The 67,640-nt window shown below is 50.3% G+C and overlaps 7 protein-coding genes across 12 annotated transcripts in view; 5 read left to right on the forward strand and 2 right to left on the reverse strand.

The window, feature by feature from the left end:
• The first annotated feature begins 977 nt into the window (after positions 1 to 977).
• LOC131096889 (C-type lectin domain family 4 member E-like) lies at positions 978 to 5,739 on the forward strand. Its single transcript, XM_058045531.1, has 5 exons — positions 978 to 999; positions 3,955 to 4,047; positions 4,371 to 4,522; positions 4,754 to 4,875; positions 5,592 to 5,739. Exons 1-5 carry the CDS (start codon positions 978 to 980, stop codon positions 5,737 to 5,739), a joined length of 537 nt encoding a protein of 178 aa, XP_057901514.1.
• Positions 5,740 to 12,628: 6,889 nt separating this feature from the next.
• LOC131096890 (C-type lectin domain family 4 member D-like) lies at positions 12,629 to 17,931 on the forward strand. The gene is made up of 5 exons (XM_058045532.1): positions 12,629 to 12,638; positions 16,039 to 16,131; positions 16,455 to 16,606; positions 16,836 to 16,957; positions 17,675 to 17,931. The coding sequence occupies exons 1-5, from the start codon at positions 12,629 to 12,631 to the stop codon at positions 17,820 to 17,822; spliced, it is 525 nt and encodes a 174-aa protein (XP_057901515.1). The 3' UTR covers positions 17,823 to 17,931.
• A 2,802-nt stretch (positions 17,932 to 20,733) lies between these two features.
• Positions 20,734 to 24,888, forward strand: LOC131096891 (C-type lectin domain family 4 member E-like). Its single transcript, XM_058045533.1, has 5 exons — positions 20,734 to 20,773; positions 23,106 to 23,198; positions 23,522 to 23,673; positions 23,903 to 24,024; positions 24,741 to 24,888. The coding sequence occupies exons 1-5, from the start codon at positions 20,734 to 20,736 to the stop codon at positions 24,886 to 24,888; spliced, it is 555 nt and encodes a 184-aa protein (XP_057901516.1).
• A 3,715-nt stretch (positions 24,889 to 28,603) lies between these two features.
• LOC131096892 (C-type lectin domain family 4 member D-like) lies at positions 28,604 to 30,961 on the forward strand (the record flags this gene model as incomplete). Its single annotated transcript, XM_058045534.1, has 5 exons — positions 28,604 to 28,727; positions 29,164 to 29,256; positions 29,579 to 29,730; positions 29,963 to 30,090; positions 30,814 to 30,961. Coding segments are annotated over 5 exons (645 nt in total), but the record flags the coding sequence as incomplete, so codon positions are not given.
• A 7,991-nt stretch (positions 30,962 to 38,952) lies between these two features.
• On the reverse strand, positions 38,953 to 42,975 carry LOC131096893 (C-type lectin domain family 4 member E-like). The gene is made up of 5 exons (XM_058045535.1): positions 42,936 to 42,975; positions 40,804 to 40,896; positions 40,329 to 40,480; positions 39,970 to 40,097; positions 38,953 to 39,558 (listed from the first exon to the last, which is right to left on the reverse strand). The coding sequence occupies exons 1-5, from the start codon at positions 42,973 to 42,975 to the stop codon at positions 39,414 to 39,416; spliced, it is 558 nt and encodes a 185-aa protein (XP_057901518.1). The 3' UTR covers positions 38,953 to 39,413.
• A 2,319-nt stretch (positions 42,976 to 45,294) lies between these two features.
• On the forward strand, positions 45,295 to 48,312 carry LOC131080415 (C-type lectin domain family 4 member E-like). Its single transcript, XM_058018653.1, has 6 exons — positions 45,295 to 45,331; positions 45,715 to 45,810; positions 46,261 to 46,353; positions 47,379 to 47,530; positions 47,755 to 47,885; positions 48,153 to 48,312. Exons 1-6 carry the CDS (start codon positions 45,295 to 45,297, stop codon positions 48,310 to 48,312), a joined length of 669 nt encoding a protein of 222 aa, XP_057874636.1.
• Positions 48,313 to 49,993: 1,681 nt separating this feature from the next.
• TCAF2 (TRPM8 channel associated factor 2) overlaps positions 49,994 to 67,640 on the reverse strand; it is a 30,763-nt gene continuing 13,116 nt past the window's right edge. For 5 of the 6 annotated variants that reach the window (XM_058019324.1, XM_058019322.1, XM_058019320.1 and 2 more), the window contains 6 exons: positions 66,628 to 67,598; positions 64,637 to 64,731; positions 63,487 to 63,700; positions 61,884 to 62,123; positions 59,662 to 59,999; positions 56,903 to 58,106 (listed from right to left, as the gene is read on the reverse strand). In XM_058019324.1, coding sequence (XP_057875307.1) covers positions 57,861 to 58,106; positions 59,662 to 59,999; positions 61,884 to 62,123; positions 63,487 to 63,700; positions 64,637 to 64,731; positions 66,628 to 67,598 — 2,104 coding nt within the window. In that variant the 3' untranslated portion in view covers positions 56,903 to 57,860. Of the gene's footprint in view, positions 50,384 to 51,203; positions 51,485 to 56,902; positions 58,107 to 59,661; positions 60,000 to 61,883; positions 62,124 to 63,486; positions 63,701 to 64,636; positions 64,732 to 66,627; positions 67,599 to 67,640 lie in introns of those variants that run through there. The other variant, XR_009114194.1, reaches the window with a different exon arrangement.

Consider the following 67,640-nt stretch of genomic DNA (forward strand, 5'->3'; position numbering starts at 1 on the left):
AGCACTTGCCTGTGCTTTCTGCCTTTCTCTTTGTTAGTATTTCCTTCCAGGCTCCTTGCCCTTATGTCATTGCTGCACGTAAGTCTTTGCCTTCAAATTGTCTGGAAATCAAGGAAACTGGAGAGCAGGAGTGCTCAGGGGATTCAGGCTGATGGAGAAATGGCCATCAACCACTGAGAAAGAGAGAATGTCCTCCACCAAGTTCATTTCTGAACAGGAGAACACTTGCTTTTCTTTGGACTTGGAACCCTCTCCAGCCTTACCCATCCCACTTCATGTTGGTCAGATGGCCTGGACAGCAGCAAGTGACAGAAATGGGAGTGTAAATTCAGACCGCTGTGGGAGTTCAAAAGCTGCAGCTATGTGAGGGGCTTTTGACCGAAACACAGCTATTACAGGAGAACATGACCACCAGCTTAACAGTAACCAGGGCATTAGGGAAAGGCATCTGAGACACAGAAGAAACAGTGTGAAAATAAAGTTTAGATGAATCAAGAACATGGTAAGAGAAAGAAAAGGGAGAAGTGGGAAGGAAGTGGCCATGGAGCCCAGGGTGCTCTGCAGCTTGGCCACCTCTGTGTGCAAGAAGCTCCGTGGCAGCTGAGTGCTGTGGGTGACCTCACTGATGGCACTGAGGGAGCAGCAGGCACACACCCACAGTTCTGCACTGTGACAGTGTGACCCTGTGCTTTCACCTGTGCTTCACAGGCTGCTGGGAGAGCTGTGGATACTCAGGTACCCCACATCTCCAGCAGGAAGTGTGTGGGACCAGGAGAAGCCCTACTCCCACAAAGGGGATGTGTTCTTGCAGCTGCCCTTCCTGCATGGCTGGTGGGAGGCTGGAGGTTGCACAAGTCTTGGGAATGTGTTTTCCTGTGGGGTGAGAGCTTGTGAACACTGCTTACATAGAGATGTTTAGAAATGTAGGCTCTGACCCTGCCTGCAGCCTGTTGTGCACAAAATAACAGAATCAGGGGATGTCTTCTACAGAGAGCGCAGGTTTGTCCTCCCTTGTAAGCAGTTCTGTACCCTGATCTTGTGATGCCTCAGCGAAATGCCTGTGCTGCTGCTGTGAGCTCTCCTATTCCTGTGTCTCTGCCCCCATGCATTGCTCTCCACAGGAGAAACCAGCTGATGGAACATCAGCTGTTCCACGTATGTCTGCAGCATTTGCAGTCACAACCAAGTGAGACTTCATGATCTGTCATGCACATGGACTCTGGCACTGCCAAGTGATCCTTCTGCCCCACAGTGCCAGGTCATGCTGAACCCCTTTGCTCAAAGCCCAGCTCCCTTCCAATGCAATGAGACCAAAACAGTGTCTAAAACAAGTTCTCTGTTGTGCTCAGGTTTTCTGGGTTCAGGATGCCAATGGTCACTGAGCAGATTCAGTCACAGATCTTCTTTCCTCTCATTTTTGGTTCCCTTTTGGAGGCTGTGCTCAGTGGGTTTAACCCTTTGCTAGCCAATGCCAAACACACCTGCCTGTGTGTGTATTGTCACACACATGGAGCCTCAGCAGGAGAGAGCAGGCAGCAGAGAGGGAAGTCCATGGATGACCTGTGCAAGTGCCTGAGGCTGGGCAAAGGGAGACTGTGTGAGCTGCAGTGATGCTCTCCTTCATCTGCTTTCCTTTGTCTTGGTGACATTGTGTTTTGCAATGACCATCTTGTGAAATGTCCTGGCAGAGTAATGATGAAAGTTCCCCCATCTCCTGTGCTGTGGGTCCACCCAGGATATGGCTTTTTCAGCACATCAGATTAGAGCCTGTGCAGGCCCCTCACCAGAGTGGGAGGTGCCCTGTGCAGGAGGAAGGCTGTTTGTGCCCACAGTGGTAACAGGGACCCTTGGAGAAGAGTGATCCTCCTGCAGAGATGATGAATGGCCAAGGGAGAGTCAGTCCTGGAAGTGCAGGTAACCCCCAAACCTTCCTTCCTTTCTCTCCTCCTGCCACAGGGGTTGGGGAAAGGCAGGGCTGGGATGGATTCTGGGCATGGTGCAGTGGGCAGCAGGAGATGGGGCTCAGGGCAAGAGCAAAGCAAGAGATGAGGGCAGTGGGCAGTGGGCAGGCTGGCAGAATGAGCTTTTCCTAGAGCCAGGGGGAATGGAAGTGCAGGCAGAGCGTGCCCTGCTATTCCCTCAGTGCTGTGCCTGTAAACAATGGGGCTGAAGGGGGCTGTCCTTCTGTCATTGCCCTGCTAAAGCTCTCTGCATCACTCTGAGCACAAGTGCCTGCTCCCATCTCTGCTGTCTCCAAGGACACCCCAGCCAGGGCTCCCCAAGAGCTCCCAAGTGCCTTTTCCCCCTGTGGAAACAATCCCTCTGTGGGTCTGGCTGTGCACACCCTGAGCTGGGCACTCACTGCTTTGGGGGACTGTGCCACTGCAGAAAGGGGCTGATGGGACAGAGGCAAAATGCAGGGAGTGAGGGAAAGAAGCTCCAAAGAGAGAGGAAGAGGAGGGAGCTCCACAAAGAGCATTCAGGGACAGACAGGGTAATGGAAGGCAAGATGGAAGATGTGTTGAGGAGAAAGGAGGCCTGACAGGACAAAGGGGGAGTGAGGGTTGGGCAGAATCCAGGCAGGTCTTGTGATAAACAGGGAAATAGAAAAGCAGCCTCAGGGCAGCCCCTGTGCTCCTGTACTCTGTGGCTGTGAGCCCCTGCTAGGGACAGGCAGCAGGACCTGCTTCCAGCACCTGAGGGGCTCCCAGTGCTTGGAAGAAGGGAGCAGCAGGGTGCTGAGGAACAGAGCCCCCTGGGTTATCCTGCTCCTAACTCTGGGCTGGGACATGCTCACTCTTGCTTTGTGTTTTCCAGCCCCAGCAGAAGAGAGAGGCTGCTCCTGGCTGAACATCTGGGTCTTCCTTATTTTTGCCCTTGCAATCAAAGCTGCCATTGGGACCTTTTGCCTCTGGCTTGGTGAGTTCCAGGGTGTCTTAATTCCCTTGGGATAAAGGGCTCAGGTGGCTGCCCTTGGTCAGGTAGGGAAGGCACATCCGAGTGCCTCTGCCAGCAGTTAAAGTGCCTGTGGCATAAGGTAGAAAACAGCTCTGCCAGACATGACCATTTTTGATCCCTACAGGATTGAACAGCTCCACAGCAGGTCAGATCCCTCAGTTGAACTAAAACACAAGTCATCTCTCTTCTCGTCCTTTATCTTTGGGTAGGGACAAGGTCACCTTTATTGGCAATGGGGGCGCTCAGCCAGGCATTGCCCATCTCCTCTGAGCCTTCCTCCATTACAGCCATTCACTCATCAGGCACTGGAGCCACTGGGATTCTTCTGCTCATCAGTGACAATAGTTCTAAATTAAATGATCAATGAAAATAGGCATCTGGATTGTTGAGCACACCCTGATCAGCTCCTAATCCATACTCCTGATGAGTGTCTGGGTTCCTAGGAAGTCCTTGGGATTGTGGCTGTGGCCTGTCACCAAGAGGGCATTATTGCCCACAGAGTGGAGCCAGTAAGTCCTAGGGGTTTATGGTGCTGCACCCTGGTTTCAGGAGCTGCAGCTGTAAGTGATTCCCTTCGCCTGCACTGGCTGTTGCTGATGGGACAGGCCCAGCTGAGGGTGGCTCCCCCAGGGGCCTGTTGCTGTGTAGCTGAGGAAGAGACAGAGGGTGACAAGGAGAGGCTGCTTTGTAGACTGGCAGCTGGGCTGGGGGTGTGTGCATGGCACAGTGGCTGTGGCTGGGAGGGCTCCCTGCTGCCGTGTGTGTGGCATGTCCCCAGAGGGATGTGCTCCCAGGGGTCCCTCTGCTGTCTCACTTGGAAGGCACAGGGCTCTTTCTGGCTGGGCAGGAGCTGTGCCCCTGGGGTGGGCCAGGAGAGGTGACAGCTGGGAGCGTGCTTGCTGGGGAAATGGTGGAAGGAGAGTGCAGGGGCCAGAGATGCTGTGTGAGGAGCTGGGAGCAAGGGCTAATCCTGCTGCCTTTCCTGTCCCTTTGCAGTGGTTCCCTTCTGCCACAGCAGTGACCAGCCCTCAGCCCTGCAGCAGCAGTTCTCGGAGTGGGAGTGCGACTCAGCGGTGCCACAAGGCACAGGTCAGTAGCCCAATGTCCCCTCTTCCTTGGGGCCAAGGGCCTCAAGGGGCTGTGCCAGGGCAGGTCAAAGCACATCCCCAAAGGAACTTTGCAGAGCCCTGAGATGCCCTTACAAGGATTACCCTGGCTTTGGGTCCACAAGGCTCACTGGTCATACCCCAAAGCAATGGGAAGGAATGTCTGAACTATCCCTGTTTATTCAAGCACTTTCTGTCAGGAAAAGTCACTGAGGAGGACATGGGCACTGTCCCTGGAAAACCTGGATGTCTGTGATCACCATCTCTTGTTAGTAGCCTGCATCTGTCTGTCCTCTCCCTGCACAGACCGAGGCTGGATGTGCTGCCCAAAGGGCTGGAGAAGGTTTCAAGGAAGCTGCTATTTCCTGTCCACTGACACCATGAACTGTGCTGAGAGTGCACGGAACTGCACTGGGATGGGCTCCCAGCTGGTGGTGATCACCAGCAAGGCAGAGCAGGTGAGTGCACAGGGCCCCAGAGAGAGGGACCCAGCAGGCAGAGCCACAGTGCTGGGCCCTGGAGGGGACTCAGAGCCCTCCTTGTCCTGCAGGGGAGGGGGAAGGTCCTGTCTGCACCTCTGCAGCACCAGCCCCCTCTGCCACCAGCCCCACATCATGGGGATGCCTGATGCCACTCTCTGCTCAGTCCTGCCACTCATGGACATTGTGCTCTCTCTCTCTGATTGCCAGGAATTCCTCTCTGAGCAGGGAACTCAGCCTCCGACAAGAGATAATTTCTACATTGGTCTGTTTGAGGTTGATGTCGACCAGTGGCAGTGGGTGGACAAGACTCCCTACAATGAGACAGCAGCGTGAGTATCTCTGGATGAAGAGTGTTTGGTGTGACTCCTGGTAGGGAAAGAAAGTAGGAGAGATCTGAGGGGTTCAGGTGCTGCATGAGAGGAAGTTTTGGCCCCACTGTCTTGGCAGAGAGTACAGATGCAGAAGGAGAGAGCTTTGTAGTACACTCATTCACATGGCCCCATCTGTGCTGGCTATTGGTTATGAATTAACTACCTGTGATCTGGAAATCATTGCTGTCAGCCTAGAAAAAGCTGCATTTTGCCATCAGCAAGAACCCCTAAGACTTGACAGGCCTTGCCTGGCCTACAGAGCACTTATGTGAGCAAAATGGCTGTGCTGAAATGCAGGGAAATAGATGGGGCACAGGGAGAGAGCACCAGGACTGTCCTTGCTGGGCCTTCTTCTGGAAATCAAACTTGCCCTGAAGTCCAGCACGGGCCTCTGCTGGGAGTGAGGTGCATGGGGTGAGTGGTGGTGATCAGTTGCCCCCAGCAGGATGGAGCAGGGGGGCTCTGCTGTGCTGGAAGGCTGTAGGAAGGAGGCAGGTTTCCATGTGCCACTGGTGCCAGTGGGGTATGGAGTGGGAGGAAGGGCACTGCTTCAGTCCATGAATCAGCTTTGGGAATTTGTGTCTGTTCCCTTCAATTCTGGTATCCCATTGGGGTCTTTTCCTGCAGGGCCTTACAGTGGGCACTGGGGAGTAACAAGCCTGTCTGTGTCCCAGGTTCTGGCGAAATGGGGAACCAGCTCCAGGCCATGCTGAGAACTGCACAGTAATGCATGTGCCTGAAAGGAATCTCAACAACTGGAATGATGTCGTACCAATTGCGAAGCTTCATCGAATTTGTGAAGCTGCAGCAGTAATTGTGTGATGGAAATGCCCCTGTTCTGAGTAAAGCTGGGAGCTCAGCAGGGAGCTGGGAACAGCTCTGGCTGGGCTGGGAAGGGTGGGGAGCTCTGACACATCTTCACTGTGTGGGGTGAGACCACGTGTGTGGAAATGAAATGAGCTTTGTCCAGCATGCCCAGTGCATGTGGTGGCTCAGGGAACACAGGGAGGCTCAGGCTCTTTGGAGCAGCTCCTGTGTTCTTGAGTCCTCTTTCTCTACCTGGTTCCAGCAGCCTCTGGCTGAAAAGAGATGGACTTCTCCAGGAGGAAGGCGCTGGAATGGAAGGCGGATATCCTGGGATTCAATGTCCTCTGTTCTTTTAGCAGAGCTGTTTGCTTTTTATTGAGTCACACACAAAATGTCCTCTTGCTCTACTGGCTTTTGCCTAACAAATTGTGAAATCTCAGACAAGAGCAAATACAGTATCAGGCCAAAGATAAAGGCCCTGTGGTCTGTGTGCATATCTCTCTATCCTTTTCCATCTCTAGACAGTGGGGAAATAATCCACATACCATGGAATAGTTTGGGGTGGAAGAGACTTTTAAGGATAGTCTAGTTTCAAGTCCCCTGGATCCTGGGCAGGGACCCCTTCCTCTAGGCAAGATTGCTCATATCCCCATCCAGCCTGGCCTTGAACATATTACAGTTGGGATACATCTCCTATGGGAAACTGGTTCCAGTGCCTCTCCACCTCACTTTCCTAAATATTACGAAGGAACCACTACTCCTCCCTAATATTTAGTCAAAACCTTCCCTCTGTCAGTTTAAAGCCATTCCCCTTTGTCCTATAACAATGTTCTTGTGTACAAATTCCCTCTCTGCAAGGTCTTTTCCACTGCTGTAATATTGACACTGGCAGGGATTGGACTTCATTCCACAGGTTACAGTCAATAACACAAGCAAATGTGGAGAAGTGTCACAGGCAGCTGTGAGAAAGCAGTTGTCAGCAGAAACTTGTGGTGGTACCAGAGAACTGGAGAAGCGGCGTGCTGCAAATATCCTCCCTTCCCTTTCCCGGTGTCCTTGTCCTCTCCAGGTTCCCAGTGCAGATGTGTGTTTTATGCAGAACTAACTCCTTCTCTGATGCCACTTGAGTTGATGTCCCTTGGTGTCCTGTGGTGGGAACATGATCAGCAATGTCTTCAGGGCCTCTTTGGGCCTGAGATGCTTCTCCCCTGCTCCCATTGCTTTCTTCCCAGTTCCAAGCCTTTCCTTTCCTCACAACTCCTACTTAAGCTATTTCTTGACGCCATTTCTCTCTCTTTGCCTCAGCCTACTCTCATTCCTTGCTGGCTCTGCCTAAGCCCAGGTCTCTGGCTGAGAGCACAATACAACTCCCTTCAGCCCCCCTAGGTCACACGTCTAGACCCAGAGTCAGTGTGCCTCTCCTGGGGACCCACTGCCAGACAGCCCTTCTGGTTTTGGGACTCTTATGGGGGTCAAGCTCGTCCCTGCAAAGCAGCATTTTATCCACTTGCCTCAGAGTTTATTTGCATGTTGACTTTCTTCTCCACTGTATATTTGCATGCATCTGCCTTGCAGGCATGTGTTCTTCTCTGGTTTGAGTTCATTTCTCTACTTCCCACATCACTTGTCCTCCCAGCTTGTCTCCTGGCTTGTCCCTTCTCACGTGTTCAGGGAAATTTCTGCTCTTTGACTTGTTGTTACCTTTTCTTCCCCATGGGCTCTGTCTTTGCATTAGTGGAATAAATAGTCCCTGCTTTGCCTCCTTCTCAACCCAGCCTGAAAAACAGGATAGGGAGCAAAAGAAACACAGCGGGGCTCCACGTTGGTGATCCGACTGTGTCCTCTCACTTCATGGAATGGCTCTCCATCTTCCTTGTGAGTTCTTCCTGCACAGGAGGACTGGGCTGAGACTTTCTTTCAGGAACATGCAGGAGATGAGCCCTCATGGAGCCAGCTCTGGCCTGGCCTACCAGGCTCTCATTTCAAGAATGGGTAGTGGTGACAGCACATCCTCGTGGCCCTGCAGGTGAGGGCCTCTCCCTGTGCAGCCTAGAAACCATACCCTGCTATGCACAGCTTCTCCCAACACCTGCCTGGGCTGCTGGGCTTGGGTCTGCCCACAGGGGATCTCCTTATCCAGGTCTTGAGCACCATTCCCACACGTTTCTGGCTTTTGCCGTGCAGGATCCCCTTTAGGCCTCCCCTCTGCCATAACTCTTGGCACACAAGCAGGACAAGGAGCACATTTCCTGCCTGCCCTCCTCCACACAAGAGCCAGCCCTGCACAGGAGGCTTAGGCCTGCTGTGGTGCAGCCAGTGAGGGTGCACAGTCCCTGAAGGACAGAGCTGACCAGCAGGTTCCTCAGCTGGCTGTCCACTCCTGGGCTCAGCCTGTGGTGAGCAGCAGCCCCTGCTGGGTCTGGACACGGCCCCCTCCCCTTGGCTGTAGGAAGAAGGCAGGATTCCATGCAGGACTGCTTCCCCTACAAACAGGGCAGGAGGAGAACAAGGGTGATTCATCCTGGGAATTTGGGATGAATCAGGATCTGGAAGAGTCTGTCTCCATGTCCCTCTGAGCCCTGAGAGCCCAGGCCCTGGAGCTCATCCTTCCATGCAAGGACTGATAACATCCTGAATCCCAATGTGTAAGAATCACTGCAGACAAAGTGGACCTCAGCCTCTACTTGCCCAACAGTTCGGCCTCATTGGTGAGAGAGAGGTCCAACAGAGTCCATCTTGTTTTTGGGTCCTCCATAACCTGTCTCCTGTCTCAGAAAGATCCATGGTAATGATCCTCCAGTTTCCTCCTGGATTGAATTCATCTTTCCTGCTGAAAACAAAGCTCAGAAACTGCAGCACAAGTTGCAGAGCCTGACAGCTGCCCCTGTGAGCTGCCCTCACCCACTGCTGGGGCTCAGGGCTGTGGGGCTGGATTTCAGGCTGTGAGAGGGGAAAGCAACCAGGCACAGTGGGAGCAACTTTCTCTGGGATTGATTCTCTCTTCCTGTCTGTGCTGCTAGCACTTCCCTGTGCTTTCTGCCTTCCTCTTTGTTAGTATTTCCTTCCAGGCTCTTTGCCCTTATGTCATTGCTGCACATAAGTCTTTGCCTTCAAATTGTCTGAAAATCAAGGAAACTGGAGAGCAGGAGTGCTCAGGGGATTCAGGTTGATGGAGAAATGGCCATCAACCACTGAGAAAGAGAGAATGTCCTCCACCAAGTTCATTTCTGAACAGGAGCACACTTGCTGTTCTTTGGACTTGGAACCCTCTCCAGCCTTACCCATCCCACTTCCTGTTGGTCAGATGGCCTGGACAGCAGCAAGTGACAGAAATGGGAGTGTGAATGCAGACAGCTGTGGGAGTTCAAAAGCTGCAGCTATGTCAGGGGCTTTTGACCCAAATCACTGCTGTTACAGGAGAACATGACTACCAGCTTAACAGTAACCAGGGCATTAGGGAAAGGCTTCTGAGACACAGAAGAAACAGTGTGAAAACAAAGTTTAGATGAAGAAAGAATATTGTAAGAGAAAGAAAAGAGACAAATAGGAAAGAGGTGGCAATGGTGCCCAGGGTGCTCTGCAGCTTGGCCACCTCTGTGTGCAAGAAGCTCCGTGGCAGCTGAGTGCTGTGGGTGACCTCACTGATGGCACTGAGGGAGCAGCAGGCACACACCCACAGTTCTGCACTGTGGCAGTGTGACCCTGTGCTTTCACCTGTGCTTCACAGGCTGCTGGGAGAGCTGTGGATACTCAGGTACCCCACATCTCCAGCAGGAAGTGTGTGGGACCAGGCGAAGCCCTGCTCCCACAAAGGGGATGTGTGCTTGCAGCTGCCCTTCCTGCATGGCTGGTGGGAGGCTGGAGGTTGCACAAGTCTTGGGAATGTGTTTTTCTGTGGGGTGAGAGCTTGTGAACACTGCTTACATAGAGATGTTTAGAAATGTAGGCTCTGACCCTGCCTGCAGCCTGTTGTGCACAAAATAACAGAATCAAGGGATGTCTTCTACAGAGAGCTCAGCCTTGTCCTCCCTTGTAAGCAGTTCTGTAGCCTGATCTTTTGATGCCTCAGCTGAAATGCCTGTGATGTTGCTGTGAGCTCTCCTATTCCTGTGTCTCTGCCCCCATGCATTCCTCTCCACAGGGAGAAACCAGCTGATGGAACAAGAGCAAAAGCTGTGTTTCCATCTCAGTCCATTCAGAGGACATTGGGATCCAGTAGGGATCCTTTATCCTTAGTGATATCCTTAGTAATATGAGGCTGCTGGACGTGAATCTAGCAGGTGTTTCCAGCTGGAAACACAACATAAGACTTCAGATTTGTAGTCATAACCATGGCAAAATTCCTGATCTGTCATGCAAAGGGACTCCAGCACCATCATAGCTTTCATAGCATTCTTACTAAAAATGTACAAGACAGTGTCTTCCCTCAATTCCACAGATTCCTTCCTTCAAACAATCCACTTGTGACTGGCAGTAATATTCCCCACATCGAAGGTTGAGGGGAAACCAAACAAAATGTTGGTGAAGTCCTTTTGTTACTTGTGAGGCTCTCAGCATCACTCACCTTTCTCTGCAGAACTGCTGGGGGCACAGAACCACTCAGTAGAGTTCTGGAGGAGAATCTTGTAATGGCCAGAGCTTCCATCAAGTAACGCCACTGAGAAGAGAGGAAAGCAAAGCAAAGTGCTATTGTCATCCTTTTCACCTTGTGCATGAGCAACCTGTGCTATCCTCTAACTTCTGCTTTGGAGCCCCAACACAGACTGTTTAGTAACAAGCTATGAAATCTGGATTGAGCAACAAGGTGAGAACAGCAGGCCACTTCTCCCACTACCAGTCATTACTTCTCTCAGAAGAGCTTCACTCATCTCGGTTGTCTGAGAGACACACTAGCCCAGATGACAAACCCAGATTAGAAATCTTCTAAGGAAGGGATGAGGAAAGGGACACAGAAGTCATGGGATAAGCCAATAAGACTAGACTGTTTCGGTGAAAGGCGTTTGCCTGCCAGGAAGAGGGACTAGGATATGGGCTTTCACCTGACAAAAAGCAGTCACTTGAGCCCTTAATGTTGAGGAAATTAAGACACCCTGGAACTCACCAAGACAGATGGTCCCAATGGCAGCTTTGATTGCAAGGGCAAAAATAAGGAAGACCCAGATGTTCAGCCAGGAGCAGCCTCTCTCTTCTGCTGGGGCTGGAAAACACAAAGCAAGAGTGAGCATGTCCCAGCCCAGAGTTAGGAGCAGGATAGCCCAGGGGGCTCTGTTTTCCAGCACCCTACTGTTCCCTTCTTCCAAGCACTGGGGAGCCCCTCAGGTGCTGGAAGCAGGTCATGCTGCCTGTCCCTAGCAGGGGCTCAGAGCCACAGAGTACAGGAGCACAGGGGATGCCCTGAGACTCTAGGAAAAGCTCATTCTGCCAGCCTGCCCACTGCCCACTGCCCTCATCTCCTGCTTTGCTCTTGCCCTGAGCCCCATCTCCTGCTGCCCACCGCACCATGCCCAGGATCCATCCCAGCCCTGCCTTTCCCCAACCCCTGTGGCAGGAGGAGAGAAAGGAAGGAAGGTTTGGGGCTTACCTGCACTTCCAGGACTGACTCTCCCTTGGTCATTCATCATCTCTGCAGGAGGATCACTCTTTTCCAAGGGTCCCTGTTACCAGTGTGGGCACAAACAGCCTGCAGCCTTCCTCCTGCACAGGACACCTCCCACTCTGCTGTACCCCACAGCACATGGACATTGGGAAATTTTCATAATTTCCCTGCCAGGACATTTCACAAGATGGTCATTGCAAAACATCAAGTCACCAAGACAAAGGAAAGCAGATGAAGAAGAGCATCACTGCAGCTCACACAGTCTCCCTTTGCCCAGCCTCAGGCACTTGCACAGGTCATCCATGGCCTTCCCTCTCTGCTGCCTGCTCTCTCCTGCTGAGGCTCCATGCATGTGACAATACACACATGGCCAGGTATATTTGGCATTGGCTAGCAAAGGGTTAAACCCACTGAGCACAGCCTCTAAAAGGGAACCAAAAATGAGAGGAAAGAAGATCTGTGACTGAGTCTGGTCAGTGACCATTGGCATCCTGAGCCCAGAAATCCTGAGCACAACAGAGAACTTGTGACACTGTTTTGGTCTCATTGCATTGGAAGGGAGCTGGGCTTTGAGCAAAGGGGTTCAGCATGACCTGGCACTGAGGGGCAGAAGGATCACTTGGCACTGCCAGAGTCCATGAGCCTGACAGATCATGAAGTCTCACTTGGTTGTGACTGCAAATGCTGCAGACATACGTGGAACAGGCTGAGATGTTCCATCAGCTGGTTTCTCCCTGTGGAGAGCAATGCATGGGGGCAGAGACACAGGAATAGGAGAGCTCACAGCAGCAGCACAGGCATTTCGCTGAGGCATCACAAGATCAGGGTACAGAACTGCTTACAAGGGAGGACAAACCTGCGCTCTCTGTAGAAGACATCCCCTGATTCTGTTATTTTGTGCACAACAGGCTGCAGGCAGGGTCAGAGCCTACATTTCTAAACATCTCTATGTAAGCAGTGTTCACAAGCTCTCACTCCACAGAAAAACACATTCCCAAGACTTGTGGAACCTCCAGCCTCCCACCAGCCATGCAGGAAGGGCAGCTGCAAGAACACATCCCCTTTGTGGGAGCAGGGCTTCCCCTGGTCCCACACACTTCCTGCTGGCGATGTGGGGTACCTGAGTATCCACAGCTCTCCCAGCAGCCTGTGAAGCACAGGTGAAAGCACAGGGTCACACTGTCACACTGCAGAACTGTGGGTGTGTGCCTGCTGCTCCCCTCAGTGCCATCAGTGAGGTCACCCACAGCACTCAGCTGCCAGGGAGCTTCTTGCACACAGAGGTGGCCAAGTTGCATAGTTGCAGCTATGGGCACTGGTGAGGCCACACCTTGAGTATTGTGTCCAGTTCTGGGCCCCTCAATTTGGAGGGATGTTAAGCTATGTGCTCTCCTATTCCTGTGTCTCTGCCCCCATGCATTCCTCTCCACAGGGAGAAACCAGCTGATGGAACAAGAGCAAAAGCTGTGTTTCCATCTCCGTCCATTCAGAGGACATTGGGATCCAGTAGGGATCCTTTATCCTTAGTGATATCCTTAGGAATATGAGGCTGCTGGACGTGAATCTAGCAGGTGTTTCCAGCTGGAAACACAACATAAGACTTCAGATTTGTAGTCATAACCATGGCAAAATTCCTGATCTGTCATGCAAAGGGACTCCAGCACCATCCAATGATCCTTTCTGTCCTCCGGGCCCACAAAGATGGCATATTGAACACCACTGCCCAAAGTTCCATCCTCTTTTCTAATTAGATTATTAAATTAGTTACTTCATTAGTTAAAAACAGTGTCACAAGTTCTCTGTTGTGCTCAGGATTTCTGGGCTCATGTTGTCAATGGTCACTGCCCAGACTCAGTCACAGACCTGCTTTCCTTTCATTTTTGGTTCTCTTTTGGAGGCTGTGCTCAGTGGGTTTAACCATTTGCTAGCCAATGCCAAATATACCTGCCCATGTGTGTATTGTCACACACATGGAGCCTCAGCAGGAGAGAGCAGGCAGCAGAGAGGGAAGGCCTTGGATGACCTGTGCAAGTGCCTGAGGCTGGGCAAAGGGTGACTGTGTGAGCTGCAGTGATGCTCTCCTTCATCTGCTTTCCTTTGTCTTGGTGACTTGGTGTTTTGCAGTGATCATTGTGTGACATGTCTGGGCTAGGTAATGATGGAAGTTCCCCAATCTCCTGTGCTGTGGGTCCACCCAGGATATGGCTTTTTCAGCACATCAGATTAGAGCCTGTGCAGGCCCCTCACCAGAGTGGGAGGTGCCCTGTGCGGGAGGAAGGCTGTTTGTGCCCACAGTGGTAACAGGGACCCTTGGAGAAGAGTGATCCTCCTGCAGAGATGATGAATGGGCCAGGGAGAGTCAGTCCTGGAAGTGCAGGTAAGCCCCAAACCTTCCTTCCTTTCTCTCCTCCTGCCACAGGGGTTGGGGAAAGGCAGGGCTGGGATGGATCCTGGGCATGGTGCAGTGGGCAGCAGGAGATGGGGCTCAGGGCAAGAGCAAAGCAAGAGATGAGGGCAGTGGGCAGTGGGCAGGCTGGCAGAATGAGCTTTTCCTAGAGCCAGGGGGAATGGAAGTGCAGGCAGAGCGTGCCCTGCTATTCCCTCAGTGCTGTGTCTGTAAACAATGGGGCTGAAGGGGGCTGTCCTTCTGTCATTGCCCTGCTAAAGCTCTCTGCATCACTCTGAGCACAAGCCCCTGCTCCCATCTCTGCTGTCTCCAAGGACACCCCAGCCAGGGCTCCCCAAGAGCTCCCAAGTGCCTTTTCCCCCTGTGGAAACAATCCCTCTGTGGGTCTGGCTCTGCACACCCTGAGCTGGGCACTCACTGCTTTGGGGGACTGTGCCACTGCAGAAAGGGGCTGATGGGACAGAGGCAAAATGCAGGGAGTGAGGGAAAGAAGCTCCAAAGAGAGAGGAAGAGGAGGGAGCTCACAAAGAGCATTCAGGGACAGACAGTGTAATGGAAGGCAAGATGGAAGATGTGTTGAGGAGAAAGGAGGTCTGACAGGACAAAGGGGGAGTGAGGGTTGGGCAGAATCCAGGCAGGTCTTGTGATAAACAGGGAAATAGAAAAGCAGCCTCAGGGCAGCCCCTGTGCTCCTGTACTCTGTGGCTGTGAGCCCCTGCTAGGGACAGGCAGCAGGACCTGCTTCCAGCACCTGAGGGGCTCCCAGTGCTTGGAAGAAGGGAGCAGCAGGGTGCTGGGGAACAGAGCCCCCTGGGCTATCCTGCTCCTAACTCTGGGCTGGGACATGCTCACTCTTGCTTTGTGTTTTCCAGCCCCAGCAGAAGAGAGAGGCTGCTCCTGGCTGAACATCAGGATCTTCCTTATTTTTGCCCTTGCAATCAAAGCTGCCATTGGGACCTTGTGCCTCTGGCTTGGTGAGTTCCAGGGTGTCTTAATTCCCTTGGGATGAAGGGCTCGGGTGGCTGGCCTTGGTCAGGTGGGAAACCCACATCCGAGTGCTTCTGCCAGCAGGGCAACACCATTCAGCAAAACACAGGTCAGAGACCCCTTCTCATGCAGAATCAACATTTGTGGGAACACATCTGGAGCTCTTAATCCACCATTTGAATCTCAAGGAATAAGTAAGATCTCTTGGATAAGCTGGCTGTGTAAGGAAGTGCCTGTGGTGTCAGCAAGGCTGTCAGAGCAGGGTCCTCTCAGTCTCTCTCAGCGTGCATGAGCTGAGAGCTTGGCCAGCTCTTCTCTGAAGGGAGAGTTTCCAGAGCCAATGATTTCCCATCCTGCTACCCCAGGAAGGCTCAGGCAGTAGCAGTGTCTCCCAGCCAGCAGAGGTTTCATGGCTGTCTGAGGAAGACACTGATCCTTTTTGATCCCTGCAGGGATGAACAGCTCCACAGTAGGTCAGATCCCTCAGCTGAACTAAACCACAAGTCATCTCGCTTCTCATCCTTTATCTTTGGGTAGGGACAAGGTCATCTTTATTGACAATGGGAGTGCTCAGCCAGGCATTGCTCATCTCTTCTGAGCCTTCCTCCATTACAGCAATTCACTCATCAGGCACTGGAGCCACTGGGATTCTTCTGCTCATCAGTGACAATAGTTCTAAATTGAAAGATCAATGAAAATAGGCATCTGGATTGTTGAGCACCCTCTGATCAGCTCCTAATCCATACTCCTGATGCGTGTCTGGGTTCCTAGGAAGTCCTTGGGCTTGTGGCTGTGGCCTGTCACCAAGAGGGCATTATTGCCCACAGAGTGGAGCCAGTAAGTCCTAGGGGTTTATGGTGCTGCACCCTGGTTTCAGGAGCTGCAGCTGTAAGTGATTCCCTTCACCTGCACTGGCTGTTGCTGATGGGACAGGCCCAGCTGAGGGTGGCTCCCCCAGGGGCCTGTTGCTGTGTAGCTGAGGAAGAGACAGAGGGTGACAAGGAGAGGCTGCTTTGTAGACTGGCAGCTGGGCTGGGGGTGTGTGCATGGCACAGTGGCTGTGGCTGGGAGGGCTCCCTGCTGCCGTGTGTGTGGCATGTCCCCAGTGGGATGTGCTCCCGGGGGTCCCTCTGCTGTCTCACTTGGAAGGCACAGGGCTCTTTCTGGCTGGGCAGGAGCTGTGCCCCTGGGGTGGGCCAGGAGAGGTGACAGCTGGGAGCGTGCTTGCTGGGGAAATGGTGGAAGGAGAGTGCAGGGGCCAGAGATGCTGTGTGAGGAGCTGGGAGCAAGGGCTAATCCTGCTGCCTTTCCTGTCCCTTTGCAGTGGTTCCCTTCTGCCACAGCAGTGACCAGCCCTCAGCCCTGCAGCAGCAGTTCTCGGAGTGGGAGTGCGGCTCAGCGGTGCCACAAGGCACAGGTCAGTAGCCCAATGTCCCCTCTTCCTTGGGGCCAAGGGCCTCAAGGGGCTGTGCCAGGGCAGGTCAAAGCACATCCCCAAAGGAACTTTGGAGGGCCCTGAGATGCCCTTACAAGGATTACCCTGGCTTTGGGTCCACAAGGCTCACTGGTCATACCCCAAAGCAATGGGAAGGAATGTCTGAACTATCCCTGTTTCTTCAAGCACTTTCTGTCAGGAAAAGTCACTGAGGAGGACATGGGCACTGTCCCTGGAAAACCTGGATGTCTGCAATCACCATCTCTTGTTAGTAGCCTGCATCTGTCTGTCCTCTCCCTGCACAGACCGAGGCTGGATGTGCTGCCCAAAGGGCTGGAGAAGGTTTCAAGGAAGCTGCTATTTCCTGTCCACTGACATGATGAATTGTGCTGAGAGTGCACGGAACTGCACTGGGATGGGCTCCCACCTGGTGGTGATCACCAGCGAGGCAGAGCAGGTGAGTGCACAGGGCCCCAGAGAGAGGGACCCGGCAGGCAGAGCCGCAGCGCTGGGCCCTGGAGGGGACTCAGAGCCCCTCCTTGTCCTGCAGGGGAGGGGGAAGGTCCTGTCTGCACCTCTGCAGCACCAGCCCCTCTGCCACCAGCCCCACATCATGGGGATTCCTGATGCCCCTCTGTGGTCAATCCTGCAACACATGGACATTGGTCTCTCTCTCTGATTGCCAGGAATTCCTCACTGAGCTGAAAAATCAAGATGTGCCAAGAATGAATTTATACATTGGTCTGTTTGAGGTTGGTGTCGACCAGTGGCAGTGGGTGGACAAGACTCCCTACAATGAGACAGCAGCGTGAGTATCTCTGGATGAAGAGTGTTTGGTGTGACTCCTGGTAGGGAAAGAAAGTAGGAGAGATCTGAGAGGTTCAGGTACTGCATGAGAGGGAATTGTCACCCCACTGTCTTGGCAGAGAGTAAAGATGCAGAAGGACAGAACTTTGTAGTACACTCAGTTCACATGGCCCCTTCTGTGCTGGGTATTGGTTATGAATTAACTACCTGTGACATGGAAATCATTGCTGTCAGCCTAGAAAAAGCTGCATTTTGCCGTCAGCAAGAGCCCTTAAGACTTGACAGGCCTTGGCTGGCCTACACAGCGCTTATGTGTGCAAAATGGCTGTGCTGAAATTCAAGGAAAGAGATGGGGCACAGGGAGAGAGCACCAGGACTGTCCTTGCTGTGCCTTCTTCTGGAGAACAACCTTGCCCTGGAGTCCAGCACGGGCCTCTGCTGGGAGTGAGGTGCATGGGGTGAGTGGTGGTGAGCAGTTGCCCCCAGCAGGATGGAGCAGGGGGGCTCTGTTGTGCTGGAAGGCTGTAGGAAGGAGGCAGGTTTCCATGTGCCACTGGTGCCAGTGTGATATGGAGTGGGAGGAAGGGCATTGCTTCAGTCCATGGATCAGCATTGGGAATTTGTGTCTGTTCCCTTCAAGTCTGGTATCCCATTGTGGCCTTTTCCTGCAGTGCTTTACAGTGGGCACTGGGGAGTAACAAGCCTGTCTGTGTCCCAGGTTCTGGCGAATTGGGGAACCAGCTCCAGACCATACTGAGAACTGCACAGTAATGCATGTGCCTGAAGAGACCCTCAACAACTGGAATGATGTCAGACCAACTACGAAGCATCATCGAATTTGTGAAGCTGCCGCAGCAACTGTGTGATGGAAATGCCCCTGTCCTGAGTAAAGCTGGGAGCTCAGCAGGGAGCTGGGAACAGCTCTGGCTGTGCTGGGAAGGGTGGGGAGCTCTGACACCTCTTCACTCTGTGGGGTGGGACCATGTGTGTGGAAATGAAATGAGCTTTGTCCAGCATGCCCAGTGCATGTGGTGGCTCAGGGAACACAGGGAGGCTCAGGCTCTTTGCAGCAGCTCCTGTGTTCTTGTGTCTTCTTCTCTCTATGTGGTTCCAGCAGCCTCTGGCTGAAAAGACATGGACTTCTCCAGGAGGAAGGCGCTGGAATGGAAGGCAGATATCCTGAGATTCAATGTCCTCTGTCTTCTTGAGCAGAGCTGTTTGCTTTTTGTTGAGTCACACACAAAATATCCTCTAGCTGTACTGGTTTTGCTGAACAAATTGTGAAATCTCAGATAAGAGAAAATACAGTATCAGAACAATGAAGAAAAGCCCTGTGCTCTGTGTGCATATCTGTCTCTCCTTTTCCATCTCTAGGCTGTGGGGAAATAATTCACAAACCATGGAATGGTTTGGGGTGGAAAGGACTTTTAAGGATAGTCTAGTTTTGTGCCCCCTTGATCATGGGCAGGGACCCCTTCTTCTAGACCACGCTGCTCATGTCCCCATCCAGCCTGGCTGTGAACACTTCAGGGATGTGACAGCCACATCTCCTATGGGCAACTGGATCCCATGCCTCACCACCTCACAGTAATGTATTCCTTCCTAATATTTAATCAAAACCCTGTCATTCCCTTTTTTCCTATCATGACTTTCTTGTGTACAAATTCCCTCTCAGCAAGGCCATTTCCACTGCTGTAATACTGACACTGGCAGGGATTGGACTTCATTCCACAGGATACAGTCAATAACACAAGCAAATGTGGAGAAGTGTCACAGGCAGCTGTGAGAAAGCAGGTGTCAGCAGAAACTTGTGGTGGTACCAGAGAACTGGAGAAGCGTCATGCTGCAAATATCCTCCCTTCCCTTTCCTGGTGTCCTGGTCCTTTCCAGCTTCTCAGTGCAGATGTGTATCTCATGCAGAACTAACTCCTTCTCTGATGCCACTTGAGTTGATGTCCTTGGTGTCCTGTGGTGGGAACACGACCATTGTGCTCTTCAGGGCCTCTTTGGGCCTGAGAAGCTTCTGCCCTCTTCCAGTGGCCTGGACAGCAGCAAGTGACAGGAATGGGAGTGTAAATGCAGACAGCTGTGGGAGTTCAAAAGCTGCAGCTGTCAGGGGGCTTTTGACCCAAACCACTGCTATTACAGGAGTACGTGGCCACCAGCTTAACAGTAACCAGGGCATTAGGGAAAGGCATCTGAGACACAGAAGAAACAGCCTGAAAACAAAGTTTAGATGAAGAAAGAATATTGTAAGAGAAAGAAAAGAGAAAAATAGGAAAGAAGTGGCAATGGAGCCCAGGCTGCTCTGCAGCTTGGCCACCTCTGTGTGCAAGAAGCTCCCTGGCAGCTGAGTGCTGTGGGTGACCTCACTGATGGCACTGAGGGAGCAGCAGGCACACAACCACAGTTTTGCAGTGTGACAGTGTGACCCTGTGCTTTCACCTGTGCTTCACAGGCTGCTGGGAGAGCTGTGGCTACTCAGGAACCCCACATCTCCAGCAGGAAGTGTGTGGGACCAGGGGAAGCCCTGCTCCCACAAAGGGGATGTGTGCTTGCAGCTGCCCTTCCTGCATGGCTGGTGGGAGGCTGGAGGTTGCACAAGTCTTGGGAATGTGTTTTTCTGTGGGGTGAGAGCTTGTGAACACTGCTTACATAGAGATGTTTAGAAATGTAGGCTGTGACCCTGCCTGCAGCCTGTTGTGCACAAAATAACAGAATCAGGGGATGTCTTCTACAGAGAGCTCAGCCTTGTCCTCCCTTGTAAGCAGTTCTGTACCCTGATCTTGTGATGCCTCAGCTGAAATGCCTGTGCTGCTGCTGTGAGCTCTCCTATTCCTGTGTCTCTGCCCCCATGCATTGCTCTCCACAGGGAGAAACCAGCTGATGGAACAAGAGCAAAAGCTGTGTTTCCATCTCAGTCCATTCAGAGGACACTGGGATCCAGTAGGGATCCTTTATCCTTAGTGATATCCTTAGGAATATGAGGCTGCTGGACGTGAATCTAGCAGGTGTTTCCAGCTGGAAACACAACATAGGATTTCAGCTTTTGTAGTAATAACCAGGGCAAAATTCCTGATCTGTCATGCAAAGGGACTCCAGCACCATCCTATGATCCTTTCTGTCTGCCAGGCCCACAAAGAAGGCATATTGAACACCACTGCCCAAAGCTCCATCCTCTTTTCTAATTATATTATTAAATTAGTTAGTTCATTAGTTAAAAACAGTGTCACAAGTTCTCTGTTGTGCTCAGGATTTCTGGGCTCATGTTGTCAATGGTCACTGCCCAAACTCAGTCACAGATCTGCTTGCCTCTCATTTTTGGTTCCCTTTTGGAGGCTGTGCTCAGTGGGTATAACCATCTGCTAGCCAATGCCAAATATACCTGCCCGTGTGTGTATTGTCACACACATGGAGCCTCAGCAGGAGAGAGCAGGCAGCAGAGAGGGAAGGCCATGGATGACCTGTGCAAGTGCCTGAGGCTGGGCAAAGGGAGACTGTGTGAGCTGCAGTGATGCTCCCCTTCATCTGCTTTCCTTTGTCTTGGTGACTTGGTGTTTTGCAATGACCATCTTGTGAAATGTCCTGGCAGGGTAATGATGAAAGTTCCTCAATCTCCTGTGCTGTGGGTTCACCCAGGATATGGCCTTTTCAGCACATCAGATTAGAGCCTGTGTAGGCCCCTCACCAGAGTGGGAGGTGCCCTGTGCAGGGGAAGGCTGTTTGTGCTCACACTGGTAACAGGGACCCTTGGAAAAGAGTGATCCTCCTGCAGAGATGATGAATGACCAAGGGAGAGTCAGTACTGGAAGTGCAGGTAAGCCCCAAACCTTCCTTCCTTTCTCTCCTCCTGCCACAGGGGTTGGGGAAAGGCAGGGCTGGGATGGATCCTGGGCATGGTGCAGTGGGCAGCAGGAGATGGGGTTCAGGGCAAGAGCAAAGCAAGAGATGAGGGCAGTGGGCAGTGGGCAGGCTGGCAGAATGAGCTTTTCCTAGAGCCAGGGGGAATGGAAGTGCAGGCAGAGCGTGCCCTGCTATTCCCTCAGTGCTGTGCCTGTAAACAATGGGGCTGAAGGGGGCTGTCCTTCTGTCATTGCCCTGCTAAAGCTCTCTGCATCACTCTGAGCACAAGTGCCTGCTCCCATCTCTGCTGTCTCCAAGGACACCCCAGCCAGGGCTCCCCAAGAGCTCCCAAGTGCCTTTTCCCCCTGTGGAAACAATCCCTCTGTGGGTCTGGCTCTGCACACCCTGAGCTGGGCACTCACTGCTTTGGGGGACTGTGCCACTGCAGAAAGGGGCTGATGGGACAGAGGCAAAATGCAGGGAGTGAGGGAAAGAAGCTCCAAAGAGAGAGGAAGAGGAGGGAGCTCCACAAAGAGCATTCAGGGACAGACAGGGTAATGGAAGGCAAGATGGAAGATGTGTTGAGGAGAAAGGAGGTCTGACAGGACAAAGGGTTGGGCAGAATCCAGGCAGGTCTTGTGATAAACAGGGAAATAGAAAAGCAGCCTCAGGGCAGCCCCTGTGCTCCTGTACTCTGTGGCTCTGAGCCCCTGCTAGGGACAGGCAGCAGGACCTTCTTCCAGCACCTGAGGGGCTCCCAGTGCTTGGAAGAAGGGAGCAGCAGGGTGCTGGGGAACAGAGCCCCCTGGGCTATCCTGCTCCTAACTCTGGGCTGGGACATGCTCACTCTTGCTTTGTGTTTTCCAGCCCCAGCAGAAGAGAGAGGCTGCTCCTGGCTGAACATCTGGGTCTTCCTTATTTTTACTCTTGCAATCAAAGCTGCCATTGGGACTTTGTGCCTCTGGCTTGGTGAGTTCCAGGATGTCTTAATTCCCTTGGGATGAAGGGCTCAGGTGACAGGCCTTGGTCAGGTGGGAAACCCACATCCGAGTGCCTCTGCCAGCAAAGCAACAGCATTCACCAAAACACAGGTCAGAGACCCCTTCCCATGCAGAATCAACATTTGTGGGAGCACATCTGGAGCTTTTAATCCACCATTTGAATCTCAAGGAATAGGTAAGATCTCTTGGATAAGCTGGCTGTGTAAGGAAATGCCTGTGGTGTCAGCAAGGCTGTCAGAGCAGGGTCCTCTCAGTCTCTCTCAGTCTCCAGGAGCTGAGAGCTTGGCCAGCTCTTCTCTGAAGGGAGAGTTTCCAGAGCCAATGATTTCCCATCCTGCTTCCCCAGGAAGGCTCAGGCAGTAGCAGTGTCTCCCAGCCAGCAGAGGTTTCATGGCTGTCTGAGGAAGACACTGATGCTTTTTGATCAGTGCTGGGATGAACAGCTCCACAGCAGGTCAGATCCCTCAGCTGAACTAAACCACAAGTCGTCTCTCTTCTCGTCCTTTATCTTTGGGTAGGGACAAGGTCACCCTTACTGGCAATGGGAGTGCTCAGCCAGGCATTGCCCATCTCCTCAGAGCCTTCCTCCATTACAGCAATTCACTCATCAGGCACTGGAGCCACTGGGATTCTTCTGCTCATCAGTGACAATAGTTCTAAATTGAAAGATCAATGAAAATAGGCATCTGGATTGTTGAGCACACCCTGATCAGCTCCTATTCCATACTCCTGATGAGTGTCTAGGTTCCTAGGAAGTTCTTGGGCTTGTGGCTGTGGCCTGTCACCAAGAGGGCATTATTGCCCACAGAGTGGAGCCAGTAAGTCCTAGGGGTTTATGGTGCTGCACCCTGGTTTCAGGAGCTGCAGCTGTAAGTGATTCCCTTCGCCTGCACTGGCTGTTGCTGATGGGACAGGCCCAGCTGAGGGGGGCTCCCCCAGGGGCCTGTTGCTGTGTAGCTGAGGAAGAGACAGAGGGTGACAAGGAGAGGCTGCTTTGTAGACTGGCAGCTGGGCTGGGGGTGTGTGCATGGCACAGTGGCTGTGGCTGGGAGGGCTCCCTGCTGCCGTGTGTGTGGCATGTCCCCAGTGGGATGTGCTCCCAGGGGTCCCTCTGCTGTCTCACTTGGAAGGCACAGGGCTCTTTCTGGCTGGGCAGGAGCTGTGCCCCTGGGGTGGGCCAGGAGAGCTGACAGCTGGGAGCGTGCTTGCTGGGGAAATGGTGGAAGGAGAGTGCAGGGGCCAGAGATGCTGTGTGAGGAGCTGGGAGCAAGGGCTAATCCTGCTGCCTTTCCTGTCCCTTTGCAGTGGTTCCCTTCTGCCACAGCAGTGACCAGCCCTCAGCCCTGCAGCAGCAGTTCTCGGAGTGGGAGTGCGGCTCAGCGGTGCCACAAGGCACAGGTCAGTAGCCCAATGTCCCCTCTTCCTTGGGGCCAAGGGCCTCAAGGGGCTGTGCCAGGGCAGGTCAAAGCACATCCCCAAAGGAACTTTGGAGGGCCCTGAGATGCCCTTACAAGGATTACCCTGGCTTTGGGTACCCAAGGCTCACTGGTCATACCCCAAAGCAATGGGAAGGAATGTCTGTACTATCCCTGTTTCTTCAAGCACTTTCTGTCAGGAAAAGTCACTGAGGAGGACATGGGCACTGTCCCTGGAAAACCTGGATGTCTGCAATCACCATCTCTTGTTAGTAGCCTGCATCTGTCTGTCCTCTCCCTGCACAGACCGAGGCTGGATGTGCTGCCCAAAGGGCTGGAGAAGGTTTCAAGGAAGCTGCTATTTCCTGTCCACTGACATCATGAACTGTGCTGAGAGTGCAGAGAACTGCACTGGGATGGGCTCCCAGCTGGTGGTGATCACCAGCAGTGCAGAGCAGGTGAGTGCACAGGGCCCCAGAGAGAGGGACCCGGCAGGCAGAGCCACAGTGCTGGGCCCTGGAGGGGACTCAGAGCCCCTCCTTGTCCTGCAGGGGAGGGGGAAGGTCCTGTCTGCACCTCTGCAGCACCAGCCCCTCTGCCACCAGCCCCACATCATGGGGATTCCTGATGCCCCTCTGTGGTCAATCCTGCAACACATGGACATTGGTCTCTCTGTCTGATTGCCAGGAATTTCTCATTGAGCAGGGAACTCAGCCTTCAAAAGAAATTAATTTTTACATTGGTCTGTTTGAGGATGATGTGGGCCAGTGGCAGTGGGTGGACAAGACTCCCTACAATGGGACAGCAGCGTGAGTATATCTGGATGGAGAGTGTTTGGTGTGACTCCTGGTAGGGAAAGAAAGTAGGAGTCCTGTGAGAGCATCAGGTGGTTCATAAAAGGGAGTTGTCATCCACTGTCTTGGCAGACAGTAAAGACGCAGAAAGAGAGAGCTTTGTAGTACACTCAGTTCACATGGCCCCATCTGTGCTGGGTATTGGTTATGAATTAACTACCTGTGATCTGGAAATCATTGCTGTCAGCCTAGAAAAAGCTGCATTTTGCCATCAGCAAGAGCCCTTAATACTTGACAGGCCTTGGCTGGCCTCCACAGCACTTATGTGAGCAAAATGGCTGTGCTGAAATTCAAGGAAAGAGATGGGGCACAGGGAGAGATCACCAGGACTGTCCTTGCTGTGCCTTCTTCTGGAGAACAACCTTGCCCTGGAGTGCAGCACGGGCCTCTGCTGGGAGTGAGGTGCATGGGGTGAGTGGTGGTGATCAGTTGCCCCCAGTAGGATGGAGCAGGGGGGCTCTGTTGTGCTGGAAGGCTGTAGGAAGGAGGCAGGTTTCCATGTGCCACTGGTGCCAGTGGGATATGGAGTGGGAGGAAGGGCACTGCTTCAGTCCATGGATCAGCACTGGGAATTTGTGTCTGTTCCCTTCAAGTCTGGTATCCCATTGTGGCCTTTTCCTGCAGTGCTTTACAGTGGGCACTGGGGAGTAACAAGCCTGTCTGTGTCCCAGGTTCTGGAGAAAAGGAGAACCAAGTCCAGGCCATGCTGAGAACTGCACAGTAATGCATTTGCCTGAAGGGACCCACAACAACTGGAATGATGTCAGACCATATGAAAGGCATCATCGAATTTGTGAAGCTGCAGCAGTAACAGTGTGATGGAAATGCCCCTGTCCTGAGTAAAGTTGGGAGCTCAGCAGGGAGCTGGGAACAGCTCTGGCTGTGCTGGGAAGGGTGGGGAGCTCTGACACATCTTCACTGTGTGGGGTGGGACCACGTGTGTGGAAATGAAATGAGCTTTGTCCAGCATCCCCAGTGCATGTGGTGGCTCAGGGAACACAGGGAGGCTCAGGCTCTTTGGAGCAGCTCCTGTGTTCTTGTGTGCTCTTCTCTCTATGTGGTTCCAGCAGCCTCTGGCTGAAAAGAGATGGACTTCTCCAGGAGGAAGGCACTGGAATGGAAGGCAGACATCCCGAGATTCAATGTCCTCTGTCTCCTTGAGCACAGCTGTTTGCTTTTTGTTGAGTCCCACACAAAATGTCCTCTTGCTCTACTGGTTTTGCTGAAGAAATTGTGAAATCTCAGATAAGAGAAAATACAGTATCAGATTAATGAAGAATGGCCGTGTGTTCTGTGTGCATATCTCTCTGTCCTTTTCCATCTCTAGGCTTTGGGGGAATAATCCACAAACCATGGAATGGTTTGGGGTGGAAGGGACTTTTAAGGATAGTCTAGTTTTGTGCCCCCTGGATCATGGGCAGGGACCACTTCCTCTAGACTACGTTGCTCATTTCCCCCTCCAGCCTGGCTGTGAACACTTCAGGGATGTGACAGCCACATCTCCTATGGGCAACTGGATCCCATGCCTCACCACCTCACAGTAATGTATTCCTTCCTAATATTTAATCATAACCCGTATCCTGTCATTCCCTTTTTTCCTATCACGACATTCTTGTGTACAAATTCCCTCTCAGCAAGGCCATTTCCACTGCTGTAATATTGACACTGGCAGGGATTTGACTTCATTCCACAGGTTAGAGTCAATAACCCAAGCAGATGTGGAGAAGTGTCACAGGCAGCTGTGAGAAAGCAGTTGTCAGCAGAGACTTGTGGTGGTACCAGAGAACTGGAGAAGTGGCGTGCTGCAAATATCCTCCCTTCCCTTTCCCGGTGTCCTGGTCCTCTCCAGCTTCTCAGTGCAGATGTGTATCTCATGCACAACTATCTCCTTCTCTGATGCCACTTGAGTTGATGTCCCTTGGTGTCCTGTGGTGGGAACACGACCATTGTGCTCTTCAGGGCCTCTTTGGGCCTGAGAAACTTCTGCCCTCTTCCAGTGGCCTGGACAGCAGCAAGTGACAGAAATGGGAGTGTAAATGCAGACAGCTGTGGGAGTTCAAAAGCTGCAGCTGTCAGGGGGCTTTTGACCCAAACCACAGCTATTACAGGAGAACGTGGCCACCAGCTTAACAGTAACCAGGGCATTAGGGAAAGGCATCTGAGACACAGAAGAAACAGCCTAAAACAAAGTTTAGATGAAGAAAGAATATTGTAAGAGAAAGAAAAGAGAAAAATAGGAAAGAAGTGGCAATGGAGCCCAGGGTGCTCTGCAGCTTGGCCACCTCTGTGTGCAAGAAGCTCCCTGGCAGCTGAGTACTCTGGGTGACCTCACTGATGGCACTGAGGGAGCAGCAGGCACACACCCACAGTTCTGCACTGTGACAGTGTGACCCTGTGCTTTCACCTGTGCTTCACAGGCTGCTGGGAGAGCTGTGGATACTCAGGAACCCCACATCTCCAGCAGGAAGTGTGTGAGACCAGGGGAAGTCTTGCTCCCACAAAGGGGATGTGTTCTTGCAGCTGCCCTTCCTGCATGCCTGGTGGGAGGCTGGAGGTTCCACAAGTCTTGGGAATGTGTTTTTCTGGGGGTGAGAGCTTGTGAACACTGCTTACATAGAGATGTTTAGAAATGTAGGCTGTGACCCTGCCTGCAGCCTGTTGTGCACAAAATAACAGAATCAGGGGATGTCTTCTACAGAGAGCTCAGCCTTGTCCTCCCTTGTAAGCAGTTCTGTAGCCTGATGTTGTGATGCCTCAGCTGAAATGCCTGTGCTGCTGCTGTGAGCTCTCCTATTCCTGTGTCTCTACCCCCATGCATTGCTCTCCACAGGGAGAAACCAGCTGATGGAACATCTCAGCCTGTTCCACATATGTCTGCAGCATTTGCAGTCACAACCAAGTGAGACTTCATGATCTGTCAGGCTCATGCACTCTGGCAGTGCCAAGTGATCCTTCTGCCCCTCAGTGCCAGGTCATGCTGAACCCCTTTGCTCAAAGGCCAGCTCCCTTCCAATGCAATGAGACCAAAACAGTGTCACAAGTTCTCTGTTGTGCTCAGGATTTCTGGGCTCAGGATGCCAATGGTCACTGCCCAAACTCAGTCACAGATCTGCTTTCCTCTCATTTTTGGTTCCCTTTTGGAGGCTGTGCTCAGTGGGTATAACCATCTGCTAGCCAATGCCAAATATACCTGCCCATGTGTGTATTGTCACAGACATGGAGCCTCAGCAGGAGAGAGCAGGCAGCAGAGAGGGAAGGCCATGGATGACCTGTGCAAGTGCCTGAGGCTGGGCAAAGGGAGACTGTGTGAGCTGCAGTGATGCTCTCCTTCATCTGCTTTCCTTTGTCTTGGTGACTTGGTGTTTTGCAGTGAGCATTGTGTGACATGTCTGGGCTAGGTAATGATGAAAGTTCCCCCATCTCCTGTGCTGTGGGTTCACCCAGGATATGGCTTTTTCAGCACATCAGATTAGAGCCTGTGCAGGCCCCTCACCAGAGTGGGAGGTGCCCTGTGCAGGAGGAAGGCTGAAGGCTGTTTGTGCTCACACTGGTAACAGGGACCCTTGGAGAAGAGTGATCCTCCTGCAGAGATGATGAATGGCCAAGGGAGAGTCAGTCCTGGAAGTGCAGGTAACCCCCAAACCTTCCTTCCTTTCTCTCCTCCTGCCACAGGGGTTGGGGAAAGGCAGGGCTGGGATGGATCCTGGGCATGGTGCAGTGGGCAGCAGGAGATGGGGCTCAGGGCAAGAGCAAAGCAAGAGATGAGGGCAGTGGGCAGGCTGGCCGAATGAGCTTTTCCTAGAGCCAGGGGGAATGGAAGTGCAGGCAGAGCGTGCCCTGCTATTCCCTCAGTGCTGTGCCTGTAAACAATGGGGCTGAAGGGGGCTGTCCTTCTGCCATTGCCCTGCTAAAGCTCTCTGCATCACTCTGAGCACAAGTGCCTGCTCCCATCTCTGCTCTCTCCAAGGACACCCCAGCCAGGGCTCCCCAAGAGCTCCCAAGTGCCTTTTCCCCCTGAGGAAAAAATCCCTCTGTGGGTCTGGCTCTGCACACCCTGAGCTGGGCACTCACTGCTTTGGGGGACTGTGCCACTGCAGAAAGGGGCTGATGGGACAGAGGCAAAATGCAGGGAGTGAGGGAAAGAAGCTCCAAAGAGAGAGGAAGAGGAGGGAGCTCCACAAAGAGCATTCAGAGACAGACAGGGTAATGGAAGGCAAGATGGAAGATGTGTTGAGGAGAAAGGAGGTCTGACAGGACAAAGGGGGAGTGAGGGTTGGGCAGAATGCAGGCAGGTCTTGTGATAAACAGGGAAATAGAAAAGCAGCCTCAGGGCAGCCCCTGTGCTCCTGTACTCTGTGGCTCTGAACCCCTGCTAGGGACAGGCAGCAGGACCTGCTTCCAGCACCTGAGGGGCTCCCAGTGCTTGGAAGAAGGGAGCAGCAGGGTGCTGGGGAACAGAGCCCCCTGGGCTCTCCTGCTCCTAACTCTGGGCTGGGACATGCTCACTCTTGCTTTGTGTTTTCCAGCCCCAGCAGAAGAGAGAGGCTGCTCCTGGCTGAACATCTGTGTCTTCCTTATTTTTGCCCTTGCAATCAAAGCTGCCATTGGGACCTTGTGCCTCTTGTTTGTGCTGCACCCTGGTTTCAGGAGCTGCAGCTGTAAGTGATTCCCTTCACCTGCACTGGTTGTTGCTGATGGAACAGGCCCAGCTGAGGGTGGCTCCCCCAGGGGCCTGTTGCTGTGTAGCTGAGGAAGAGACAGAGGGTGACAAGGAGAGGCTGCTTTGTAGACTGGCAGCTGGGCTGGGGATGTGTGCATGGCACAGTGGCTGTGGCTGGGAGGGCTCCCTGCTGCCGTGTGTGTGGCATGTCCCCAGAGGGATGTGCTCCCAGGGGTCCCTCTGCTGTCTCACTTGGAAGGCACAGGGCTCTTTCTGGCTGGGAAGGAGCTGTGCCCCTGGGGTGGGCCAGGAGAGGTGACAGCTGGGAGCGTGCTTGCTGGGGAAATGGTGGAAGGAGAGTGCAGGGGCCAGAGATGCTGTGTGACGAGCTGGGAGCAAGGGCTAATCCTGCTGCCTTTCCTGTCCCTTTGCAGTGGTTCCCTTCTGCCACAGCAGTGACCAGCCCTCAGCCCTGCAGCAGCAGTTCTCGGAGTGGGAGTGCGGCTCAGCGGTGCCACAAGGCACAGGTCAGTAGCCCAATGTCCCCTCTTCCTTGGGGCAAGGGCCTCAAGGGGCTGTGCCAGGGCAGGTCAAAGCACATCCCCAAAGGAACTTTGCAGAGCCCTGAGATGCCCTTACAAGGATTACCCTGGCTTTGGGTACCCAAGGCTCACTGGTCATACCCCAAAGCAATGGGAAGGAATGTCTGAACTATCCCTGTTTCTTCAAGCACTTTCTGTCAGGAAAAGTCACTGAGGAGGACATGGGCACTGTCCCTGGAAAACCTGGATGTCTGCAATCACCATCTCTTGTTAGTAGCCTGCATCTGTCTGTCCTCTCCCTGCACAGACCGAGGCTGGATGTGCTGCCCAAAGGGCTGGAGAAGGTTTCAAGGAAGCTGCTATTTCCTGTCCACTGACATGATGTCATGGGATGAGAGTGCACGGAACTGCACTGGGATGGGCTCCCAGCTGGTGGTGATCACCAGCAGTGCAGAGCAGGTGAGTGCACAGGGCCCCAGAGAGAGGGACCCGGCAGGCAGAGCCACAGTGCTGGGCCCTGGAGGGGACTCAGAGCCCCTCCTTGTCCTGCAGGGGAGGGGGAAGGTCCTGTCTGCACCTCTGCAGCACCAGCCCCCTCTGCCACCAGCCCCACATCATGGGGATTCCTGATGCCTCCGTGTGCTCAGTCCTGCAACTCATGGACTTTGCACTCTCTCTCTCTGATTGCCAGGATTTTCTCTCTGAGCAGATAAGTCAATCTAAAGAACCTAAACCAGTCAATTTCTACATTGGACTGTTTGCAGAGCAGGAGGGCCAGTGGCAGTGGGTGGACAAGACTCCCTACAATGAGACAGCAGCGTGAGTATCTCTGGATGGAGAGTGTTTGCTGTGACTCCTGGTAGGGAAAGAAAGTAGGAGTCCTTTGAGAGCTTCAGGTGGTTCATAAAAGGGAGTTGTCAACCACTGCCTTTCAGAGATCAAAGATACAGCAGGAGAGGGCTGTGTAGGACACCAGGTTCACATGGCCCCATCTTTCTGGGTACTGGTTATGAATTAACTACTTGTGACATGGAAGTAAATCATGTAGGCATAGAAATAACTTCCACTTGCTGGCAGCAAGGGCCCTTCAGAACCCTGATGACCAGCCCGGCCTGACCTACATTAACTGCATTTATGTGAGCAAAATGGCTGTGCTGAAATTCAAGGAAAGTGATGGGGCACAGGGAGAGAGCACCAGGACTGTCCTTGCTGTGCCTTCTTCTGGAGAACAACCTTGCCCTGGAGTCCAGCACGGGCCTCTGCTGGGAGTGAGGTGCATGGGGTGAGTGGTGGTGAGCAGTTGCCCCCAGCAGGATGGAGCAGGCAGGCTCTGTTGTGCTGGAAGGCTGTAGGAAGGAGGCAGGTTTCCATGTGCCACTGGTGCCAGTGTGATATGGAGTGGGAGGAAGGGCATTGCTTCAGTCCATGGATCAGCACTGGGAATTTGTGTCTCTTGCTGTCAAGTCTGGTATCCCATTGTGGCCTTTTCCTGCAGTGCTTTACAGTGGGCACTGGGGAGTAACAAGCCTGTCTGTGTCCCAGGTTCTGGAGAAAAGGAGAACCAAATTATTTAGATGGTGAAAATTGCACCGTAATTCATGTGTCTACAGAAACTCCCAACAACTGGAATGACGTCATATCACATTTGGAGTGTCATCGAATTTGTGAAGCTGCAGCAGTAACTGTGTGATGGAAATGCCCCTGTCCTGAGTAAAGTTGGGAGCTCAGCAGGGAGCTGGGAACAGCTCTGGCTGTGCTGGGAAGGGTGGGGAGCTCTGACACCTCTTCAATGTGTGGGGTGGGACCATGTGTGTGGAAATGAAATGAGCTTTGTCCAGCATCCCCAGTGCATGTGGTGGCTCAGGGAACACAGGGTGGCTCAGGCTCTTTGCAGCATCTCCTGTGTTCTTGTGTCCTCTTCTCTCTATGTGGTTCCAGCAGCCTCTGGCTGAAAAGACATGGACTTCTCCAGGAGGAAGGCACTGGAACGGAAGGCAGATATCCCGAGATTCAATGTCCTCTGTCTCCTTGAGCACAGCTGTTTGCTTTTTGTTGAGTCCCACACAAAATGTCCTCTAGCTGTACTGGTTTTGCCAAACAAATTCCCGAAATCTTAGACAAGAGAAAATACAGTATCAGACCAATGAAGAAAGGCCCTGTGCTCTGTGTGCATATCTGTCTCTCCTTTTCCATCTCTAGGCTATGGGGAAATAATCCACAAACCATGGAATGGTTTGGGTTGGAAGAGACTTTTAAGGATAGTCTAGTTTCAAGTCCCCTGGATCATGGCCAGGGACCCCTTCCTCTAGGCCAGATTGCTCATATCCCCATCCAGCCTGGCCTTGAACATATTACAGTTGCGATACATCTCCTATGGGAAACTGGTTCCAGTGCCTCTCCACCTCACTTTCCTAAATATAATGAAGGAGCCACTATTCCTCCCTAATATTTAATCAAAACCTTCCCTCTGTCAGTTTAAAGCCATTCCCCTTTGTCCTATAACAATGTTCTTGTGTACAAATTCCCTCTCTGCAAAGTCTTTTCCACTGCTGTAGTATTGACACTGGCAGGGATTGGACTTCATTCCACGGGATACAGTCAATAACACAAGCAAATGTGGAGAAGTGTCACAGGCAGCTGTGAGAAAGCAGTTGTCAGCAGAAACTTGTGGTGGTACCAGAGAACTGGAGAAGTGCTGTGATGCAAATATCCTCCCTTCCCTTTCCCGGTGTCCTTGTCCTCTCCAGGTTCCCAGTGCAGATGTGTGTTTTATGCAGAACTAACTCCTTCTCTGATGCCACTTGAGTTGATGTCCCTTGGTGTCCTGTGGTGGGAACATGATCAGCAATGTCTTCAGGGCCTCTTTGGGCCTGAGATGCTTCTCCCCTGCTCCCATTGCTTTCTTCCCAGTTCCAAGCCTTTCCTTTCCTCACAACTCCTACTTAAGCTATTTCTTGACGCCATTTCTCTCTCTTTGCCTCAGCCTACTCTCATTCCTTGCTGGCTCTGCCTAAGCCCAGGTCTCTGGCTGAGAGCACAATACAACTCCCTTCAGCCCCCCTAGGTCACACGTCTAGACCCAGAGTCAGTGTGCCTCTCCTGGGGACCCACTGCCAGTCAGCCCTTCTGGTTTTGGGACTCTTATGGGGGTCAAGCTCATCCCTGCAAAGCAGCATTTTATCCACTTGCCTCAGAGATTATTTGCATGTTGACTTTCTTCTCCACTGTGTATTTGCATGCATCTGCCTTGCAGGCATGTGTTCTTCTCTGGTTTGAGTTCATTTCTCTACTTCCCACATCACTTGTCCTCCCAGCTTGTCTCCTGGCTTGTCCCTTCTCACATGTTCAGGGAAATTTCTGCTCTTTGACTTGTTGTTACCTTTTCTTCCCCATGGGCTCTGTCTTTGCATTAGTGGAATAAATAGTCCCTGCTTTGCCTCCTCAACCCAGCCTGAAAAACAGGATAGGGAGCAAAAGAAACACAGCGGGGCTCCACTTTGGTGATCCAACTGTGTCTCTCACTTCATGGAATGGCTCTCCATCTTCCTTGTGAGCTCTTCCTGCACAGGAGGACTGGGCTGAGACTTTCTTTCAGGAACATGCAGGAGATGAGCCCTCATGGAGCCAGCTCTGGCCTGGCCTACCAGGCTGTCATTTCAAGAATGGGTAGTGGTGACAGCACATCCTCGTGGCCCTGCAGGTGAGGGCCTCTCTCTGTGCAGCCTAGAAACCATGCCCTGCCGTGCACAGCTTCTCCCAACACCTGCCTGGGCTGCTGGGCTTGGGTCTGCCCACAGGGGACCTCCTTATCCAGGTCTTGAGCACCATTCCCACACGTTTCTGGCTTTTGCCGTGCAGGATCCCCTTTAGGCCTCCCCTCTGCCATAACTCTTGGCACACAAGCAGGACAAGGAGCACATTTCCTGCCTGCCCTCCTCCACACAAGAGCCAGCCCTGCACAGGAGGCTTAGGCCTGCTGTGGTGCAGCCAGTGAGGGTGCACAGTCCCTGAAGGACAGAGCTGACCAGCAGGTTCCTCTGCTGGCTGTCCACTCCTGGGCTCAGCCTGTGGTGAGCAGCAGCCCCTGCTGGGTCTGGACACGGCCCCTCCCTTTGGCTCTAGGACGAAGGCAGGATTCCATTCATCATGGACTGGTGCCCATGGGAACAGGGCAGGAAGAGAACAAGGGTGATTGATCTAGGGAATTTGGGATGAATCAGGATCTGGAAGAGTCTGTCTCCATGTCCCTCTGAGACATATCCCTGAGCCCCCAGGTCCTGGAGCTCATCCTTCCCTGCAAGACGTGACAAGGCCATGGTGCAGGGTGACACCTCTCCACTTGTGGAGCCGTGGGGAGCTGACTAATGTGAAAGGTGCAGCCTGTGTTGTAATCCTCCAGAAAACAGCAGGACAGCAGGGCTGGAACAATCTCCCACAGCAATGAGAGCCATTGTCTCCTTTCCTGGTTTGAAAAGGAAGTGAGTTTTTTGGGATGCTTTGGTCAAACCAATATGTGCTCAGCTTTGAATATTGGCACCTGATGTGGCCTCTGAGGACATGGATACGCCTCTGAGAATACAGGGGGTTAAAAGCAGGGCACTCCCAGCGGTGAAGCTCTCTTGGGTTCTGGTGTGAAGGAGGTCAGAGCTTCCCTGCCCCGCTGCTGCGGGCTGGGCAAGGGAGGGGAAGCCATGCGGCCGGGTGAGGTGAGGTGGGGCCTTGGACAGAGAAACGAGGTGAAGAGGCCCCTGAGGATAGGAGTGTGAAAAACGCCAATCACTTGTTTTTAAAATTTTTAAAAGTTTACTAGTAATAAAATAGTTAAAAAGAATAGTAACACAATTAGAGTAATAACAATATGGACAAATTGAATTAGGACAATATGAGACAATAAAAACAAAGAGTTACGGACGTCCGGGTACCTTTTTCTGTGCATCACGAGCCCTAAAAAGGACACCCGTTAACAAAGGATTAACCCTTAAGAACAATAGCCCGTTGCATATTCATACACTTCATACATGATGCATAAATTCCATTCAAACACAGGATTCTGTCTGGTCACTGTCAACTTTTTCCTTCTAATCCTAACAGCGCCTCCAAGGCAGGAAGAATTTCGTTTCTTCTGATAAGAAGGCAATAAATTCCCTTTCTCTGAAAGATTTAGGTGTCCTGTGGCTGCTATCTCGCTGCAAGCCCTCTCTGTTAAACAAAGCATCTTACATATCATAGTTTCTATTTTAACAATTTTTATAACCTAAAACTATATTTAACACAGTACTTAAGAAAATTAATACAGCATTATTTTCTAACACAACACATATAATATTCATGTTAATATTTGCGAAAAGCCAATCATAAAATACATGCGTTTTTCACAGAAGGGTGGAGGAACACTGAGAGGCATCGGGCAGCCACCCCCCAGAGAGAGAGTGAGCTGTTGCCTGGGCTTGTGCCACCTTGAAATTTGATAGCACGGCTAGCTGAGAAGGAGAAGGAGGGGTTGCGGTGAGAAGGTGCCCGGCAGGGCAGCCGTGGGAGTTCTGAGGAGGCAGAGCCTGAGATTTTTAATCCTTTTCTTGGATGATGGAAACCTTACAAATGCTGATCCTCCTGGAGGTGAATGAGAAGAGAGATAGAGATAAGAGGAAATGGGCCACGAGAGAAGTTGAGAAGAATCTGAGGTGGGAGTAGGTGATGGAGTGGCCTTTGGCTGGACTTTTCTTCTATAACTATGGACAGAACCATTTTTCCTGTGACACAGAGACTGCATTTAGGGGGAGGCAATGGCTTGGAGCCACGATAGTGCAGTGATGTTATGTGAAGGAGTGCGTGAAAAGAGACAGCGGGTGAGGAGGGTGGTTGGTGCCCTCTGTCTTCAGTGAAGGAGAAGATCTCTGTTCTTGAGACCCCTCGGCCCCAGGGGGTGCATTTGGGGGGGACTGGTGTCCTGAAAGTGAGACACTGTGGTTTTTTTTGGAACTGGGCAAAGCATCCTTAAAAGGGGAGCCCTAGAAGCAGCTCTGGTCCATGCACAGTGGTGAGAGCACTGGGCATGGAAGGAAGATGTCAGGATGGCAAATGATCTCCGGGTGGGGCCACGTGTGACATGGAAACACAAGAGGTCTCAACTGTGTTTCCAGGAGAAGCCTGTGGTACAAGAGGGACTCCTCACTCATTGATGAACTGAGAATAGATTATCTTAAGGGTAGTGATGGACTGAGAGTTGGTGATATGATGGGTGGTAACTGAATTGAGAATCCAGGTTTTGTACTACTGTGATGTATTGGAAATTTGGTGGGGGGAGGAGAAATGTTTTTTAGAAGGTTTTCATTCTGAGTTCTGTGTGTGTTTCTTTTTATATATAGTTGTAGGTTAATAAAGGTTTTCTTCTTTATTCCTAAATTTGAGCCTCCTTTGCTGTATTCCTGATCACATCTCACATCAGACAGCAGGGAGCATATATTTTCATGAGGGCACTGGCATTGTGCCAGCATCAAACCGTGACATCTCTCAATATCTGAAGCTGAAGCATAAAATGCCTGATGGAGGAAACCTCATTCTGAGGACAATGGGAGGCCAGCAGTTACACACAGAGGGTCTTTGAGGTGGGTGTGAATGCTGCAGCCTGCATCCTCACTTTGCTGAGATGGAATATTGTGTGGGAGACTGATGGTCAGGCAGTGGGTAGCATCCCTCCCTCCTCTGCTCTGAACACTTCTAACTCAGCCTCTCTTCATGTGCAGGAGGTCCATCCCAAAGATGCTCCATTTGCCTTGTCAGGGCCTAGGAAGCTGCTGTCTGTTACTCCTGCCTGGCAAAGACTGGCTTTGCAAGGAGATTGGCAATTTGCTGTCAGTCACTAGGACGCATGGGCAGTGCTGTGCTCAGCTGCCTGAGGAGCAGCCTGCAGAGAACAATCCAGCCTTGTCCCCATGCCTCTGGGGACTCTCCAGATAAAAGAACACATTCCCTCTCTGTCTTGGGCACGTTCACTGTGTGTCCTGCTATTGCTGCCCAGGTGAGACTGGAGGTGCTGCACAATGGGCTGGAGAGGCTCTCTTAAGTTGGTGCTCGCACATATTGGCTGAACAGATGTCTTGGAAAGCAAGGACACAGGCTCCCACAGGGTGGGCATCAATGCAGAAGCACATCAGAGTGGGAGTCTTCCAAGGGAGTTGTGCAAACAAATGCTCAAACTGGCCACTGTTTGCCCTTCTGAAGCCTCTGGTTGTCATCCAGCCCATCAGTCTTCCACACAATATTCCATCTCAGCCAAGTGAGGATGCAGGCTGCAGCATTCATACCCACCTCAAAGACCCTCTGTGTGTAACTGCTGGCCTCACATTATCCTCAGGATGAGGTTTCCACAATCAGGCATTTTCTGCTTCAGCTTCAGATATTTGCAGACAATGGCTCTCATTGCTGTGGGAGATTGTTCCAGCCCTGCTGTCCTGCTGCCTTCTGGAGGATTACAACACAGGCTGCACCTTTCACATTAGTCAGCTCCCCACGGCTCCACAAGTGGAGAGGTGTCACCCTGCACCATGGCCTTGTCACGTCTTGCAGGGAAGGATGAGCTCCAGGACCTGGGCTCTCAGGGCTCAAAGTGACATGGAGACAGACTCGTCCAGATCCTGATTCATCCCAAATTCCCCAGATCAATCACCCTTGTTCTCTTCCTGCCCTGTTCCCATGGGCACCAGTCCACGATGAATGGAATCCTGCCTTCGTCCTACAGCCAAGGGGAGGGGGCCGTGTCCAGACCCAGCAGGGGCTGCTGCTCACCACAGGCTGAGCCCAGGAGCTGACAGCCAGCTGAGGAACCTGCTGGTCAGCTCTGTCCTTCAGGGACTGTGCACCCTCACTGGCTGCACCACAGCAGGCCTAAGCCTCCTGTGCAGGGCTGGCTCTTGTGTGGAGGAGGGCAGGCAGGAAATGTGCTCCTTGTCCTGCTTGTGTGCCAAGAGTTATGGCAGAGGGGAGGCCTAAAGGGGATCCTGCACGGCAAAAGCCAGAAACGTGTGGGAATGGTGCTCAAGACCTGGATAAGGAGATCCCCTGTGGGCAGACCCAAGCCCAGCAGCCCAGGCAGGTGTTGGGAGAAGCTGTGCACGGCAGGGCATGGTTTCTAGGCTGCACAGGGAGAGGCCCTCACCTGCAGGGCCACGAGGATGTGCTGTCACCACTACCCATTCTTGAAACGACAGCCTGGTAGGCCAGGCCAGAGCTGGCTCCATGAGGGCTCATCTCCTGCATGTTCCTGAAAGAAAGTCTCAGCCCAGTCCTCCTGTGCAGGAAGAGCTCACAAGGAAGATGGAGAGCCATTCCATGAAGTGAGAGACACAGTTGGATCACCAAAGTGGAGCCCCGCTGTGTTTCTTTTGCTCCCTATCCTGTTTTTCAGGCTGGGTTGAGGAGGCAAAGCAGGGACTATTTATTCCACTAATGCAAAGACAGAGCCCATGGGGAAGAAAAGGTAACAACAAGTCAAAGAGCAGAAATTTCCCTGAACACGTGAGAAGGGACAAGCCAGGAGACAAGCTGGGAGGACAAGTGATGTGGGAAGTAGAGAAATGAACTCAAACCAGAGAAGAACACATGCCTGCAAGGCAGATGCATGCAAATACACAGTGGAGAAGAAAGTCAACATGCAAATAATCTCTGAGGCAAGTGGATAAAATGCTGCTTTGCAGGGACGAGCTTGACCCCCATAAGAGTCCCAAAACCAGAAGGGCTGTCTGGCAGTGGGTCCCCAGGAGAGGCGCACTGACTCTGGGTCTAGACGTGTGACCTAGGGGGGCTGAAGGGAGTTGTATTGTGCTCTCAGCCAGAGACCTGGGCTTAGGCAGAGCCAGCAGGGAATGAGAGTAGGCTGAGGCAAAGAGAGAGAAATGGCGTCAAGAAATAGCTTAAGTAGGAGTTGTGAGGAAAGGAAAGGCTTGGAACTGGAAGAAAGCAATGGGAGCAGGGGAGAAGCATCTCAGGCCCAAAGAGGCCCTGAAGACATTGCTGATCATGTTCCCACCACAGGACACCAAGGGACATCAACTCAAGTGGCATCAGAGAAGCAGTTAGTTCTGCATAAAACACACATCTGCACTGGGAACCTGGAGAGGACCAGGACACCGGGAAAGGGAAGGGAGGATATTTGCAGCACGGCGCTTCTCCAGTTCTCTGGTACCACCACAAGTTTCTGCTGACAACTGCTTTCTCACAGCTGCTTGTGACACTTCTCCACATTTGCTTGTGTTATTGACTGTATCCTGTGGAATGAAGTCCAATCCTTGCCAGTGTCCATACTACAGCAGTGGAAAAGGCCTTGCAGAGAGGGAATTTGTACACAAGAACATTGTTATAGGACAAAGGGGAATGGCTTTAAACTGACAGAGGGAAGGTTTTGATTAAATATTAGGGAGGAGTAGTGGTCCCTTCGTAATATTTAGGAAAGTGAGGTGGTGAGGCAAGGGAACCAGGTTCCCATAGGAGATGTATCCCAACTGTAATATGTTCAAGGCCAGGCTGGATGGGGATATGAGCAATCTGGCCTAGAGGAAGGGGTCCCTGGCCATGATCCAGAGGACTTGTCTCTTCCACCCCAAACCATTCCATGGTTTGTGGATTATTTCCCCACAGCCTAGAGATGGAAAAGGAGAGACAGATATGCACACAGAGCACAGGGCCTTTCTTCATTGGTCTGATACTGTATTTTCTCTTGTCTAAGATTTCGGAATTTGTTTGGCAAAACCAGTACAGCTAGAGGACATTTTGTGTGTGACTCAACAAAAAGCAAACAGCTCTGCTCAAGGAGACAGAGGACATTGAATCTCGGGATCTCTGCCTTCCATTCCAGTGCCTTCTTCCTGGAGAAGTCCATCTCTTATCAGCCAGAGGCTGCTGGAACCACATAGAGAGAAGAGGACTCAAGAACACAGGAGCTGCTCCAAAGAGCCTGAGCCTCCCTGTGTTCCCTGAGCCACCACATGCACTGGGCATGCTGGACAAAGCTCATTTCATTTCCACACACGTGGTCCCACCCCACACAGTGAAGATGTGTCAGAGCTCCCCACCCTTCCCAGCACAGCCAGAGCTGTTCCCAGCTCCCTGCTGAGCTCCCAGCTTTACTCAGGACAGGGGCATTTCCATCACACAGTTACTGCTGCAGCTTCACAAATTCGATGATAGTTCAAACATCTGACACTATTCCAGTTGTTGGGTAGTTCAGTATCCCTGTAGATTATAACGCAATTCTCATCATAGCCTTCACTTGGTTCTCCTTTTGGCCAGAACCTGGGACACAGACAGGCTTGTTACTCCCCAGTGCCCACTGTAAAGCCCTGCTGGAAAAGGCCCCAGTGGGATGCAAGACTTGAAGGCAAGAGACACAAATTCCCAATGCTGATCCATGGACTGAAGCAGTGCCCTTCCTCCCACTCCATATCCCACTGGCACCAGTGGCACATGGAAACCTGCCTCCTTCCTACAGCCTTCCAGCACAACAGAGCCCACCTGCTCCATCCTGCTGGGGGCAACTGATCACCACCACTCACCCCATGCACCTCACTCCCAGCAGAGGCCCGTGCTGGACTCCAGGTCAAGTTTGTGACATCTTCGGTTTCACCCACAGGCACCTTCATGTCTACTCTACTTTCTTTCCCTACCAGGAGTCACAGCAAACATTCTTCATGCAGAAATACTCACGCTGCTGTCACATTGTAGGGAGTCTTGTCCACCCACTGCCACTGCCCCCCCTGCATTGCAAACAGTCCAATGTATGAATTGTCTCGTTTAGGTTCTTTAGATTGCCTTATCTGCTCAGAGAGGAATTCCTGGCAATTAGAGAGAGAGAGACCAATGTCCATGTGTTGCAGGATTGACCACAGAGGGGCATCAGGAATCCCCATGATGTGGGGCTGGTGGCAGAGGGGCTGGTGCTGCAGAGGTGCAGACAGGACCTTCCCCCTCCCCTGCAGGACAAGGAGGGGCTCTGAGTCCCCTCCAGGGCCCAGCACTGTGGCTCTGCCTGCTGGGTCCCTCTCTCTGGGGCCCTGTGCACTCACCTGCTCTGCCTTGCTGGTGATCACCACCAGCTGGGAGCCCATCCCAGTGCAGTTCTCTGCACTCTCATCCCATGACATCATGTCAGTGGACAGGAAATAGCAGCTTCCTTGAAACCTTCTCCAGCCCTTTGGGCAGCACATCCAGCCTCGGTCTGTGCAGGGAGAGGACAGACAGATGCAGGCTACTAACAAGAGATGGTGATTGCAGACATTCAGGTTTTCCAGGGACAGTGCCCATGTCCTCCTCAGTGACTTTTCCTGACAGAAAGTGCTTGAAGAAACAGGGATAGTTCAGACATTCCTTCCCATTGCTTTGGGGTATGACCAGTGAGCCTTGGGTACCCAAAGCCAGGGTAATCCTTGTAAGGGCATCTCAGGGCTCTGCAAAGTCCCTTTGGGGATGTGCTTTGACCTGCCCTGGCACAGACCCTTGAGGCCCTGGGCCCCAAGGAAGAGGGGACATTGGGCTACTGACCTGTGCCTTGTGGCACCGCTGAGTCGCACTCCCACTCCGAGAACTGCTGCTGCAGGGCTGAGGGCTGGTCACTGCTGTGGCAGAAGGGAACCACTGCAAAGGGACAGGAAAGGCAGCAGGATTGGCCCTTGCTCCCAGCTCCTCACACAGCATCTCTGGCCCCTGCACTCTGCTTCCACCATTTCCCCAGCAAGCACGCTCCCAGCTGTCAGCTCTCCTGGCCCACCCCAGGGGCACAGCTCCTTCCCAGCCAGAAAGAGCCCTGTGCCTTCCAAGTGAGACAGCAGAGGGACCCCTGGGAGCACATCCCTCTGGGGACATGCCACACACACGGCAGCAGGGAGCCCTCCCAGCCACAGCCACTGTGCCATGCACACACCCCCAGCCCAGCTGCCAGTCTACAAAGCAGCCTCTCCTTGTCACCCTCTGTCTCTTCCTCAGCTACACAGCAACAGGCCCCTGGGGGAGCCACCCTCAGCTGGGCCTGTTCCATCAGCAACAGCCAGTGCAGGCGAAGGGAATCACTTACAGCTGCAGCTCCTGAAACCAGGGTGCAGCACCATAAACCCCTAGGACTTACTGGCTCCACTCTGTGGGGAATAATGCACTCTTGGTGACAGGCCACAGCCACAAGCCCAAGGACTTCCTAGGAACCCAGACACTCATCAGGAGTATGGATTAGGAGCTGATCAGAGGGTGCTCAACAATCCAGATGCCTATTTTCATTGATCTTTCAATTTAGAACTATTGTCACTGACGAGCAGAAGAATCCCAGTGGCTCCAGTGCCTGATGAGTGAATTGCTGTAATGGAGGAAGGCTCAGAGGAGATGGGCAATGCCTGGCTGAGCACCCCCATTGCCAATAAAGGTGACCTTGTCCCTACCCAAAGATAAAGGATGAGAAGAGAGATGACTTGTGGTTTAGTTCAGCTGAGGGATCTGACCTGCTGTGGAGCTGTTCAAACCTGTAGGGATCAAAAATGGTCATGTCTGCAGAGCTGTTTTCTACCTTATGCCACAGGCACTTTACCTGCTGGCAGAGGCACTCGGATGTGGGTTTCCCACCTGACCAAGGGCAGCCACCTGAGCCCTTCATCCCAATGGAATTAAGACACCCTGGAGCTCACCAAGCCAGAGGCACAAAGTCCCAATGGCAGCTTTGATTGCAAGAGCAAAAATAAGGAAGACACAGATGTTCAGCCAGGAGCAGCCTCTCTCTTCTGCTGGGGCTGGAAAACACAAAGCAAGAGTGAGCATGTCCCAGCCCAGAGTTAGGAGCAGGATAACCCAGGGGGCTCTGTTCCTCAGCACCCTGCTGCTCCCTTCTTCCAAGCACTGGCAGCCCCTCAGGTGCTGGAAGCAGGTCCTGCTGCCTGTCCCTAGCAGGGGCTCAGAGCCACAGAGTACAGGAGCACAGGGGCTGCCCTGAGGCTGCTTTTCTATTTCCCTGTTTATCACAAGACCTGCCTGGATTCTGCCCAACCCTCACTCCCCCTTTGTCCTGTCAGACCTCCTTTCTCCTCAACACATCTTCCATCTTGCCTTCCATTACACTGTCTGTCTCTGAATGCTCTTTGTGGAGCTCCCTCCTCTTCCTCTCTCTTTGGAGCTTCTTTCCCTCACTCCCTGCATTTTGCCTCTGTCCCATCAGCCCCTTTCTGCAGTGGCACAGTCCCCCAAAGCAGTGAGTGCCCAGCTCAGGGTGTGCACAGCCAGACCCACAGAGGGATTGTTTCCACAGGGGGAAAAGGCACTTGGGAGCTCTTGGGGAGCCCTGGCTGGGGTGTCCTTGGAGACAGCAGAGATGGGAGCAGGCCCTTGTGCTCAGAGTGATGCAGAGAGCTTTAGCAGGGCAATGACAGAAGGACAGCCCCCTTCAGCCCCATTGTTTACAGGCACAGCACTGAGGGAATAGCAGGGCACGCTCTGCCTGCACTTCCATTCCCCCTGGCTCTAGGAAAAGCTCATTCTGCCAGCCTGGCCACTGCCCACTGCCCTCATCTCTTGCTTTGCTCTTGCCCTGAGCCCCATCTCCTGCTGCCCACTGCACCATGCCCAGGATCCATCCCAGCCCTGCCTTTCCCCAACCCCTGTGGCAGGAGGAGAGAAAGGAAGGAAGGTTTGGGGCTTACCTGCACTTCCAGGAGTGACTCTCTCTTGGCCATTCATCATCTCTGCAGGAGGATCACTCTTCTCCAAGGGTCCCTGTTACCAGTGTGGGCACAAACAGCCTTCAGCCTTCCTCCTGCACAGGGCACCTCCCACTCTGGTGAGGAGCTGGCAAAGGCCTTCATTTGGTGGCCTAAAAAAGCCATATCCTGGGTGTACCCACAGCACAGGAGATTGAGGAACTTTCATCATTTCCCTGCCAGGGCATTTCACACAAGAATCATTGCAACACACAATCTCATGAAGGCAAGGGAAAGCAGATGAAGGGGAGCATCACTGCAGCTCACACAGTCTCCCTTTGCCCAGCCTCAGGCACTTGCACAGGTGATCCATGGCCTTCCCTCTCTGCTGCCTGCTCTCTCCTGCTGAGGCTCCATGTCTGTGACAATACACACACGGGCAGGTGTGTTTGGCATTGGCTAGCAAAGGGTTAAACCCTCTGAGCACAGCCTCCAAAAGGGAACCAAAAATGAGAGGAAAGCAGATCTGTGACTGAGTCTGGGCTGTGCCCAGGTGCATCCTGAGAACAGAAGAGAATTTGCCAATACACTTTTTAACTAATTCCTTTAGAAATATGGATGGAGCTTTGGCCAGTGGTGTTCAATATGCCATCTTTGTGGGGCTGGAGGACAGAATGGATGATTGGATGGTGCTGCCGTCCCTTTGCATGCCAGATCAGGAATTTTGCCTTGGTTATGACTACAAAAGCTGAAGCCCTACATGGTGTTTCTAGCAGTTCTCAAGGAGATTTGGATTCAAGTCCAGCAGCCTCATATTCCTAAGGATATCACTAAGGATAAAGGATCCCTACTGGATCCCAATTTCCTCTGAATGGACTGAGATGGAAACACAGCTTTTGCTCTTGTTCCATCAGCTGGTTTCTCCCTGTGGAGAGGAATGCATGGGGCAGAGACACAGGAATAGGAGAGCTCATAGCTTAACATCCCTCCTAAATTGAGGGGCCCAGAACTGGACACAATACTCAAGGTGTGGCCTCACCAGTGCCCATAGCTGCAACTATGGGAGTTTCACTTTCCCCCATAGCTCTGCAGCTTGGCCACCTCTGTGTGCAAGAAGCTCCCTGGCAGCTGAGTGCTGTGGGTGACCTCACTGATAGCACTGAGGGAGCAGCAGGCACACACCCACAGTTCTGCACTGTGACAGTGTGACCCTGTGCTTTCACCTGTGCTTCACAGGCTGCTGGGAGAGCTGTGGATACTCAGGTACCCCACATCTCCAGCAGGAAGTGTGTGGGACCAGGGGAAGCCCTGCTCCCACAAAGGGGATGTGTTCTTGCAGCTGCCCTTCCTGCATGGCTGGTGGGAGGCTGGAGGTTGCACAAGTCTTGGGAATGTGTTTTTCTGTGGGGTGAGAGCTTGTGAACACTGCTTACATAGAGATGTTTAGAAATGTAGGCTCTGACCCTGCCTGCAGCCTGTTGTGCACAAAACAACAGAATCAGGGGATGTCTTCTACAGAGAGCTCAGCCTTGTCCTCCCTTGTAAGCAGTTCTGTACTCTGATCTTGTGATGCCTCAGCTGAAATGCCTGTGCTGCTGCTGTGAGCTCTCCTATTCCTGTGTCTCTGCCCCCATGCATTGCTCTCCACAGGGAGAAACCAGCTGATGGAACATCTCAGCCTGTTCCACGTATGTCTGCAGCATTTGCAGTCACAACCAAGTGAGACTTTGTGATCTGTCAGGCACATGGACTCTGGCAGTGCCAAGTGATCCTTCTGCCCCTCAGTGCCAGGTCATGCTGAACCCCTTTGCTCAAAGGCCAGCTCCCTTCCAACGCAATGAGACCAAAACAGTGTCACAAGTTCTCTGTTGTGCTCAGGATTTCTGGGCTCAGGATGCCAATGGTCACTGCCCAGACTCAGTCACAGATCTGCTTTCCTCTCATTTTTGGTTCCCTTTGGCAGGCTGTGCTCAGTGGGTTTAACCCTTTGCTAGCCAATGCCAAACACACCTGCCCGTGTGTGTACTGTCACAGACATGGAGCCTCAGCAGGAGAGAGCAGGCAGCAGAGAGGGAAGGCCATGGATCACCTGTGCAAGTGCCTGAGGCTGGGCAAAGGGAGACTGTGTGAGCTGCAGTGATGCTCCCCTTCATCTGCTTTCCTTTGTCTTGGTGACTTGGTGTTTTGCAATGACCATCTTGTGAAATGTCCTGGCAGGGAAATTATGAAAATTTCCCAATGTCCATGTGCTGTGGGGTACACCAGAGTGGGAGGTGTCCTGTGCAGGAGGAAGGCTGCAGGCTGTTTGTGCCCACACTGGTAACAGGGACCCTTGGAAAAGAGTGATCCTCCTGCAGAGATGATGAATGGCCAAGGGAGGGTCAGTCCTGGAAGTGCAGGTAAGCCCCAAACCTTCCTTCCTTTCTCTCCTCCTGCCACAGGGGTTGGGGAAAGGCAGGGCTGGGATGGATCCTGGGCATGGTGCAGTGGGCAGCAGGAGATGGGGCTCAGGACAAGAGCAAAGCAAGAGATGAGGGCAGTGGGCAGTGGGCAGGCTGGCAGAATGAGCTTTTCCTAGAGCCTCAGGGCAGCCCCTGTGCTCCTGTACTCTGTGGCTCTGAGCCCCTGCTAGGGACAGGCAGCAGGACCTGCTTTCAGCACCTGATGGGGTCCCAGTGCTTGGAAGAAGGGAGCAGCAGGGTGCTGGGGAACACAGCCCCCTGGGTTATCCTGCTCCTAACTCTGGGCTGGGACATGCTCACTCTTGCTTTGTGTTTTCCAGCCCCAGCAGAAGAGAGAGGCTGCTCCTGGCTGAACATCTGGGTCTTCCTTATTTTTGCCCTTGCAATCAAAGCTGCCATTGTGACCATCTGTCTTGGTGAGTTCCAGGGTGTCTTAATTTCCTCAACATTAAGGGCTCAAGTGATTGCTTTTTTTCAGGTGAAAGCCCATATCCTAGTCCCTCTTCCAGGCAGGCAAACGCCTTTCACCGAAACAGGCCTGTCTAGTCTTATTGGCTTATCCCATGACTTTTGTGTCCCTTTCCTCATCCCTTCCTTAGAAGATTTCTAATCTGGGTTTGTCATCTGGGCTAGTGTGTCTCCTCAGACAACCAAGATGAGAGAAGCTCTTCTGAGAGAAGTAATGACTGGTAGTGGGAGAAGTGGCCTGCTGTTCTCACCTTGTTGCTCAATCCAGATTTCATAGCTTGTTACTAAACAGTCTGTGTTGGGGCTCCAAAACAGAAGTTAGAGTATAGCACAGGTTGCTCATGCACAAGGTGAAAAGGATGACAATAGCACTTTGCTTTGCTTTCCTCTCTTCTCAGTGGCGTTACTTGATGGAAGCTCTGGCCATTACAAGATTCTCCTCCAGAACTCTACTGAGTGGTTCTGTGCCCCCAGCAGTTCTGCAGAGAAAGGTGAGTGATGCTGAGAGCCTCACAAGTAACAAAAGGACTTCACCAACATTTTGTTTGGTTTCCCCTCAACCTTCGATGTGGGGAATATTACTGCCAGTCACAAGTGGATTGTTTGAAGGAAGGAATCTGTGGAATTGAGGGAAGACACTGTCTTGTACATCTTTAGTAAGAATGCTATGAAAACATGCTCCGGGTCAGTGAAAGAGGGTGGGTCATTCCATACCTGCCTTTGACCAACCTTCCTACTCTTCCCCTCACACAAACCCTCTATTGCAAGTCAAGTCGACTGATCTAGATGTAAGTGCTTTTATACTGGCTGCTTCAATCCAGCTCCACTTCCTTTGCTGGCTCACTGCCTGTTCACACAAGCATGATGGTCAGTGTGGGGGACAGAGGAGGGAGGATGATTTTTAGCTCAGAATAGCTGGGTAGCTGAGCTGCAGTCCCACATGAAGTGATGGTAATATGGAGCGCTGGAATGCTGGTAGTGCAAGTTCTCAAACTCAGGTCAGAGATCCCTTCTCATGCAGCCATGCCCTTTGTGGGAACATATCTGTAGCTTTTAATCCACCATTTGAATCTCTGGGCATAAGGCAGGTCTCTTGGATAAGCTGGCTGTGTAAGGAACTGCCTGTGGTGGCAGCAAGGCTGTTGGAGCAGAATCTGAATCTGCATGAGCCGAGAGCTTGGACAGCTCTTCTCTGATGGAATTGTTTCTAGAAAAGCACAAACCAGCTACTTCTCATCTTGCTTCCTCAGGAAGAGTAAGGCAGAAACCATGTCTCTCACCAAAGAGAGGTTGCATGGACATGGCAGGAAAGAGAGAGAAAGGGAAGAGACCCCTTCAGGCAGGGGTCTTGTGACAGGCTGCTGACAGCTTTACTTGTGGAGAGCAGAAAAGAGCATTTATCTCTGTCCAGGCTTTGGGATCAAACCACATTCGTAACACCTGGGACCCTACATTGAACTCACAGCCATGAAGGACAGCATTTCTTGTTCAAAAGCAGGAATTTTTTTCCCCATAGTGGATGGCTGGATGTGCTGCCCAAAGGGCTGGAGAAGGTTTCAAGGAAGCTGCTATTTCCTGTCCACTGACATGATGTCATGGGATGAGAGTGCACGGAACTGCACTGGGATGGGCTCCCAGCTGGTGGTGATCACCAGCAAGGCAGAGCAGGTGAGTGCACAGGGCCCCAGAGAGAGGGACCCGGCAGGCAGAGCCACAGTGCTGGGCCCTGGAGGGGACTCAGAGCCCCTCCTTGTCCTGCAGGGGAGGGGGAAGGTCCTGTCTGCACCTCTGCAGCACCAGCCCCCTCTGCCACCAGCCCCACATCATGGGGATTCCTGATGTCTCTCTCTGCTCCATCCTGCCACTCATGGACATTGTGCTTTTTTTTCCAGGAATTTCTCTTCAACTTGACAAAAGAAAAAGCTACTAGCCTCTATGAAACAAAATACTACATAGGCTTAGCTGCTTACAAAAATGGGAAGTGGCAGTGGGTGGATCAGACTCCATATGAGAGTACAGTGACGTGAGTATCCTGGTGGAGTGAGGAGATCTCTAATATTGATGCCCTCAGTCCAAGTGACCAATATATTGTGTAAGGCAGGTATTTGTCAGAGTGGGATTTCTGTCTTCAGCTGCTCTGCAAGTCAGAAAACTTGCATAAATTTCTATTCAAACTATGGATCCTGATTTCTGTCACAGTGACTTTCCTTTCTCTTCCACAAGTGTTTGAGGTGACTCCACATCCACTGTCATGCTAGTGCATTTCCAATAAAGGAACTTTCTTTTACAGGTTCTGGAAGCCTGGGGAGCCCAATTTACTCTTTGCAGAAAAATGTGCTGCAATTCATGTCAAGGGAAAGACAGACCCCAACACTTACAGTAACTGGAATAATGTCCTTTGCATCACAAGTTGCTATCGAATTTGTGAACAGGCAGTCAAACTTCTCTGAGAAAGGACATAAAATCCAATCTTCAAAGTACCTCAGTTCCCAGCCTGTGCCCCTTCATCCCTCTACAAGCTGGAGATCAGTTCTGGATGAAATAGCTCAGGCTGATGTCAAGGACCTTTCTACTCTCCTCCTTCAGAAACAAGGGTCCTAATCCTCTATCACTTTCCTTGACTCCTGGTCCAGATATCTCAATGATGTGGAAAAGGCCATCACTGTTTCATGACAGGATACTTGTCCTTCAAATCACTGGAGCAGAATTTGAAAGAAGAGCATTCAGTGGAGTATCCTTGTTCCTCCTCTGATGGGGAAAATTTTTCATGGCTGTAGTGTTTCCTTCTCCTTCAGCACACTGTGTGTTGATTAGTTTAAAAAAATTAATAAATGGTAACTTATTAAATGTTAATCCAGCTCTTTGCATGAGGATGTGTGACATGATTCCCACAGTCCAGCCTCCCAACACAGAGGTTTTAACTTTTCAGTGTGTTCAGCACCTGTAGATGAGAATATTGCTGAGTGTGCTGGACCAGCTGGGAGCAGGCACAATGTAATGTTCATCTGTAGAGCATGTGAGGAAGGTCCTGAGCACTTTGGAGAATCATTTGTGAAGATAGAAAGAGAGCAGACTGTGTATTATTCAGTGCCAGGCAGTTTGCCCAGGATGTAGCAGAAAAAACGAAGGATGTTGGAGATTCTGCCGAGATGTGGCAGGACGAGGCATAGCAATGAAGGGGAGGGAAAGCAATTAAATGTTACATGAAGGAAAAAAGCCAGAGTCCCCTAAGGAGAAATTTCTAATCTGAGAGAAGGGTGGAAGACCTCTATCAGAGGCATCACTGCAAATCAGATACATAGAAGTCTTGAGCAATGTTCTGCTTCCCTAAAATTTCCCAAACTCCAGTCTGTATGTTCCTCCCTTTCATCAATGATATCTATATTCTTTGAGGAGCTGGGAGTTTCTAGTTTGGGATTAAAAATACAACCTGAAAAATCAGTTCTGGGTGATTTTTTTCCCCATCAGAAATGTGAGTACAAATTTTTGTCATTTCTGCCTGAAGAAGTATATTTTCCAGGTTTCTGGTTTAGCCACTGGACCAAAAGCTTGGCTGTTGCAAAGTGTTTGCCTCCTAGTTTCTAAAGTTGCTGGATACTTTCACAATGGAGAAAACTTATTTTTTTGTCCAACATGACCACAAACCCAAACACTGCAATGGACTTCTCGATTTCCCCCAGCTCAGTTCTGCAACTTATGCAGCAACAGGGTTTTGAGGAAGAAAAAGAGGCAGATGAGACACGCAGAGCGTGACCAATGTTCTACAAGCGGTTTCAGGGGCGCTGCAGTTCTGGTTCCTGGGAGGTTCATGGGGCAGAGCAAAACCCACACCAGGAGATCGGTTTGCAAGAAAATGCACGTACCTTGCTAGAAACAGTCTCTCTGCCCCAAATTTGGAAAACAAAGTTTTTCTTGAGATGTCATGACAAAAAAGGGATCTTGGGAGATGATGCTGGGTTTGCCTACAGAATTGTTGAAGGGATCTTCCTGATCCCCTCTTCAATATGGATTTGGCTGATGGAGGTGCCTATCTCCAACAGATAAAAATCAGTCTTTACCCCTCAAGTCTGTCTTGATTCAGGAGGCAGCAGATGGCAGAGGAAGAGGTAGAGATGACAACAGACAGTTAGGTACAGCACTTTCAGAAAGTTTCAGAAGGATATTCCTGCATACTGAACCCAGGGCTTGGGTGGGAAAGACAAAAAGTTTATCAGGATAGCATTCTTCATGATGACACCTGCAGTCCTTGCTTTCAGGTGGACATCTTGGCCACATCCCATCTGCCTCTCAGAACAAGACCTGGATGCTTACCACTCCTTGGCGCATTAACTTTTACTTTGGAAAGGAGCTTGGGTCTGAGGAAAGGAGCCACAGTGACATTCACTTCTGAGAATACACACACCATCGAGTGCAGGTACTCTGACTGCTGCAGCAAAATTCTCTCGTGATTCAAACCTGAGCTAGCTTCTGGTTTTCCTCCAGAAAGCTCATGATGCCCGGTCTTTGAGATGCAGTCTTCAGCTGGAAAAACATAATTAGAGCCATGTTAGAAGGACATCCAGTGTTGATTCTTATGGTCAGACTTATTAATTACATCTGTACACTCAGCATGTCTAGCTCTGACAGCTAAGGATAGGATACACCCGACTTTCTCTAATAAATCATTATCCTTGCCAAGCCAAGTGATGAAATAAAGGGAAATGTATGTGTTTTTCTTGGCAGACACTATCTTTTATAATGATTTAAATTTTCCTCCAAGGGTATCTGTTATTTTTTTAGACAAAGCAGAGAATTACACCTCTACTCCTTCTCTTTTTCTGTTTTATGCCACCTCAGATTCTTTCATGTTCCTTTACAACATTTATTTCTCCACTTCTTTATTTTCTTTGCACTCCTGCTGTCTCTCATTTTCCCCCCTTTATTCCTTTTTTTCCCCTTTAAATATTGTTTATTGTTTCCTTTTACCTTTTCTTGCTAAGACTGCAGATGAAGAGCATACATTGTTGTTTGGGAGAAATAAAAGAGAGAAATGGCATTTAAAGAAGCTCTGGTACTGGACACATGTCTGTTCTGTCCTTTAAAATTTACTGTTTCTGAAATTATTTCCCAAGCAGTCTTATGTAAGGTATTAGTGCTAATTCAGGTACTGCTGGCCTTGCAGAGTTCATGTTATCCAAGAGATCCACAACCCCCAGTTCTTCACTTGTCCAGTTCATGGTGGTTATCCTTTGTTTATCTCAAGTTGTCTAAGACAAATCCTATTATTTTAGCCTTTATGTCTCTACCTGGTTACAAGGGAATAAAACCACTTTTTTATTTTATATGGAATCAGTTTATATACCTGAGCAAGCTTTTTCACATCCTGCTGCTTAATTATAAATCCTTTATCTTGACAGGCTTTTGGACAATCTGCTGGTTTCCTGGAAATGCCTCAGCTGATCATGAGGTCCAGCACTCCAGCACCATCTCCTGCTCACAGCAAATTACCTGCACTCTCTCAGTGTCACTGTGATCTATCTTCATAAGATCAGGAGGAGACGCACAGTGCCTCTGACTCTGTCACTGCAGCCTCTTGTGGTGCATCAATGCCTCCACAGCAAGGTAAGAATTCTGTAACATTCACTAGAAAGAGAAAACATAGCTGTAAGACAAGGAATTGCTTCACTTAGGATCTCAAAATGCACCAATAATTTGGCTTGTGCTATAGTCTATGTTTTAACATAGGGGAAATTCAATGTAGCATTTAAGAACTGGACATAGATCTGGATCTGGTTGTTTAGATTGGAGATCAAAACAGAACACTGTAAACACACTGCAGTGCTGTGTTCCTCCCATGACATTCAATCCTGCTAGGTGAGGCACCTGATGTCTCAGATTCTTACGCAGACTGAGTTGCCACAATTTTACATGCATTAGATGTCTGCAAATTTACTGTAGCTAAGGATCAAGGAGCTAAGGATCACTGCCTGAACACTCTTTTGCTTCTGACATGAGCTAAAGCAGCTGTTTCTCACTACATAGTAGACAACTCTGAAAGCAGAGCATGAAGGCAACCTCCTTCAGAACAATTAAATACACATCAGGGCCTCTCCTGCGCGGTCCATCAAGGTTTTCCTCAAAAAGATCATCCTCATTTATCATCCTCATTTCTCATGGCTATAGCCATAATTTCACCTGAGTTCTTCCATTTATTTCCAGCTTTGTTATCTCCTAATGTGCCTCTGCTTTTAAAGTGACATTTTCCCCCATTCCAACTCTTCTTGTAATGATTATAATTAAGAAACTTTGCATACCTGAAATCAGAATAAGTCTGGAACAGAGAACATTTTGGGAATAAGGAAACAGAGAAAGTAAAAAGCAGAAAGGGGCTGATTGGTTTCATTGGTAATAAGAGAGCCAATGCTTCCCCTTCTGTGGTTAAAATTACTTCTGTTGGGGAAGGAAGTAGTGGGACCCACACAGAAAAAGGCAGATTTGGGAGGAAGCCAAGAACAAACTCTTCTATCACATATACAATGCAGAGACACTTCTCAGATTCATTAGAGCACCACCCCATTCAGACACCAGCTAAAACTACTGCACAGCACTGGCTTTAGGACAGAGAGTCACATTTTCATGAGTCAAAACCTGCTTAGGAGATATATTGCTTCATGGGATCATCTGACCAGATGGGGAAAGAAACAGCCAGCTGCTGGGAAGGGCTCACCCAGACTGGATATCCCCAGGCCTTAAAGAAACAAGTCAAAGTCCTCCTGACCAGACATGAAAAGGTTTCTGCCTGCAGATTCATTTTTGAGTCATCACCATCTGGGAGCTCAGTCATATTTTGGTGTTCAGAAAATATCTTGGTGAAGGCTTCCCATCCAAAGGCCTCTTGCAACTCTGAATCACAAGTGACACAGTACTAAATACATGCATGGAAGTTTAGAATTATTCTTCCTGCATTCTTAACAAAATCTTGTATTACATTCAGTTATTGGTCTTTTCACAGGGCATTTAAAATTTTAAAATGCCTACTGAAGAACCAAAGAAGCCCTTACACAACATGAGATTATTCAACAAACTCATCTGTCTACTATTCACACAAAACCAAAAATCAAGTACTTATATAAGTGCTCTTCATCCTGAAGGGCAGGACTGTGCTCACAGGCTTGATCCCTACTTTGTTTTTCCCAACTGTTACAAGTGTTCAAAACAAGACTGATAAACAATATCAACCCACCTCTCCATGCTTATAAGTATGCATATTTTAAATGCCTCTTCATACTTACAATACATAAGACTCTTCCAGAGCACAAAATGCAGGCTCCCTTCCTAGAGACTCTGCATAGGTGATGTTTGTACTGTCAACTAATCTTAGTTGCTACTGAGTATTGTATCACAACACTGAAAGACCAGCTGAGTTGTAGTATTAGGGAAAAAAGAAAAAGAGAAAGAAGAAAGAAAGAAAAATAACAATTTCCAGTGATCAGAAGTAATCTTTGCTATTACCCAAAGGCTGTGGTTCACTATTATATCTCAAACCAATGCATTCCACAGACCAATGAGCCTTGCACTGTGCTGTGGTCACAAATGACTCAAAACAAGCACATTTTCTGAGGACTGAAGCTCTGATTCTCCCTGAAGCTCTGGTTCTCCTGCTGGAGTTTGCTACTTGGAGATAGATCAGGACTGACTCGTGTTGATTTGTGGAATCCTGTGAGCTGGCACAGGTACCCAGTGCTGGAGACTAAGAGTCAACAGACAAGATGATCTGGGGTAGGGATCAAATGCTTGCAGGAAGTGAGGAAAGGAAAGAAGCTTCCCTGAATTAAAAGAATAAATTTGTAAATGTGTCACAAGCTTAATTTACCTGCAAATCCATGGTCTGACTTCCTCACTTGATTTCAGATGTGCCTCATCACAATGGGCCTGCCTGGCAACCACTGGAATATGTCTGACCTTGGTCACCATCACTGGACCCAACACTGACCTGAGGACTGATTTCCATGCTTGACCTCAGACCTTCCTCATCCCTGGACACTTGCCTAGCCATCTAGACCGTGGATACTGTGCCAGGTGTGCCCTGCTTGCCTCACTCAGGTGTTGTGGCTGGTCCCCAGCTGTCCTGCTGGCTGTGTTACTGCAGCTGGATCCTGGCCACCGACCCTCAGGGAGCTGCCACCTCCACTGTGCCCTCACAGTGTCTGTTGTACCACAAAGCAAATTGGGAACTGGGATTCAGTTTATTTTGTTGTTTTTTGTGGGGGGAAGGCAGATTGTTGTCAGTTTGCTTTAGTAAAGTAGCTCTTTACTATTGAATATTATGGAAATATGGAATACTAATCCACAGCTCACTTGAGCTTTGGGTAGAATTTGCTGCTGATGGCCACCATTACTTCTTCACTGTATTTGTCATCACTTTGGTTCCAATTTTGCTGGTTTTCATGCTGTTTGTAAAAAGCCTCTATTTTTCAGAAAAGACAAACTTACTGTACTCCTTAACATCTTCAATGAACTCCTCAGTATTGCTGACAACCACAACCAGCTTTAAAAGTCATGTTCCAGTAGCTCTCCATAGGATTTCGATATCTTTGGTTCTTTATCCTTCAAGGAAAATTCAGCAGGCTGAACTGGTTCCTCACAGCTCCAAAGTAGTGCAGGAGGGATACAGAGCCATTCACATCTTTGAAGTGGTGCTCCACTCTCCTTGTTTTAGCAGGTCTGAGAGAAGCAGGAAGAGTTTTATATGTTGGGTTCCACCACAGGCCAAGTAGTGCTGCCTGGATCTGTGCACAGGATCTGCAGTGTCTGTGCAAATATTTTTATCTTGTGAGATTATAGGTTATCTTATAGGTTATAGGTTATATAGGTTATCTTATGAGAAGGAGCCACATAAATCAATCCAGAGGCATCTGATATGTAATCTCAACACAATTGTTGCAGAGCCACTGGCAGATTACAACTTGACTGTTGGATTCAGAGCCATATGAGGCCAGATGTAATGATTAATAAAATCCTTCTGACAGGAAGACATGCTTGGAGAAGTAAATGCAGTATGGAAACACAGCACCCACTTTTCATGGAATGGTTTGGGTTGAAAGGGACCTTCAGTGTCATCTAGTCCAACCCCCTGCACTGAACAGGAACATCTTCTTCAGATCAGGTTGCTCAGAGTCCCATCCAAGCTGATCTTGAATGTTGCCAGGGATGGGGCATCAACCAGCTCTGGCTGGTGTGCCAGTGTTTACACTTGGGCCAGCCTCTCCTGAATCAGTTCTACTTGGCTGACAGCCGATATACCACATGAGTCAAGCTGCTGTGAATTATTGAGTAGTGGCCTGGGCAGCTGACAAATTTTTCAATTCAAGTGTCAGAAAACACCTCTAGTGCTGCATTCAAGTAGAGCTGAAAGAACCTGCCAATCCTACTGAGAAAAGTGCAGTACTTGAACAAAGATTAATTGAAAATAATGCTGAGATTTGGCCTTTAGGAGCCTCCTCATCACCCATAACAAACTTCAGTTTCACTGGCCTTGTGAATTGTCTTTAAACAGCAGATTTCTTCAATGACAGGCAGCAAAACACTGCTTACAACCAACTTTTACCCCTTACTACTGCTCTCACTTCCCCACTAATGGAAGCAATCCTATCCCTGCTAACACCAGGGTCTCATTACACAGTAGGCTGCCTATGTGTAAAATCTCCTTTGTCTTGCCTAAACCAGCTACCTGTGCTTCCCTTCTTTCTGCTGCAATTAGCATAAATTCACTCCCACAGCAACAAGATCAATGTGACACAGTACACGTCATTTGGTGGCCAGCCTCCCTTCACTGGGTTTTACATGTCAAATTCAGCAGCAGAATATGCTACTTTTGCATACAAGCTCTAGACATTCACAGAAGATTGTTACTCTCTCCAGTAATCACTTCTTGGATGTGGTGGAATTGAGCTGCTGATTTGAGGATCTGCATGGCCTCGTGATAGCGTTGCTGCCTTGCGTATTTCCCTTACAAATATCCATCACAGATACAGACAAAATGTCCTAGTTATTATACTTGCCATGAGATATCTGGACATCTGCCACCATCCTTTCTGGCCTTGGAAAAGTTGCTGGGATGGCTGCTGGCCTGGCAATTGCATCCTTCATCTTGATGCAGATGGGAAGCAGCCTCCCTGGGCTGCCCATGTGGTGTACACCAGCAGCTGGTACTGTCAGGATGACGTTCTAGTGGCCAGCTCAGCCCTGGGGTTCTGCTACTGACAGATGGCTCACAACCAGGCAGAGATGTCAGCTCCCCCTAATCCAGCATTCAGGTGAAAAAAGGCAGCCAATTTGAAAAGAACTTTTAAATGTGAAGAAGGCGGACAATCACCACAGGTAAACAAACCTCTTTGCATGGCCTCAGAAACAATAAATTAATCTGGATGTAACTGTGTTTTACTGAATCACAGGGAGACCCTGGGATGCTGGCAAGGGCTTCAGTCATCTTTGCTGATCCCAGGTCTGCTGCTGCTGCAAGCTGAAATTCAGTTTTTAATATCAAGCCACTTTAGAGGTGTCTCAGACATGCTTATACTGGGAACATGGAAAGAGATTAATCCCTAATTGAAGGTCTTATCAATATACTTTCTAGGCTTAGAAATGGGAAGCTTAACGCAAAGACTTTGCTAGGACATTACATAATTTTGACATTTTCTACACACGTGACCACAAAAAGAAAACCCCCAGAAAATCAGGAAAATATGGGTAAGCCATAAATGTAGAAATGCCTCTTTACTCCCCTGCTACAGTTAGGTTTTGGGACCACTTACCAAGCCTGAAGAAAGGAGGCTGCACAGTCTCTTTAATTGTGATTGGTATTCGACCTAATGTGCCCTCCTTTGGCACTATGATATATATGAGGCCACACCACAGAATAGAGACTTACATGGTGGTTTTTTTCAACTTTGAACAACTTTACCACCAAGGCCACTTCTGTTTAGGTCATTTCTATTCAGGCCTTTTTTTTTGCTGGGCATGGAGACATGAAAATAGGATTACATACAAAATGTGCATGTGTACGGTGATATTTTTTATTTTTTACTGATACATAAGGAATAGGCTGGGACTAGCAAGCTTTTAGGCTAAGCATTAACATGCTTGCCAAAACCCATAATAGCTGAGCAATTATGAAAGAACTGGGAGTAACATGAACTTTTGTTGCACCTTGAAAAGGCTGGTCCTCTATCTTGATGAACTGTTGTCTTCCTTCTCCCTGCTCCCTCAGGCTGTCAGGTCAGTGCCTGGATTTTAACCCTGGATAAGTCCACGAGCTAAACCTTTACTGACTACAATCAAGTCACCTCCCTGCTTCCACTCTCTCCTCTTCATTGGCATGTATCTTGCTGTCAGGCTATGGTTGAAGGACAGCTAAAACTTATAATTGACTTGTTCACATAAAGATGAATGCTGGGTCACACAGTCAGAGAATGTAGGAAGGAATCTACATCATTTCAGTATCAATTATGCATTATATAGCCTGTATATATGCATTATAAGGCCACTTTCACAACAGGTGCTGTGAACTTCTGCATAACAAGAGGAATTAGGGATTTTAGGGTAACAAAAATAATTGTGAAAATCTCATGTTACTGAGATTATATTAAGAATACAATGTTGTGGAGGCTAATATTTGCTTTAAAGATATCTATTCCCATGGTCCAGGGACTGCTCCACCCAGAAAACTTCCACTTCATCTGAGAAAGTGAAGGAACTAAATCAACTCAGAATTACATTCTTCTTGAGGTGAAGCACCTGGAACAAAGCTCACTGATTATTTAACCCTTCAGAAGATGTCTGAGGTGGTTGCTGATCTGCTGATCCTTGTTGAATTTCTGTTGGGGCTGGCCTCCACTGGCAGCAAGAAGCTGAAGAATCCAGCATAAATCCAAGCACATAGTGAGCTATCATGTAGATACACATGGAGATAAAGATAGGCCATAGCTAGTACAAGAACCAAGATTTAGGTAGTTTTCCTTTATGGTCTATAGGATCTCATTGGATCCTGTTCCCAGCTGGGTAGAGAGGACAGTTCCACAGACAGTTCTTTCTTGATAGGCCATCCCCAGGCTGTAAAGAATGGAGCCAAATTCTTATTCACCTGCTGAGAAAACTTCTGTGCCCACAGGTTCATCTTAGAAGTGTTGTCTTTTGGGATCTTGGAGATTTTCTGGTAGTCAGAGAAGAGGTGGGTGAAGGGGTCCCAACCAAACCCTTCCTGCAGCTGATGAAAAACAATACAGTGCACAAACAGTTAAGTTATCATTTCACTGGCATTATTCCTGTGTTACACACAGTAGAAAATTCCACGGGGTTTCTGCAGTGTCTTTTAAAATGAATGCAAATTTAGATGAAAGCATCTAGGCTTTTCAGGCTTCAGAGCATAACTAACAGCACTAAAGTAGAGAAAAATACCTCCCCATTACACTGATCTCCCAAAACAAACAGAGATCAAAGATACACGGGGAGTAGCCAGAAGTGTCAGTAATTTATTATATAAGCTGCTGCTTTGTGAGAACAGTATCAGAGGGGACACTGACAGAATAGCTGGAAAGAAGGGGCACAGGAGAACAAGGAGTATTGAGAAAAGGGGAGGGAGAGATTATGAACAGGGCATGCTTTGCCTAAGAATAAGAACAAAAGGAGTTCATACAGAAAAACTGCTGCTGCAGAATTAGAACTGTTCTTCCATGCACATTTATTCCAGCAGTCCTGTTAGTAATCAGGCAGGAGATGAGACATCCCAGCCTACAAGTGTGGGTGAGGCAGCAAGGCAGTGGCCAAACTGGTAAGGTATTGTGGGAAAATTTCTCCCCTTAAAACTGTTCCCCACTGTATAAATATTTTGTTATTGTTTGCACCAAAAATCCTCAGAGGATGACTCTTCAGCTTGACCATGCAGATGCCTATTTGGGATGTGAAGAAGTCAGGATCAATACCCCTCCAGTAAATGTACTTCTCCTCATATGAAGTGTGAGAGCTCTCAGACAAGGGAGCTGAGGAACACTCATCTCACAACAGTCAGTAGCTTAAGCATCATAATGGACATCTGCTTTGCAGTTCCCAGTTAAAATCAGCTGAGTGCTCTCTCCATTAGGCTAACGGTTTCTAGGAGGATTAAGGGAAAGGGGGAATCTCTCTTGCATGCTTCCCAAGAGAATGCACTTTAATCTAGGATAGGGTTCATGTTTTAGAGTCTCGACCACAGTGAGGGATCCAGTTCTGTGTGCAGGAGGATAGGCTGAGCCCAGCCTCTTGCCACTTGCTGGACTACACTGGCTCCACTCAGTGCACTGGATGATATGAACACCCTCCTCTCTGTAAGTTTTTTAAAAGGCCATGTAACTCACCAGGAGACTATTCAAAGCCTGGCTCTTCTAGACACTTAACAGTGCCAAGGTTTTTTGACAACTAGCCCACCATCCCACAGGAAATCTGCTGTGGATTAAAGAGCTGGGCCCAAGTTTGATCCTCCTTTTCCCATGTTGTATAACAAGCAGCAGTTCCTGTTTCTCTTCCAGGGAGAAAGATTAGTACATTGCACTGAGCTATCTCCCTGAGTGGCTAAGCCCAAATCTGACAAAGGAAGGTTTCCAGGAGACCTCAACTTTAGGCACTCTGCCTCTTTACCTCTCAGGTGCGTTCTGGGCCCAAGATAAACCCTCTGACAGTAATCAAACACATCAAGGCTCCACAGCTACAGTCAGCAGGCTGCAGACTTCCCTCTAACAGAGGCCTCAGTGACTGCACTAAGAACACACACACATTTTCCCTGTTACCTGCAGGTATGTCTCCAGAGCAGTCCACACGTTCCAGTCCTTTAGCTGAGCACCTTTCTTCAGATAGTCTTTTATCCTTTCCTTGCGGCACTGTGGCCTGAGTGCCTGATGGGCCTCATGCCTAGGAATGCCCAGCACCTCCTCATGAACATAGACAGACCAGAGGTTGCATGTGGCCTCCGTGGTGTGAGGGGGGAACTCCCATGCCTGCTGCTGTTGATTGTGTCCCAGCTCATGGATGGGACCCCAAAGACCAGTAGTTTGCATGTGCTCCACGTCTAACATCTCCTTCACTGAATCCAGGTGGCCCATGATGGGGTAGCCAGCATGCATCCAGCCTGCAGGACAGACAGGGAGCAACACGTCATTATGTGCTCACCTCAGTGCTTCTCAGATGTAAATGATTATTGTATTTTTTTTCATTTCTCTAGAGCCTTTCCTCCATCTTACAAATAACACTTTTTTATTACCATGAATGACTAACTTTTCCCAGTGTGACATAAGGAAATACATGATGTTTCACCCTTACAGATAGTGACCCTTAAACAGTCTAACAAGCAAAGGCAGGACTGAACCATCAGTTAAGTGCAGTTCTGCCTGCTTTTCCTTTTTATATATAAATGTACACTCATGGTTGGACTCATGAGGTTGAGGGTGAGGAGAAAAGCCTGACTATTGCCCAGAACACCCCTGAACTCCCACAGGCTGAGCACAGTTGACACCAATGCAACCATGCAATGATGTGACTGAGCACCATGGCACTCCTTGAGTGCTCCTATGTAGAGAGTTGATACTGCAGACCTGCACTCCAGTGGTCACTGGTGACGATGAGACACATGGAAAACACATGTGAGTCTGTCATGCTTAAGGACTACACAGCCTGTCATACTTAAGGCTGTTCTTAGCCCTGCAGGATAGCTACTCCATAAACAACCTCCCAGCAGGTTCCTAGGAAGAAACATGCACTGCAAGGGATTTTACTTCTGCCTCTTTGGTGTCTTCTTCCCTAATTGGCCCTCCTGGAAGATTCCCAAAACTTCATGCAAGAGCAATGCCCCCACATTCAAATATCTGTTGTAGCAGGGTGTAAGCAGCCCTTTACACAGAGGGAGCCTGGTGAATGAACAGGAATGGCAATCCCCCTCCTGCAGGAACTAGGGATCATAGAATGTGAATGGTCTGGAACTAGTTTCTGCAGGAACTAGTGAAGATCTTGAGCTTTCTCTTTTTTAATAAGAGGGATATATGCAATTAGGCATCACCAGCACCCAAAAAGTTCAGATCTAGAAATGTGAGTGAAACCATTTCGTCCACCCAAGCCAAAAGAAATTTTATGTCTGTAGACTATGATATTTTTAACTGGCATTTGCTCAGCACAGCAAAACCTAACACTCCCAAGATGTGCCACAAATTCTTTCCATTGTAGCTTAGCAAAAGTTTAGGGCATCAGGGTTCATGCCCAGCTGTGGTCTCATTGTGGGATGATGAATTTAACCAGGATGAATTTAAGTGGTTTTTTTTAAAAAAACAACGGAGCAAAATTTTTATTGCCAAGTTCCATGTTTACTATATAATTTGATTCTTGATTGAAGGCACACAGTTCATAACTGGAAAAGCTGGAGTGGGGTAACATCAGCTGCAAAAATACACACTCCTGGGCTTTGACAGCAACACTGGATCTGCTTCCAGATGTGTGCCATCATCTCAGACACACATCTTTTCAGGCTAAGCTTTGCCCACAATAACCTATGTGGAGCCCACCTCCAGCAAGTAGGGACACAGAGGTTTAAAATTGTCACTGAACACATGAGAACACTCCTGTGGCTGAGCCAGAGAGAAAATAGAAATCAGGTCACTGCTTCCCAGCTGTACTGGCTCTGCAGTGCATTCAGGAGGGAGAATGGATAGCCGCATGTGAGCGAAAGCCACTGCAGCCAGCAGCTCTGCATCGTAACACACCCCAACAGGAGAACAGCTGAGAAGACACCACCAGTTTTGAGAGCAGGGAGGCATCTGCAAAGGTCAGTATGTTTTTCAAGCCCTGCCTTACCACATTTCCACCCTGATGGAGCAGCTCACAATTATGCAAGGGTCACAGTCATTTAACACCTCACATATGTTCCCAGTCTGGTTTTAGCAAAATAACCTTGAAGGAACAGACACTGCTGCTAGAGGCCACTTGCCTCTTAGCCCTGGCGAAGGCCATATGGCATTGTACCCACCACATGAGATCTGGACATCTGTTACAATCCTCTCTGGCCTTGGGAACTTTGCTGGCACGGCTGCCAACGTGCTTATGGCCACCATGATCTTGTCCCACAGGGTCAGCAGCGGCCGTGGGCTCTCCATGTGGCGGATGCTGTCGGAAGGCACCGTCAGGATGAGATTCTCAACAGCCAGCTCTGCCCAGGGAGCAGGGTAGTGCCGGATACAGGCCTCCCACTGCCTTTCACAGGTCTCCCCTACAGAAACAACACAGAAAATCAGTTGAGCACAAGTCTGACTTTTGAGCATGCTCACAGAGGTCAAGCTCAGACAAAGAGAGGAGGTCATGAAAATTTCTTGGAAAACAGTATGTGGTAGTTGCATGACTGTGGGTGATGGCTGTTACATAGCCAGTCCTCAATCTGTTCTCAGGAAGCCTCCTCAGGCTCTTTAATAGGTAGGGAACAGAAAAGGACTGGCATATAACAGAGTAGCATAGCAAGAACAGATCCCTGTTTTGTATCAGAAAACAAGAGGCATCAGGTTTCTCCAGTGTCTCATTTCTTTTTGTCCAGCAGAGTTGCTGTTTCACATAACAATGCTGGCTCTGTTCAGTTTGATGAAGAGAAGAGAAGAGAAGAGAAGAGAAGAGAAGAGAAGAGAAGAGAAGAGAAGAGAAGAGAAGAGAAGAGAAGAGAAGAGAAGAGAAGAGAAGAGAGAAGAGATGTGAAATTCACCAGATATCTTGCAGGATCTAGAGATGGCCATATGAGGGCACAGTAAAGCAAGCAGAGCACACGTTGCCGTGCTGCCTCTCCCCAGCACAACGGTTTCCATCAGAAATAACAACTCCAGCTCCAAGAAATGTGGGTGTGGACAAACCCTGTCCATTTTGTGAAAGCTCTTTCACCTACTCCCAGCCACTTAGCAGGCTCAGAGTGACTAACCCAGAAGCAGAGATTCATAAATTGTAGAATAGTTTGGATGGAAGGGACCTTAAAGGTCATCTGTTTCAACCCTCTCGCTATGACCAGGGGGGACATCTTCAACTAGATCAGGTTGCTCAGAGCCTTGCCCAATTTGACATTGAATGTTTCAAGGAAAGCATCTATCATCACTTCTTCGAGCAAGTAGTTTCAGTATTCCACCGTCCTCATAGTAAAAAATGTCTTCCTTATACATAATCTGAATCGAGCTTCTTTTAGTTAAAAACCATTGCACCACGGCCTACTGCAACAGATCCTGCTAAAGGGTCTGTCCCCATCTCTCTTGGTGAAACTGTGCTGGCTGTTCCAAATCAGTTCCCTGTCCTCCATGTGCCTTAGCATAGCATCTAGGAGGGTTTGTTCCATGAACTTTCCAGGCACAGAGCTGAGGCTGACAGGTTGGTGGTTCCTATCAGGGAAGGTGGAAGAGACCTCCCTTCCACCATTCTCAAAAACTAGTAGAAAAATAGGAATCCCAGAGGACAACACAGTAAGGAAAATAAATCTGGGTTTTCCTAAATCCAAGCATTTCTAAGACCTTCCTAAACACAGGACCACTTCTCCTTTCAGTCACTGGGACAACGACATCTGTGAGCAGCCCTCAGGCAAAAAGCACCAAGGTAAACAAGCCTACCCAGCTTGAAGAAAGGAGCTCTGACTGCCCCTTCCACCGTGATGGGCACGCTCCCCAGTGCACTCTTTGCTGGTACTATGATGTAAATGAGGCCACCCCAGAGGCAGGAAACGGATTGTTTCTGGCAGGAAACATCACAGGTGCGGATTACCACTGGGGCCCGTTTCAGCTCCTTGGCTCCAGAGAGGTCATCCGTGTGACACCCAACCTGCACCTGGCAAGAAGAAGAGTAGGAACAGCTGGTCAGAGGTGTGCCAGTGTGAGCTGGCAGACTGACCTCAGCACCCACTGAGCACTGTCCCTGCAGAGCACGCACACAGAAGCAGCCTTCTGACTCCAGCCTAGTCCCTAGCTCAGTCTTAGAGCTCTTCTCCCAGTATTCCTGGCCCAACTGCATCCTTCACCAGCAGGTCAGAGTCCTGCAGTGACTTCTTCCACTGCACTGCACTTTCATTAATGATTCCTCCGCCCTTCCCCAGCGTCAGAGGCACTTCCTATAACATCATTTGGAGAGATGTGGTCGTGACTGGCTTCCTTTACTGCTCCTCCTCCTTAGAGCTCTTATAATAAAATAGACAGCATGTGGCTGCAGGATCAGACAGAAGCACCTGAGTTAACTTTGCATTTCAGCTGCTTCAGGGAGGTCACTGCAAAGAATATCCAAGAAGGTAAGCTTTTGCTTCTGTTGTATTTTGCAGAGAACAGGATCCCAAGTAACAGTGCCTGTCTCATCTGGATACATCTACATGAGCAGCAGTGACAGCACTGTCAAAGGAATTTATGAGAGATCTGGAGAGATGGAATAAAGTTTGGTTCATAGAAGGGCCCAAGTACTTATCCTGGACCTGGAAATAATCTTGATCAGGTTTTTTTGCACCATAAAAGAACAAAAACCAACAGCCCTCAAGCAGCAGCCACACTCAATTATCCCGCCAGCACACAGAGAGGGAGGAAAGCAAAAGAAAAGAGAAAGGACACAAAGTGAAGAAATTATGACAAAGCATTTTAAGTGCCACAGGGTGGCAGCAGTAGGAAAGGGCGGGAAAGGTTAGAAAATGCCATTAAGGAGAAAACCCCTCCCCGTGCTATTTTTGAGTTCTAACCCGACAATTACACAGGTGTAAACCAACGCCAAGCAGAGAGAGTTCACCTTCAGGCCCGCACCGACCACCAGGCAAGGGCACGTTATCACTGCTGTGTGCCCTTCGGGGAGGTAGAGTCCTGTGCTCCTCCAGGCTGTCTTTCCTAAAAGATAACAGAACACAGTCCTGAACAGTCAAGTCCTTCTTTGTCTGGACCATTACAGATCCTGGAGATTTCAAGTTGCAACAGGAGAATAATCTTCCATCCTTTCCTTTTCCCTTGCTCTACTCTCACAGAACCATCTTGCATTTACCCCTCTCATCAGAAATACAGTTTCAAAGAAATGAACAAAATCATCACACCATTAGCAAGCAAGCCCATCCGGATTTACACTTCTGGAAATGCCAAGTTTAAATGTGCTTAGTAGTATCTTCTAAAAATGAGAAGGGAAAAAAAGAAGAGAAAGTAAGCCAAAACCCCAACACTTCCTACACCCAGACCCTCTTATCCTCAAGACCTCGTAAGAGGTGCCAGCTATGGTGGGATTACACAATTGAAGTTGTAATGATCATAAAACATTTCCCAAATAACAGACTGATGGTGGCATCGCATTTTTCCTCAGTGACTGGTCCAGCACAAACTGGAGCCACAGGAATTGTCATTTCTAGCTGACTGAAGTGATGAGAAAGCCTCAAGAGATCATTCTGTGCTAGGTGTACCTGTAAGAAGGGTACCACTACAATTCAGCATGTTTCTAGACAGCCTTCCCATGGAAATGCAAGTCTCCTCTGCATAAATCTCTTTAAACACTTGCAATTTACAGAATTTACAGTGCAAAACTGATCCATCTCTACTGTACTGATCAGGCAGATTCCACTCCCTAGTTCTGACATAAAGTTTACTTAGGTATATTTCAATCCAAATACCAGAAGTCCTAAAACCAGCTGAACTGTCATTGCCCAGCTTACAACCTTTCCCATCATCCATGAAAGCAGAACCAGTTTTGTCAAGCAAAACCTAATCCAATGAAAAATGCAAATTAGACTATATCACAGTGTGTTACCAGTTTATCTCGGTTTTGCTGAATTTGTACGAAAGGCAGTTTTGAAATGGTGCTCAGGGTTTCCTAGCTTTTCTTTCTTTTTCATTTATGTGAAATGACACAAATTCTGAGTATTTTCGGCTTCTGTCCTGACTCATTATTAAAACCAGTGAGAAGTTATTCTACAACTTTTCTCTCTGCACAGCCACTGCACTCAGACATTGCCGTTCCAGAACAGCCTCTTTTATCTCATTGTAATGATTTGGAAACAACTCCTCTAAATCATATTCTAATTTTAAAAAGTCTGTTTAGGGGACAAAAGTTACTAGTGGAATTTAACCCAGAGTTTCAACATATCAGTTGTAAGCAGGAATCTCAGCAAGCTGGTACAGATACAAGGCCTAAGCTTAGACAAGTCATTTATGGTGTATTTACTCAACACTTTGGCTTCAATGTGGTGTCAGCCCAAGAAGTTCGTACCATATTTCCAGCCTGTTTCACCCCCAAAACCAGATCTTTTCTCCATTGTGCTGATACACCAAGCTGTGGGACTGTGCTATAACTCAGGCTGAAATTAACTAGATAACAAATAAACTTTTTGTTTCTAACTCCCACCTCTGCGTAGGATGGATCCATAGATGGCTATGTCAGCACGACTATGGGAACAGCAACCTGCAGTGTGGAGTCCAGGGCTTCTCAGAGCTTTCTTGCCAAAACCATTGTGCCATGCAAGTGCCCTGCAGTACCACTTGTTGGGAGTTCTTCTCCTGTCAGTGCCTGTGCACCAACAGGGAGGAAGCAGGACTTCCATGGGTTGCTTCAGGTGCTAAAATCAGGGCTGGCCACAAAAGGAGCCTGTCTGCCACTGGACTGAGCTCAGTCTCCTCTGAAGGCCAAGGTGAAATTGCACATCTGTGCCCATGTTCAGGCATACACAGACACAGGCACACTGAGGGCAGGCGCCCCTGTGATCCCAGCAACAGGATGCCTTGAGAGGAAGAGAGATAACTCCTCACCTGGGTTTGTGCCATCGATTTCCACAGTGACAGGGCAGGCACAGACCCCAGCAGCAGATTTCTGCACCAGGGCAGCGCTGTCTGTCATGGTGAGGGACAGCTCAGTCGCCATGCACAGAAGCACTGCCTCTCTGGAGTTGCTCTTGACGGGGCAGTGCCTGCCGACCTGCGGGATCCCAGTCCTCTTGAGCACTTTGGTCAGGATGCGGTGCAGCGAGGCGTACGCCGGGCAGTCGCGGGCTGGGATGTGCAGGAAGGCAGCGCAGTCCTTTGCCAGGGGGTGCAGCCAGCCCTTCAGGGGCTCCGTGAGCTCCTGATGTGCCTGCAGCTGCGTGCTGAAGAGCAGGAGCGCCCTGCGGAAGTGGTAGTGCTCCCCCGGCCCCAGGGCTGGGTACTTGGCTGCCTGGCCGCACTGCCCCAGGATGCTCAGCCCAAAGCGGTTCAGGATCCTGTTGCCAGGATATTTTGCCACAGCAGCTTTGCCAGAGTTCTGGGAAGCCCAGTACCAGGCCTGGCCCCCCACCAGCAGGCCACCTCCCTCTGCCACGAAAGCGTGGATCCTCTCGGCTTCTTTGTCGCCGTAAGAAGTGCAGCAGTACACGCTGATGTCACCTGCCAGCTGTGACACCTGCGACTTCACCTCTGCCTGAGACAGCAGGCTACACAGCTTCTCCAGCCTGGGATCCACCCCCACCAGCCCCTTCCTGCCGGCATCCAGCCAGGAGACAGCATTGAGCAGGAATCTGGCCAGCTTTGGGGAGAACAGTTGGCCCTCATGGGTGGCCACCACCACGCGGCCGCGGCCGTAGCGTGCGGCAGCCAAGAGGCAGCGCTGGGAGCTGTCCAGGCACAGCGGGAAGGACAGGGCTCCGTGCACCAGCAAGGTGGAGGGGATGCCCCCTGTCACCAAATCCAGCTCTGGCACACCGCGCAGGAGAAACTCAGCGTCACGGCTCAGGTTGGCCTGGTGCCTGCAGAACCAAGAGAGGTCCAGGTTAGCCCCCAGCCCAGAA

Source organism: Melospiza georgiana, chromosome 2, assembly GCF_028018845.1.
Source record: "Melospiza georgiana isolate bMelGeo1 chromosome 2, bMelGeo1.pri, whole genome shotgun sequence".
NCBI classification, from domain to species: domain Eukaryota; kingdom Metazoa; phylum Chordata; class Aves; order Passeriformes; family Passerellidae; genus Melospiza; species Melospiza georgiana.

Bases quoted from the DNA above. Each gene is read 5' to 3' on its own strand.
- LOC131096891 (XM_058045533.1), top strand. From the start codon at position 20,734: ATGATGAATGACCAAGGGAGAGTCAGTACTGGAAGTGCAG. The intron at 20,774-23,105 runs GTAAGCCCCAAA...GTCCCTTTGCAG, and splicing joins AGTCAGTACTGGAAGTGCAG to TGGTTCCCTTCTGCCACAGC. The intron at 23,674-23,902 runs GTGAGTGCACAG...TCTGATTGCCAG, and splicing joins TCACCAGCAGTGCAGAGCAG to GAATTTCTCATTGAGCAGGG.
- LOC131096889 (XM_058045531.1), top strand. From the start codon at position 978: ATGTCTTCTACAGAGAGCGCAG. The intron at 4,523-4,753 runs GTGAGTGCACAG...TCTGATTGCCAG, and splicing joins TCACCAGCAAGGCAGAGCAG to GAATTCCTCTCTGAGCAGGG. The intron at 4,876-5,591 runs GTGAGTATCTCT...TCTGTGTCCCAG, and splicing joins CCCTACAATGAGACAGCAGC to GTTCTGGCGAAATGGGGAAC.
- LOC131080415 (XM_058018653.1), top strand. From the start codon at position 45,295: ATGAATGGCCAAGGGAGGGTCAGTCCTGGAAGTGCAG. The intron at 47,531-47,754 runs GTGAGTGCACAG...TTTTTTTTCCAG, and splicing joins TCACCAGCAAGGCAGAGCAG to GAATTTCTCTTCAACTTGAC. The intron at 47,886-48,152 runs GTGAGTATCCTG...TTTCTTTTACAG, and splicing joins CCATATGAGAGTACAGTGAC to GTTCTGGAAGCCTGGGGAGC.
- LOC131096890 (XM_058045532.1), top strand. The intron at 16,132-16,454 runs GTCAGTAGCCCA...CTCCCTGCACAG, and splicing joins AGCGGTGCCACAAGGCACAG to ACCGAGGCTGGATGTGCTGC. The intron at 16,607-16,835 runs GTGAGTGCACAG...TCTGATTGCCAG, and splicing joins TCACCAGCGAGGCAGAGCAG to GAATTCCTCACTGAGCTGAA.
- LOC131096893 (XM_058045535.1), bottom strand. From the start codon at position 42,975: ATGATGAATGGCCAAGAGAGAGTCACTCCTGGAAGTGCAG. The intron at 40,897-42,935 runs GTAAGCCCCAAA...GTCCCTTTGCAG, and splicing joins AGTCACTCCTGGAAGTGCAG to TGGTTCCCTTCTGCCACAGC. The intron at 40,098-40,328 runs GTGAGTGCACAG...TCTAATTGCCAG, and splicing joins TCACCAGCAAGGCAGAGCAG to GAATTCCTCTCTGAGCAGAT.